The sequence below is a fragment of the Salmo salar genome, chromosome ssa03 (genome assembly GCF_905237065.1).
Source record: "Salmo salar chromosome ssa03, Ssal_v3.1, whole genome shotgun sequence".
Taxonomy (NCBI): Eukaryota; Metazoa; Chordata; class Actinopteri; order Salmoniformes; family Salmonidae; genus Salmo; species Salmo salar.
In genome coordinates this window covers 63,717,695-63,789,783 of record NC_059444.1, presented here as the reverse complement: position 1 = coordinate 63,789,783, position 72,089 = coordinate 63,717,695, and the positions used below count along the sequence as shown (strand labels likewise).

The following is a 72,089-nucleotide window of genomic DNA, read 5'->3' as shown; positions in this document are numbered from 1 at the left end:
AATGACACATTTGTTGTTGTTTTGGCTCTGTACTCCAGCACTTTGGATTTGAAAAGATACAATGGCTGAGGTTAAAGTGCAGACTGTCAGCTTTAATTAGAGAGTATTTTCATCCAAATCGGGTGAGCTGTTTAGAAATTAGAACACTTTTTGTACATATTCCCCCCATTTTAAAGTAGTCAAAAGTTTACTATTTGGTCCCATATTCCTAGCATGCAATGACTACATCAAGCTTGTGACTCTACAAACTTGTTGGATGCATTTGCTGTTTGTTTTGGTTTTGTTTCAGATTATTCTGTGCCCAATAGAAATTAATGGTAAATAATGTATTGTGTCATTTTGTAGTCACCTTTATTGTAAATAAGAATATGTTTCTAAACCCTACATTAATGTGGATGCTACCATGATTATGGATAGTCCTGAATGAATCGTGAATAATGATGAGTGAGAAAGTTACAGACACACAAATATCATACTCCCAAAACATGCTAACCTCTCACCATTAAAATAACAGGGGAGGTTAGCATATGATATCTGTGTGTCTGAAACTTTCTGACTAAAAGGCATATTGGCCTATCTACAGTACCACTCAACAGCCTTATTTTCTCATACACACTGCTACTCTGACTACCTGCCATGAGAACAGAGGTCTATGAAAGGCTGCTATTCCCCCCAGTCTGAGAGGTTGTGACCTCTATCAGAAGGAGGATAATGCCATAATAATGCCATGACGTCTGCACTGCTGCTGGACCATTACATTTCACTGAGGGTTAGAAACGTCAGCACTCATTGGTATTGACGTGATAAGGTTTGCTAAGATGTAATTTTATATGAAGAGTTGGTTTTATTTTTCATTTCCCAATACTTAATGTTTAACACTAGAACTACCATAGGCCAACGGCCACTGACGTTACATTTTTTAAATAGAAAAAAAATGGCAAAATAAAGCAATGTCCTGTTTGGTTGTCAGAATTTTCAATTCACAAGCAGAAAACTATTAAGAGACTATTTACTTTTTTTACCCTAACGGGCCAAGACAAATGTGGCAGAAAGAGTTGATACTCAGGTGCTGACGTGTCTCTCTCTTTTCTAACTGAATTAATGATGTCAATGGATGAATGGTTGATAGCAACCAGATAGAAACTGATCATCGCGCACATGACTTCATGACTGAATTTGAATGAACTGAATGGTGAGGATGAAGAGGAGGATGAAGAGGGTGAAGGAATTTAGAACAATAGTGTAAGAATTGTGGCCACAGTGTGTCCTGCGCTGCATCCTGATCCTCCTCTACCATGGGAAAAATATAATACTTTTTTGTTTCTACTTTGTCAGAAGAAGCTGTAAGGGGACTGTATTAATTACTATAACTCTAGTACTAATCGAATCTACAAGTAAAATGTATCAAATGTATACCACTGTCATATTTTTATTGTATGAGAAATTAAATACAACAAATATCCTTTACTATCTGTTTTTATATTTTCACAAATATTTATTTGTTGGCGGTCTAATTATTTTATTGTGAAAGGCTGGAAATGATATAATCTCCCCTTGGTGAGAGTCAAGTCAGAAAGTGAGTACAACCTGTTAAGTTCACAATGGCAAACCGACCCAAACGAATGGACGCATTGACAGCATTGCAAAATGCTGCACAATTTATATGAGCTGGAGTCAGATGGAGGATCGGATATTGAGCCTGAAATCGATGTTGCTCATGACAATCTGACTTTGAGCCTCTGCCTCCGATGTCTGAGCCTCGCCGGAAAAAAACCAGAACAGGGCCAAGTGAGACGGTGATCCCACCCAGCACGGTGAGCAAGGAGTCTTGGAGGGATTCCACGGTTTGGGTAGGAAAGAGCGTCGAGAGCGCATTTGACCTGCGCCTCCTTTTCGTTTCTACTGTGTCAAAAAAAGCTGTAACTGAACTGTATTACTTACTATAAGGCTACTCTACTTGTTGTTGATGCATACAATTGTCTATGCTCTGGGCTATTTATAAAACGTTGGTGCTTAGTCCTACCTTTATGGCAAATCCCTTGACCTGTGCGCCTTGCTGGTTGATTATCTCTTTTTCATTTCTACATGTCAAAACAAGCAGTAACTGGACTGTATTACTTACTATAACTCTAGTACTAATCACATCTACAAATAAAATCAATCAAATGTATTACACTGTAATGTTTTTATTTATAGAGAAGCAAAAATAGGCAAGGCCTAGGTGTTGCAGTAGCATATTCATTTGTAGTATAAAACATATCCCTACATGCCGTTTACGTACTTCAAAATATACGATACATAACTTTTTCAAAATAAACTAAATATTCTTACGACATGACTACATTCATTCCATTTTTATGGTATTTATTTAGGTTGACAACACAGTAGATGAATCTGATGCGTATGCTAATGGTGACAGCTGACAATGTTCTCTAGCAGAGACTTATATGCTAAAAGGCCAAGTGGTTCGAGTGTTCATGTCTTCATGTGGAAAATAACATACAATTAGTCTAACACCTGGAGCCCGTACAGAAATGTGCATCATTATTTAGCATAAACCCATCTCCCCAAGCATGCCACACATGCACGCGAGCACAAACAAACATACACACGCTCCAAAACGTATAGCGCACTGCCCAGAATGATGGGTTAAATGATTGGCTCCCACATGCCGCAGCTCTTTTGCTACCTCACATAGGTAACATATACATTACATACTGACATTTCTGTCATTCAAATTCATAGTCTTTAAAGCGAACAGATTTCATTTGTGATTAGCAGGGAGATTTACAGTGCCTTGACTTATTCCACATTTTGTTGTGTTACATCCTGAAATAATTTTTTTAAATATGGATTTTTCTCACCCATCTTCACACAACACCTCATAATGAAAACGTGAAAACATGTTTTTAGAATTTTTTTGCAAATGTATTGAAAATTAAATACAGAAATATCTCATTTACATAAGTATTCACATCTTTGGTTAGCGCTTACAGATGTGAGTCTTTCTGGGTAAGTCTGTAGGAGCTTTCCACTCCAGGATTGTGCCAAATTTGCCAATTATTCTTTTTAAAATTCTTCAAGCTCTGTCAAATTGGTTGTTGATCATTGCTAGACAACCATTTTCATGTGATGCCATAGATTTTCAAGTATATTTAAGTCTAAATTGTAACCAGGCCACACAGAAACATTCACTGTCTTCTTGGTAAGCAACTCCTGTGTAGATTTGGTCTTGTGTTTTAGGTTATTGTCCTACTGAAAGGTGAATTCATCTCCCAGTGTCTGGTGGAAAGCCAGGTTTTCCTCTAGGATTTTGCCTGTGCTTAGTTCCATTCCATTTCTGATTGTTTCCTGAAAAACTCCCCAGTCTTTAAAGATTACAAGCATACCCATAACATGATGCAGCCACGACTATGCTTGAAAATATGTAGAGTGGTACTCAGTAATGTGTTGTAGTTGATTTGTCCCAAATCTAACACATATTCAGGACAAAAAGTGAATTGCTTTGCCTCATTTTTTGCAGTATTACGTTAGTAGTGGCTTGTTGCAAACAGGAGGCATGTTTTTAATATTTTTATTCAGTACAGGCTTCCTTCTTTTCACTCTGTCAATTAGGTTAGTATTGTGGAGTAACTACAATGTTGTTGATCCATCCTCAGTTTTCTTCTATCACAGCCATTTAACTCTGTTTTAAAGTCACCATTGGCCTCATGAAATCCCTGAGCGGTCTCCTTCCTCTCCGACAACTGGAAGGACTCCTGTATCTTTGTTGTGACTGGGTGTATTGATACACCATACAAAGTGTAATTAATAACTTCACCATGCTGAAAGGGATATTCAATGTGTGCTTTTTTTTAACCCATCTACCAATAGATGACCTTCTTGGCAAGGCACTGCAAAACCTCCCTGGCACTGGAAAACCTCCCTGTGGTTGAATCTGTGTTTGAAATTCACTGCTCGATTGAGGGACCTTACAGATAATTGTATGTGTGGGGTTACAGGGATGAGGTAGTCATTCAAAAATCATGTTAAACACTATTATTGCACACAGAGTGAGTCCACGCAACTTGTGACTTGATAAGAATTGAACTTATTTAGACTTTCCATAACAAAGGGGTTGAATAATTATTGACTTAATTTTTTTGTTAACTTAAGGCTAGGCGTCCCGCTAGAGGGACAACTTCCAGTGAAACTGGAGGGCGTGCAATTCAAATAAATAATCATAAGAATTATGATATTAAACATTTAGGTACATACAAGTGTCTTATATCGGTTAAAAGCTAAAATTCTTGTTAATCTAACTGCACTGTCCGATTTACAGTAGGCTTTACAACGAAAGCATGCCACGCAATTGTTTGAGGACGGCGCCCCACATCAAAATATTTTTTTCACCGGCACAGGTTTCATAAATTCACAAATAGCGATTAAATATTCACTTACTTTTTGAAAATCTTCCTCTGATATGTCATCCAAAGGGTCCCAGCTATAACATGAAGTGTCGTTTTGTTAGATAAAATCCTTCTTTATATTCCAAAAAGTCTGTTTAGTTGGCGCCATCGATTTGAGAAATCCACTTGTTCAACATGCCAAGATAGGAATCCGAAAATGTACCCCTAAACGTTGTTTCAACAAGTCAACATACATTTCTATTTAATCTTCAGATACCCTAAAATGCAATTAACCTGTTATGGCTAGGTGGCAGTATTTTCACGGCCGGATAAAAAACGTACCCGATTTAATCTGATTATTACTCCTGCCCAGAAACTAGAATATGCATAGAATTATTAGCTTTGGATAGAAAACACTCCAAAGTTTCTAAAACTGTTTGAATGGTGTCTGTGAGTATAACAGAACTCATTTGGCAGGCCAAAACCTGAGAAGATTCCATGCAGGAAGTGCCCTGTCTGACAATTTCTTGCCCTTCTTGATTATCTCTATCCATTACAGGGGATCTCTGCTGTTACGTGACACTTCCTACGGCTCCCATGGGCTCTCAGAAGGCGGCAAAAAGCTGAATCGTGGCTTTGCAGGCTCTGGCTGAAAAAAAGTAGCGCGTTTGGGTAGTGGCTGGTCACAGTACTGTGAGACTCAGGCTCGTGCCCGAGTCGACCCCATGCTTTATTTTCTTTCGTCTGTTTACCTAAACGCAGATTCCCGGTCGGAATATTATCGCTTTTTTATGAGAAAAATGGAATAAAAATTGATTTTAAACAGCGGTTGACATGCTTCGAAGTACGATAATGGAATATTTAGAAATCTTTTGTCACGAAATGCGCCATGCTCGTGACCCTTATTTACACTTCGGATAGTGTCTTGAACGCACAAACAAAACGCCGCTATTTGGATATAACAATGGATTATTTTGAACCAAACCAACATTTGTTATTGAAGTAGCAGTCCTGGGAGTGCATTCTGACGAAGACAGCAAAGGTAATCAAACTTTTGTAATAGTAAATCGGAGTTTGGTCAGGGCTAAACTTGGTGGGTGTCTAAATAGCTAGCCGTGATGGCTGGGCTATCTACTCAGAATATTGCAAAATGTGCTTTCACCGAAAAGCTATTTTAAAATCGGACACCTCGATTGCACAAAGGAGTTCTGTATCTATAATTCTTAAAATAATTGTTATGTTTTTTGTGAACGTTTATCGTGAGTAATTTAGTAAATTCACCGGAGGTTTGCGGGGGGTATGCTAGTTCTGAACGTCACATGCTAATGTCAAAAGCTGGTTTTTGATATAAATATGAACTTGATTGAACAAAACATGCATGTATTGTATAACATAATGTCCTAGGTGTGTCATCTGATGCAGATCATCAAAGGTTAGTGCTGCATTTAGCTGTGGTTTTGTTTTTTTGTGACATTATATGCTAGCTTGAAAAATGGGTGTCTGATTATTTCTGGCTGGATACTCTGCTGACATAATCTAATGTTTTGCTTTCGCTGTAAAGCCTTTTTGAAATCGGACAGTGTGGTTAGATAAAGGAGAGTCTTGTCTTTAAAATGCTGTGAAATAGTCATATGTTTGAAAAATGGAAGTTTTTGTATTTTTGAGGAATTTGTAATTCGCGCCACGCCTATCATTGGATATTGGAGCAGGTGTTCCGCTAGCGGAACGTCTAGATGTAAACTATAATATTTCATGCGGAAAGAAGTATGTTCAATAGGAAAGCAATATTAGCAGGTGCGCGTCCTCTTCATCGCGTGCGCATACACAAATTTCCAAGTCTGTGTCCCTGTAGTAAAACTCATATTTCTTACTCGGTTTGGAAGAAACTAGCCTGAAACCTAGAACAAAGACTCCTGACACCCAGTGGAAGCCATAGGAATTGCATACTGTGAGCTAGATTTGATTATTTTCCTACACGTTCCATTGGAATAGCATGGGCTCTCAAAAAAAAAACAGGTTGGTTTTTCTTTGGATTCTCTCTTACCAGGGGGGGGGTTAATGCGGTAATCGGGGGGGAAGCTGTAACCTATAACATATCTCGTTCACTCTCCTCAGGACTTTAAATGGCCCCACAAACCGCGGACCCAGCTTCCGGCAGGGCAGGCGGAGGGGCAGGTTTCAGGTCAAGAGCCAGACCCGGTCCCCTGGTGCGAACACTGGGGCCTCACTGCGGTGATGGTCTGCGCACACTTTCTGGCTCAGCACGGCGCGCTGAAGGTGGACATGAGCGGCGTCCCATGTCTCCTCCACGTGCCGGAACCAATCGTCCACCGCAGGAGCTTCAGTCTGACTCTGATGCCAAGGAGCCAGATCCGGCTGATACCCCAATACATATAAGAAGGGGGTGAGGTTAGTGGATGAGTGGCGGAGCGAGTTCTGGGCCATCTCGGCCCAGGGCACGAACGCTGCCCACTCCCCAGGCCGGTCCTGGCAATAGGACTTCAGAAACCTACCCACATCCTGGTTTACTCTCTCCACCTACCCATTACTCTCGGAGTGAAAACCTGAGGTAAGGCTGACCGAGACCCCCAGATGTTCCATGAACGCCTTCCAGAACCTTGAGGTGAACTGGGGACCTCGATCAGACACTATATCCTCAGGCACCCCGTAGTGCCAGAAGACGTGTGTAAACAAGGCCTCCGCAGTCTGTAAGGCCGTAGGGAGACCGGGCAGAGGGAGGAGATGGCAGGACTTGGTGACCAGGATCATGGTGTTACCCTGTGAAGGAGGAAGATCAGTTAGGAAATCCACCGACAGGTGTGACCATGGCCGTTGTGGAACGGGTAAGGGTTGTAACTTATGCCTTGGCAGGTGTCTAGGAGCCTTACACTGGGCGCACACCGAGCAGGAGGAAACATAAACCCTCACGTCCTTAGCCAAGGTGGGCCACCAGTACTTCCCGCTCAGACAGTGCACCGTCCGACCGATGCCTGGATGACCAGAGGAGGGTGACGTGTGGGCCCAATAGATCAGCCGGTCACGGACAGCAGACGGAACGTACAGACACCCAGCGGGACACTGGAGGGGAGCGGCCTCTGTACGCCACGCCCGCTCAATGTCTGCGTCCAGCTCCCACACCACCGGTGCCACCAGGCAGGAGGACAGGAGTATGGGAGTGGGATCCATGGGCCGCTCCTCTGTGTCATACAGCCAGGACAGTGCATCTGCCTTCAAGTTCTGTGAACCTGGTCTGTAAGAAAGGGTGAAAACAAAACGAGTGAAAAACATGGCCCACCTTGCCTGGCAAGGGTTCAGTCTCCTCGTCGCCCGGATGTACTCCAGATTACGGTGGTCAGTCCAGATGAGAAAAGGGTGTTTAGCCCCTTCAAGCCAATGTCTCCACGCTTTCAAAGCCTTGACAACAGCCAGCAACTCCCGGTCCCCCACGTCATAGTTTCGCTCCGCCGGGCTGAGCTTTCTCGAGAAGAAGGCACAGGGGCGGAGCTTCGGTGGCGAACCCGAGCGCTGAGAGAGCACAGCTCCTATCCCAGCCTCAGACGCGTCCACCTCCACTATGAACGCCAAAGAGGGATCCGGATGAGCCAGCACAGGAGCTGAAGTAAACAGAGCTCTTAGCTTCCCAAAAGCCCTGTCCGCCTCAGCCGACCACTGCAACTGTACAGGACCCCCCTTCAGCAGTGAGGTAATGGGAGCAGCTACCTGGCCAAAACCCCGGATAAATCTCCGGTAGTAATTGGCAAACCCTAAAAATCGCTGCAACTCCTTTACCGTGGTGGGAGTCGGCCAATTACGCACGGCTGCAATGCGGTCACTCTCCATCTCCACCCCTGATGTGGAAATGCGATACCCTAGGAAGGAGACGGTCTGCTGAAAGAACAGGCATTTCTCAGCCTTGACGTACAGGTCATGCTCCAACAGTCGTCCAAGTACCCTGCGCACCAGGGACACATGCTTGGCGCGTGTAGCGGAGTATATCAGAATTTCATCGATATACACCACTACACCATGCCCGTGCAGGTCCCTGAAAATCTCGTCTACAAAGGATTGGAAGACTGATGGAGCATTCATCAACCCGTACGACATGACGAGGTACTCATAATGCCCTGTGGTGGTACTAAACGCTGTCTTCCATTCGTCTCCCTCCCGAATACGCACCAGGTTATACGCACTCCTGAGATCCAGTTTCGTGAAGAAGCGTGCCCCATGCATTGACTCAATCGTCGTGGCGATAAGAGGTAACAGGTAACTGTACCTCACTGTGATTTGATTGAGACCTCTATAGTCAATGCACGGGCGTAAACCTCCATCCTTCTTCTTCACAAAAAAGAAACTCGAGGAGGCGGGTGAAGTGGAGGACTGAATGTATCCCTGACGCAGGGTTTCGGAGACATATGCTTCCATAGCCTCCATCTCCGCCTGTGAGAGGGGATACACGTGACTCCTGGGAAGTGCAGCGCCTACCAGGAGATATAATGCACAATCGCCCTGTTGATGAGGTGGTAATTGAGTCGCCTTCTTTTTACAGAAGGCGAAAGCTAAATCGGCATATTCAGGGGGAATGCGCACGGTTGAAACCTGGTCTGGACTCTCCACCGTAGTAGCACCAACGGAAACCCCTAAACACTTACCTGAGCACTCTGGCGACCACCCCATGAGAGCCCTCTGTGGCCAAGAAACAGTGGGGTTGTGACAGACTAACCAGGGTAGGCCCAGCACTCCTCGTCTCCTGCCTTAGGTGGAACAAACGTTCACACGCTGCTCTACCTTCGGGAGGGTGGTCGAAGACTGCCCGGAAGCGGCGGGTGAAGTCCGTGAAGTCATCCAACGCCGCATCTCCCTCTCCACATACGGCGTTGGCCCACTCCAGAGCTTTCCCTGAGAGGCACAAGACGAGGTCGGCCACTCTCTCCTTTCCCGAGGGAGCTGGATAGACGGTGCTCAGGTAGAGGTCCAGCTGTAGCAGGAAGCCCTGGCACCGTGCCACCGTTCCATCATACTCTCTGGGAAGGGCGAGACGCATCCCACTGGAACCGGATACAGGAGGGACGGTTAGTGAGGACTCCTGTTGTACTGGAGGAGGTACTGGAAGACCTCCTTGTCTCTCCCAGTGATCCATCATCTGAACTATGCGGTCCATAGCAATGCCGAGATGGTGAATCAAAGCCGTGTGCTCCTGGACACGCTCCTCGACTCCGCTACTATAAGTACCTGCCCCTGCTGACTCCATAGGTGGTGTGGTATTCTGTCAGGTATGCGTAAGTGGCTGCAAGGGAGTCAGGTGCAGGAGAGCAGGTATTTGGTAGCACACGGAGCCTTTTATTCAGGCGAACCAAAAGCACACGGCACTATGAACACGAAATACAAGACAGGTATACATAACCCAGCGCAACCAGACTAACGTGCGCATACATCAACACAGATAAACAATACCACACAAAGACATGGGGGAAACAGAGGGTTAAATACACAACACATAATGAGGGACAATGAGAACCAGGTGTGTGGAAAAACGAGACAAAACAAATGGAAAATGAAAAATGGATCGGCGATGGCTAGAAGGCCGGTGACGTCGACCGCCGAACACCGCCCGAACAAGGAGAGGCATCGACTTCGGCAGAAGTCGTGACACTCACCATGAAGAGAATGACATTTATATCCATAATTATGCATTTCTGTGTAGTATTGATCAAAGACGCATGATGAAATTAATTTAGTGCAATTCTGTTACCGGGTGTAAAAACTTAGCATCTGCACAGTTCTCCCAGTAAATATGTTTTTGTAAAATGTTTGGAGTAAATTCTTAAAGCTGCTATTTTTTTGGGCGACCCGACCAAATTCACATAGAAATTAGAGTTATAGATCTGTCATTCTCATTGAAAGCAAGTCTATGAAGCGGTAGATGTGTTCTCTCTCCATTATTTCTATGCTTTCCGTTCTTAAGTTTGTTTTTGTGTATTTTACTTTCGGTTTTATACACCAGCTTCAAAAAGCAATAAACAACAATAACCAATATTTTTGGTTATGTAAAATATATTTCACAGCGTTTTAGATGGTACAATGATTCTCTACACTATACCTGCTTGTTTTGTCACAGGAACTATTAGACTATTTCTGCATAGTGCATCATAGTGTTAAACTTTGAAATCAATGGTTTTTGTTTGGCAAACATTTTAAGTGAGAAATCTGAGTCTCAGCGCAATTCCGTCACCGTGGAATTGCCCATTCACAACAAACTCCCAGTGTGACCTATTTCACACTGTCTTTGAACCCATGTGCATAATGGGTTCTCTCCCTGAGTGTGTGATGGTGTGCTTCTACAGGATTCTACCTCAAGTAACATCCACACAGGGAATATCCTGATATATTTATTAGTTCTGGACTAGTCAATAGTGAGCCCCATCAGGTGGACTCCTTGCAGACCACGAATCACATTTCATTTCCTTTTTCAATTACCCAGCAGGCAGCAGTCAGGCAGGCAGGTCAGCCCTGGTGAGTGGAGGGCCAGTTCTGATGATGTGGTTTCCAGCTCAATCACAGCCTGTTTGGAGGAGGGGAGGGAGCTCAGGCTGCCTGCATGCCAGATTAACACACCGTAATTGCTGCCCTAATGTTATCTGTGGTTATGCTGGGGGAATGGAAAGCAAACAAAATAACTATCCTTGGTAACAGAGTAGAGGAAGAGAGAGAGAGAGAGAGAGATAGAGAGAGAGACAGAGGTGAGATAATGTGACACATGGAACTCCCTCTTCCTGATTCATATGGGGAGCACCTGAAAACGTCTGAATTGTCATCACTTCAAATGTATTGTGCTTGCTAATCACCCATTGCTGTACAAGAAGTACTGGGAAAGCATTCACACCAAGCGAGGTTAGGTATTACAAACATACAGCATTTATAACATGCATTGTTATTGTTAATTGGTGCATTGTCTTAGGGTGTTAGTTGCTTTGTATAGTACCCTACCCACTATCAGCCATGGTTAGTCTCTGCATCCTTCAAACATGTAGCAGTCAAGGCCATTGTTCTTCTGCCCTCGGTAAAATGTTTTTGTCAGGTTCCACCCTCACAAGGGGCGATCGAAAAGAACATGGCATAATCAAACAATGAGCAGAATGATAATTCTGACTGAGAGATGAAGGTAAAGGTCAAAGCCAAAGCCCGGGTGGGAACTATACCATGCTGGGGTCAGTCCGCTTACAGCATAATTTCACTCATGGAATATTTATTGAGGCAGACGCTTAAATCCAAAAACTTGTGTATGCTCCCTGCATCTGTGTTTGCTCTGTGTGCCATTCTCAATCCTCAAGGTAATGTAAATAGATATTAACACACAACACAGGCATTGCTGGAATTCACATGTTGTACAAAGCGCTGGTAGCCTGTGAGGAGGAATGACTAGGTGATGTTACTGAAGTCCTGGAAGTGCATCCTAAGCTCTTTGAAATCACATAATATTGTTTGTTTTATCTTGAAACACCAGATGTTATAGCAACGGTGCACAGGGGAATTGAGGAACAAATGCAATTTGCAGATTTATTTCCCTTCACAAAATCCCCCACTTTTGAATGAGACGGGCACACGCATGGTGCACTCACCATAGAAATGATTCATTTAAAAACAACATTTGAATACATGTCACTAGTTCCACAGCTTTGCCAGGTTAACCATAAAAAGCCTTCAAGATTGTGTGTACTGCAATATAAAAACGCAATCAAAATCAGGGAGATGGCATCAGACATGGATGGAAGGAACCCACCGGGCACGTCTAGTTTTTATTTGTATTTTTTTATTTACATTTGATACAGTTGTCCACTAATGTAAAGTCAATGAGAAATCAACTAATAATGTCAACATGTCATTGGATTTAGGTTAAAAGTTGGGTGAAAAAAATATGAAATGGCCTTACTTTGATTACTTTTTGCAAATCCAATCAGTTTTTCACATTGATTGAACGTCATCCCATTGATTTCTTTGGTTGAAATGACGTGGAAACAATGTTAGGTCAACCAGTTTTTGTCCAGTGGGAAACCAGTTAAAGCTTGAGCAGAGAAGCCTTGAAATTAGGTGGAACTGAAAAGATCTTTCACTGTAAATGGGAAAACGTAGCCATGGGAAGACAGTGTAGGCTACGGTATGTATTTTTTATTCTACATTGGTAAAGCTAGTTTCATATATCAAATTTTACAATCCGTTTTTGTGGAGTTTATCTGCTGTCACATTTTGTATTGTTTCTCATGAGTTCTATGCTGTTGTTATACTCTCTTCTCTACACCAGAAGGCTCTTACCTGACGTGTCCAACCTATCAACTCTCTGTGCTTCACTTCCTCTACGCTGTCTTAAATACCTCCCCTTTGAGTGTTTCTGGGAAAAAATACTCAAATTGCTTTGTTACGCTTGATGGCAACAAGTACAGTGGGCGGCTTCCGCCTCATACTCTGCATGCATATTAGAGGCCATTCTAGAAGGATGCTCTGATTCATGCATGAGTAATAGCAGAGCTCAGTGCCCACTGGGAATAAACTGGTTGAATCAATGTTGTTTCATTTCATTCCCACGGGGGGCCAGCACAGAAAAAAAATGTATGAAATTGTATGAAATGTATGCATTCACTACTGTAAGTCGCTCTGGATAAGAGCGTCTGCTAAATGACTAAAATATAAATATATAAATATATATTGTAATTTGTCAACGTATTCAGGGGCGTTAGGTAACCTATTGCGTTGGGCCAGTAACCGATAGGTTGCTGGTTCAAATCCTGGAGCTGACTAGGTGAAAAATCGGTCGATGTGCCCTTGAGCAACGCACTTAACCCTAATTGCTCCTGCATGTCGGTCTGGATAAGAGCGTCTGCTAAATGACTAAACTGTAAGTGCAAACTGTAGTGTGATGTGGAAATTTCAACCACAGGGTAATGTGATCATTATAACCAATTTTCAGCATAGACAAACCTTGTATAAAATATGTTGAATTTGTACCTTTGAAACAACGTCAGATCTTCAACGTTTCATCCACTATCAGGGGAAAAAAAACATTCTAGGCATCACCTCCTACTGGAGAGTTGATTTCTCTACAGCCATTCATTTAGTCTCCCATCCAGGGTTTTAACCAAGCCCAGCTTAGCTTAGATATTTGTTACTGACTACTACCAATGTGCTATCGTGAGAATGATTATTGAGCGATCTCTTATATTCACTGTTGCTATCGAAGTCATTCCAAAGGGTAAGTTTAACAGAGCAAATTAAATGTAACCATACTTTATAGTCAAATATAATCAATGATAATATTTAGGCATACACTCCTCGAAAAAAGGGTTCCAAAAGGGTTCTTTGGCTGTCCCCATAGGAGAACACTTTTGGCTTCCAGGGGGCAACATTTTGGGGGGTTCTTGAATTGGAATTATATTGAATTTTGCTTATCATGCTATACCAAAATAAATATACATTTCAAATGCAGAGACTCTGAGACCATGTTGAAGTGACAGGTTGGCGCTGTATCAGCGCAATGGACAGTACCCTACACACTAAAGCAAGGCCTTTTTGGTAATGAATATAGGCTACAAGATAGATAGGGTAATTCACCTATTACAAACAACCTATGTGAATGCAGCCGTACACACTGTTGTCTTACCAAAAAAAATGCAAACTAAATGCTGAAAGTAGTAGCCTAGTTATTCATGCATGCAAACAAAAATACTGACTAGCATTTTGGCTTAGAATAGCGACACAACTGCAAATGCGAAAGAATGAATGCGAACAGAAGTGGCTTAAATATCAGATCGATAAAGGCATGCCACAATCTATATTTAGGCAAGTTACATTAACAGTAAACAAACGCAGTAAACAAAAGATGAATGGACATCCAAATAACCAAAACAGCCATGCAAAGCTGTCTTGCCAAACAAATAGGCCTATAGGCCCACTTCAAACATTGAAAACCATGCTGCTCATGAGTACAGCAACAAGTTGTGATATGGCACAATACACTTCTGTGGATCAAATTCGACCCACGTAATCAGTTAAGCAGGTCACGTGTGGCTCAGTTGGAAGAGCATGGTGTTTGCAACGCCAGGGTTGTGGGTTCGATTCCCACGGGTGACCAGTATGGAGAAAAAAAAAAAGTATGATAAGTCGCTCAGGATAAGAGCGTCTGCTAAATGACTAAAATGCAATGTCAGCCTACCATAAACACGTGTCCAATATGTACAATTCAATTTACAACCATGAAAAACAATAGGCTATAAAGAAAACCATAATAGATTGTAACTACACTCACCGGTCTGTTTATTAGGTTAATTTGTTGACAAACTGTAATTAAAGAAACTTTTGTAATACAGTAAAGTTAACAAATGATACACTGTATACATATACAAAGTATATGGACACCCCTTCAAATTAGTGGATTTGGCTATTACAGACACACCCGTTGCTGGCAGGTGTATAAAATCGAGCACACAGCCATGCAATCTCCATAGACAAAGATTGGCAGTAGAATGGCCTTATTTTAGAGCTCAGTGACTTTCAACATGGCACCATCATAGGATGCCGCTTTTCCAACAAGTCAGTTCGTCAAATTTCTGCCCTGCTCCAGTCAACTGTAAGTGTTGTTATTGTGAAGTGGAAACGTCTAGGAGCAACAACGGCTCAGCCGCAAAGTAGTAGGCCACACAAGCTAACAGAACGGGACCGCCGAGAGATGAAGCGCGTAGTGTGTAAAAATCAACTGTCCTCAGTTGCAACACTCACTACCGACTTCCTGCCTCTGGAAGCAACGTCAGCACAATAACTGTTCGTCAGGAGCTTCATGAAATGGGTTAACATGGCCGAGCAGCCGCACACAAACCTAAGATCACCATGCGCAATGCCAAGCATCGGCTGGAGTGGTGTAAAGCTTGCCGCCATTGGACACTGGAGCAGTGGAAACGTGTTCTCTGGAGTGATGAATCACGCTTCACCATCTGGTAGTCCGACAGACCAATCTGGGTTTGGCAGATACCAGGAGAATGCTACCTGCCCGAATGCATAGTGCCAACTGAATTTTTGGTGGAGGAGGAATAATTGTCTGGGGCAACAGTTTCCGTTTCAGCATGACAATGCCCCAGTGCAAAAAGCGAGGTCCATACAGAAATGGTTTGTCGAGATCGGTGTGGAAGAACTTGACTGGCCTGCACAGAGTCCTGACTTCGACCCCATCAAATACCTTTGGGATGAATTGGAACGCTGACTACGAGCCAGGCCTAATTGTCCAACATCAGTGCCCGACTCCACGAATGTTCTTGTGGCTGAATGGAAGCAAATCCCCACAGTAATGTCCCAACATCTATTGGAAAGCCTTCCCAGAAGAGTGGATGCTGTTATAGCAGCAAAGGGGGGACCAAATCCATATTAATGCCCATGATTTTGGAATGAGATGTTTGACTAACAGGTGTCCACATACACTACATGACCAAAAGTACGTTGGATTCACGTCTCTAACTCAACCCCCCCCGAAAAATGTGGCTCAGATGAAACTATCCAAGCATTAGATATATCCTTTAAGTGTTGATATGTGGTTGCATTGTGAACCAAACACATTTCAATACTTTTGTAATACAGTAAATAGCCTAAAGTTATTAAGGCTCTTACAAACTAACGTAGAAGTATTTATTCAACCTTAAAATGATTAACACATCCTTGGCCACATTTTGAGGTTAGCCTACTGTAACTATAAATGTCTTCTTATGTAATCATAGAAAGCGTGCATGTTCAAAATAGCACGCAAAGGCTGCAGGTCTGTGGAGACCCTCACAATTGCTATAATAATCTGAGCAGAATCTCAAACAGCATTGATCACTTGTACTGTATACTTCTAATGTTATCTCAACTGCAATCCAGGCCATTTGGTTGTGCTATTAGTGATAACACATTAAGTTGCTGTATAAATACAAAATATCTGACATTGTATACACATTTGAACTTTGTTGTGCTTTTAAATGGTTGAACGTGCAGTGATAACACATTTAGATGACAACTAAACCAAAAATTAGACATTGTTTTTCCATCGAAATTTGGTTGTGCTTTTAGATGGTTGAAAGTATAGTGATAACACATTGGGAATTCAACAAACGTCTGGCTGTCTTTTTGAGTGGATGAATAAAGGTTGAAATCTCATTGATCAACGTCTCAACCAAATATGATCAAATGTTCCACCTTGAAATGTCGTGGTGTGCCCAGTGGGTGGCCACTAAGATTGATGGAGGAAGAAGCTAACGAGGAAACATTTATATGTTCTATTATGGTGCTTTTGACGAGGGTAAAGATGTGTCTTGGCTTTGTATGTTCATGTGAGGGTGTAGGTTTGTAAATGGATTCTATAGAGTGGAGATTTGTGTTGTGTTTTCTAATATCCTGTATTTTCAAACATTGTACTTGTAAAGTTGGAGTTGATGTAGCGACTGGTATTTGCACCGTTCAGTCCATCCAAGGAATTAATTTGTCACAACTTCATTCTAATTCTGAACCAAACATTTCAGTATACAGTGTTTCTGTAATCCTGCATCTGTTATAGTGTCTTGTCGGGAATTTTCCATTACAATGTGATCTGACTACATTTCCCTGGCTGTTTACTACTGGGCCCCTAGTGCTCTTCTCATTTGAGTTTGGATTAACAGAGAGTGGTTGGAGCAAGCAGCATACTGAATTACTCATTCCTTCTTCAGGCTCGATGATGACACCTTCTTTACGTTCTCCCCAGGGAACCCCTTCATCATCCGCCTCTAGAATGTTAAACATGAACCAAAGCCTTTTCTGAATAAAAGGGTGTATGGTAGATCTCTCCATCACATGGAAATAAAGAAATGAGAGGTGGCACAGGGGGAAGACAGACACTGGTGGTGGTTAAAAAGTACCAAATTCTGTGCCATGGAAATAGAAGACTGCACTACTTGCCATTTGCTACATAATTCATTTGTAAATGCTTTTCAGTGTTCAGTATAAGGTTAATTCATGAACCACCTATCGACAGGTGTGGGCCCGTGAAAGATGTGTCATGCACTTGTGTCCAGATTGAATCACTAGAGTACAGTGTTATTCCTAACCTTGCAGTCACATGTCCTGTTACTTAACAATCTGTCGTTGTGATGAGGAGACGCCAGCTGTGTCTATGAGGCTCTAATAAAGCTGCAGTTTGTTACTCTAAACAAACTTGAAAAGTAACATCCCTGGGGAGCGGCTGAACTATTTACAGGGAACTTTAAAGATTTGAATAGACAAGAGCAGCAGCCCATATTCCCATGATAGCCAATTGTAAATAAAAGTAGGCTTTCGGTGCCTTGGACGAACTGACTTCAAACACCAAATGAGTGAGATTTCTCAGGTGGCAGATGGTGCTTTCAAACAAGGCTGAGCATAATCTTAGATAAAAGCAGCCTCACTAAAAATAAATGATTAAATCCATAACTTTTTTGCAAATTCATTCTTGACAAGACCCCTTCATTATAATTTCTTGGTAATAAAAGACTAAAGAGAGGAGTAATTAGTTGTTAAGGATGTATATATTTACCACACATAGAGAGGGAAAACAGCAGTTCAAGCTGCTCTGAATATGATTACCAAAACCTTAAGGGGAAACTTTTAATGCTATTCAAATAATTTTCTGAGTTTGAAGCAATTAAGTTATCGACACTACATGCCAGGGAGCTCATTTATAACCGTTGCTTAAATTTCCCACTAAATATCTGCGCATGACATTTTTGAAAATGAATAGCCTGTGTTAGAATACACATATTGAGAATGATAAACTTGGCGCATGCTACACATACGTATGTTTCCTGTTATAAATCAGACCTGTCATAAAACTGTGCGCATGTGAACAAGCATCAACAGTCCGCCTGGAAAACGTCCTCCATTCACCTTCTATGGTGACAATGACGCTGTATCATTTGCAACTATTGGAATTAGGCCACAGCAGTTTCTAAAAGAAAGAGCAATAGCAAATTTTATCAGATGTTTTTGGAGGTGTTGGCAGAACCTTTTAATCTTTTGCACTAACTTATGCTGTATTTGGCAAAGGACTGTGACAGTTTCTGAAATAAAAAGCAATGGCAAATTCTTGTGGACCTGTCAGCAGAACATTAGAATTCAATGTTTTGCATTGACTTTTCCTCCAACCTAAATATGGTGGACTGCTCGCAAATTCTGAAACATTGTCTAGGCTACTCAAAAAAATGGAAATGACAGTACTTCCTGTGGCTCAGTTGGTTGAGCATGATGTTTGCAACGCCAGCATGGTGTGTGCAACGCCAGGGTAGTGGGTTCGTATTCCCACGGGGGGCCAGTACAATAAAAAAAATGCATGAAATGAAAATGAAATGTATGTATTCACTACTGTAAGTCGCTCTGGATAAGAGCGTCTGCTAAATGACTTAAATGTAAAATGTACTTACAGTAGTAGCTAGCTGCAGCCTACATACTTCAATGTAAAATATCAACTGTCTGTTCACCTGTTAAATTTGACTGTGTATTATAAGTGTTGCTCTATGGGATTGCATACAGCAAAACCTTAAACACATAGCCTATTTACTAGGCTACTATGCCCAATTAAATGAGAGATGTGCATAGAAATGTGTTATGTGGCTACTTCAGGAATATGAACTGATCACGGCCAGAAAAGGTGAGGAATTTATTCTGCAATGGTTATGAAAATAAATAGGAAAAAGATTCTCATTTCTAATTATTTTAGATTCCAAAAATAATACACATAGGCCTAGATGTTCACTCTTCTCAATAATGGAAAATAGCTGCATCTTTATGTGTTGTGTTTTTGTTGTGTTTTTTTTTAATGAATAAGTGTGTCATCAAATCCCCCATTTGCACAAAATACTTACTTGCCTGCTAAGCTTGCAATCAGTGGCAGCTCGTAATTGGCTGAATACCCGGGGCAGGGGGGATCGTCATATTGTCAACAAAGCACAACAGAATAATTATGCCAAGTTTTGAAATTATCGGTTGTTTTTTGGGAAGATATATAAAGTGATCTGTGCATTTGAACAACAGAATAATTACACCCATACACAACATGACCAAAAGTATCTGGACACCTGCTCGTTGAACATCTCATTCCAAAATCATGGGAATTAATATGGAGTTGGTCCCGCCTTTGCTGCTATAACAGCCTCCACTCTTCTGGGAAGGCTTTCCACTAGATGTTGGAACATTGCTGTGGGGACTTGCATCCATTCAGCTACAAGAACATCAGTGAGGTTGGGCACTGATGTTGGGTTGATTAGGACTGACTCGTAGTCAGCATTCCAATTCATCCCAAAGGTGTTCGATAGGGTTGAGGTCAGGGCTCTGTGCAGGCCAGGGCTCTGTGCAAGTTCTTCCACACTGATCTCGACAAACCATTTCTGTATGGACCTTGCTTTGTGCCTGGGGGCATTGTCTTGATGAAACAGGAAAGGGCCTTCCCCAAACTGTTGCCACAAAGTTGGAAGCACAGAATCGTCTAGAATGTCATTGTATGCTGTAGCGTTAAGATTTCCCTTCACTGGAACTAAGGGGCCTAGCCCGAACCATGAGAAACACCCCCAGACCATTATTCCTCCTCCACCAAACTTCACAGTTGGCACTATGCATTGGGGCAGGTTGCGTTCTCCTGGTATCCACCAAACCCAGATTCGTCCGTTGGACTGCCAGATGGTGAAGAGTGATTCATCACTCCAGAGAACGCGTTTCTACTGCTCCAGAGTCCAATGCCGGCAAGCTTTACACCACTCCTGCTGACGCTTGGCATTGCACATGGTGATCTTAGGCTTGTGTGTGGCTGCTCGGCCATGGAAACCCATTTCATGAAGCTCCCGACGAACAGTACTTGTGCTGAAGTTGCTTCCAGAGGCAGTTTTGAGCTCGGTAGACGATTTTTATGTGCTATGTGCTACAGCACTTGGCAGCCCCATTCTGTGAGCTTGTGTGACCAACCACTTCGCGGCGGAGCCGTTGTTGCTCCTAGACGTTTCCACTTCATAATAACAGCACTTACAGTTGACTGGGGCAGCTCTAGAAGGGCATACGTTTGACAAACTGACTTGTTGGAAAGTCGGCATCCTATGACAATGCCACGTTGAAAGTCATTGAGTTCTTCAGTACGGGCCAATCTCCTGCCAATGTTTGTCTGCTGTGGAGATTGCATGGCGGTGTGATCGATTTTATACACCTGTCAGAAACGGGTCTCTCTGAAATGGCCAAATCCACTAATTTGAAGGGTTGTCCACATACTTTGTATATACTGTATACTGTATTTCACTTTTGCATGTAAACAGAATCACCACGACTGCCCATGCTGCCAATGTTTTCTATATTTAAAACAAGCAGAGAGCAGCTAGCCAGCTTAACAGTGCATTGATGACACTCACAAGCACAGGGAAAACGCATCAAATAAAATCAAATGTTATGTCACATGCGCTGAATACAATAGGTGTAGACTTTACCGTGAAATACTTACATACGAGCCCTTTCCCAACAATGCAGAGTTAAAAGTAAGAAAAATGACACAAACAAAATAACAATAATAATAACAAGGCTATGTACAAGGAGTACTGGTACTGGTACCGAGTCAATGTGCAGGGATACAAGTTAGTTGAGGTAATATGTACATGTAGGTAGGGGTAAAAGTGTCAGGATAGTTAATAAACAGAGTACCAGCAGCATATGTGAAGAGTGTGAAACAGTGTGAAAGTGTATGTATGTGTGAGTGTGTGTGTGGTGTCAATATGCATGTATGTGTGTGTGTTTTGTGTGTGTGTGTGTGTGAGCATATGTAGTGTGTGTATGTGTGTGCTGGAGTGTCAGTGAGTGTGCATAGAGCCAGTGCAAAAGAGTCAGTACAAAAAAAGGGTGTCAACGCAAATAGTCCAGGAAGCCATTTGATAAACGAACTGTTCAGCAGTCTTATGGCGTGCGGGTAGAAGCTGTTCAGAAGCCTTTTGGTCCCAGACTTGCCATGCGGTAGCAGAGAGAACAGTTTATGACTTGGAAGGCTAAAAAAAAAAAATGTTAGCTTATTCCACAAAGAAATACTAAAATGGCCCGGACAATTTTATTGGCACCTTCTAGAAGTAGTTAGTGTCACGTGTGCTCCCTCTCCGGCCTCTAGGTCACCAGGCTGCTCATTTACGGCGCACACCTGTCACCAGCGTTACGCGCATTTACGCATTATGACAGTCACCTGGGCTCCATCACCTCCTTGATTACCTGCCCTTTATTTATTTTTATTTCACCTTTATTTAACCAGGTAGGCCAGTTGAGAACAAGTTCTCATTTACAACTGCGACCTGGCCAAGATAAAGCAAATCAGTGCGACAAAAACAACAACACAGAGTTACACATGGGATAAACAAACGTACAGTCAATAACACAATAGAAAAAGTCTATGTACAGTGTGTGCAAATGAAGTAAGGAGGTAAGGCAATAAATAGGCCATAGTGGCGAAGTAATTACAATTTAGCAATTAACACTGGAGTGATAGATGTGCAGATGGGAATGTGCAAGTAGAAATACTGGTGTGCAAAAGAGCAGAAAAAAACAAAAAAACAAATATGGGGATGAGGTAGGTAGTTGGTTGGATGGGCTATTTACAGATGGGCTGTGTACAGCTGCAGCGATTGGTAAGCAGCTCTGACAGCTGATGCTTGAAGTTAGTGAGGGAGATATAAGTCTCCAACGTCAGTAGTTTTTGCAATTCGTTCCAGTCATTGGCAGCAGAGAACTGGAAGGAAAGGCGGCCAAAAGAAGTGTTGGCTTTGGGGATGACCAGTGAAATATACCTGCTGGAGCGCGTGCTACAGGTGGGTGTTGCTATGGTGACCAGTGAGCTGAGATAAGGCGGAGCTTTACCTAGCAAAGACTTATAGACAACCTGGAGCTAGTGGGTTTGGGGTCGAATATGTAGCGAGGACCAGCCAACGAGAGCATACAGGTCGCAATGGTGGGTAGTATGTTTATATGTCACTCCCTTTGGTTTCTTCCCCAGTCATCATTGTTTCTGTTCCTGTGTCATGTCTGTGCATTGTCTGTGTTTCTTATTTTGTATTATGTTGTGTTTATTTATTAAAACACTCACTCCCTGAACTTGCTTCCTTACAGAATTACGACTCAACAAAGGGAAGCATCAGGGAGGTTTAAAAAAAGAAAATGGTGTTGGGGGTGATGTAGGGTCCGGGTGTTGGAGCGGAGCTACTTGGGAGGCCTCAGCCGGTTTGTAGGCTCCCATGCCTCAGCGGGTTAGATAGGCTCCCATGCCTAAGCTGGATGAACAGGTTCCCGTGCCTCAGCCGAGGCAACCGGGGAGGTCTCAGCCGGCTCATCAGGCTCTTACTCCTCAGCCGGTTCAACAGGTTCCTGCACCTCAGCAGAGGCAACTGGTCCGCTCAGGATCCCCGGGATCGTCCCTGTGGATGGCGCCCTGCGGCTGGAGTCGAACGCACCGGGGAAGGCCTACTGTCACATATACTCTCTCTCCGGCACTCTAGGTCGTTATGCTCCCGCGCCTTACCCGGATCGACAGGTTCCCGCGCCTTAGCAGAGGTGACCGGTCCACTCCTGATCCCCGGGATCATCATCTTGGTCGGCGGGGTACTGTCACGTGTGCTCCCTCTCCGGCCTCTAGGTCACCAGGCTGCTCGTTTATGGCGCACACCTGTCACCAGCATTACACGCATTTGCACATAATGACACTCACCTGGGCTCCATCACCGCCTTGATTACCTGCCCTTTATATGTCACTCCCTTTGGTTTCATCATTGTTTCTCTTCCCGTGTCATGACTGTGCCTTGTCCGTGTTTCTTATTTTGTATTATGTTGTGTTTATTTATTAGAACACTCACTCCCTGAACTTGCTTCCCGACTGTCAACGCACATCGTTACCGTTAGAAATTATTCGATTTTGAGCAGGTGATTCTCCTTTACTTTGGAATTGAACTCACCTGTGGTGAGTTGAAGGTGCCTGCAATATAAAAATTAATAATTCAACCAGTTGGAATAGAGAAAATAACTAATTCTCCTGTTTTGTGTCACTGCAATGAGCATGGAGAAAATAAACAAAACAAGAGGATTATCTGAGGAGGTCAGACACAAGATTGTAGCCAAGCATAGACAATCTCAAGGCTACAAGTCCATCACCAGAGACCTTAATGTTCTTGTTTCCACCGTACGTAATGTTATGAAGAAGTTTAAGGCCCATACCACTGTAGCCAAACTCACTGGACGCAAGAGAAAACTTGATGGAAGATTGCAGAGAAGAATTGTTTGATTGGTGGAGAAAGAACCTCGATCAACTGCCACACAGATTCAAGCTGACCTTCGGACACAAGGTACGATGGTTTCAACTTGCAGCATCCGTTGCCAACTCAATGAAAGGGGGTAAAATGGTGACCCAGGAGGACCCCACTTCCGAGAGAGAGAGACATAAGAAAGCCTGACGGCAATTTGCCAAAACACACCTGAACATGCCAAAATCCTTCTGGGAGAATGTCCTCTGGACATTGAAGACCAAATTAGAGCTTTTCGGTAAAGCATACCATCTCTATCTTTATAGAAAACAAAATGAAGACATCAAAGAAAATAAAACCTTCCCTACAGTCAGTCATTGAGGAGGTTCAGTGATGTTTTGGGGTTGCTTTGCTGCCTCTGGCACTGGGTGCCTTGAACGTGTGCATTGCATCATGAAATCAGGAGTGCAATGTCGGACCCAGTGTCAGAAAGCCGGGTCTCCGTCGAAGGTCATGGGTCTTTCTGCAGGACAATGACCCAAAAAACACTTAAAAAAGCACTCAGGAATGGTTCAAGACAAAACACTGGACTGTTCTGAAGTGGCCAGCAATGAGTCCAGATCTAACGTCCATTGAAAACTTGTGGAGAGATCTAAAAAACAGCAGTTAGGAGAAGGACTGGAGCAGTTTGCACAGGAGGAGAGGGCCAAACTGCTAGTACAGAGGTGCACAAAGCTCATTGATGGCTATAGGAAGCGCTTGATTGCAGTTATTTGACCAAAGGCTGTGCTACCAAACATTAAGTCTAGGGTGTCAATCATTTTCTCAATGCCATTAATGATTTAAATGGATATATTAAGTTCTAAATCAAAACAAAGGTTTTTTAATATTAACAGTAAAATAAAGAATTATGGAGACCAAATACTTTGGTCAATTTCAACTTATTTTTAGGGAAAATTGTGTTACTTGAAAAAAGTGCAAGGGTGCCAATATTTCTGGCCACAACTGTAGTGTCCACTAACTAGCATCTAATGGCAGGGGAAACAAAAAACAGCATTGTGAATTTGGCACAGCCACAGAGACATGTTTTTTTGTCCTACCAGATCCACAAGAAGGTTCTAGATAGTGTGTCCTTCAACTGTTGATGGATGTGGATGTCCGGTTCAAGTCCCAGGCTCCCAATGACTGTCATGATTATTTATTTACAAGTTTATTGCAATTTGCTCTTTAGCACCATCTGTTCAGTATCTGATAGAACAGACCCAGAACCTGGGCATTCATTTCAACGACCCAAGACGGTGCATTTACTTAGTGCTATGAAAACCATGTCATGAAATCCTCCAATCTCATTGCTGCAGTCCCCCCCAATAGCAAGGAATGTATACTGTAGTTGGCAATGCAGTCCAAGCACTGGCGGAAGACCAAATGCCCGAAGCTGCTGTCTGATAGTGGAGCAGTAGGTAACTGAGCAGCTTGTTTTGAACAATGTACAGAAATTAACAACACTTCTATGGACATTTTAAACATAATCCTTGAATTATATAATATATATTTTGTTGAAAAATATATGTTAAACTTTTTTTGACCAATCTCAAGTGGGGCACTGCCCCTAATACCCTAATGGACGAGCCACCACTGTTTGCAATACAATACGTTAACCACTAGAAAATGTGTGCACACATAGTCTAAGGTTTGCGTGGAGCTAAGGACATTCTCACTCTAAGTTCAGTTTTTATAAATGGCAACTTTTGCGGGGAAAGTGGCGCACGCATGGTTTGGGGTATATTTTGTACGTACGCAATGTTTATAAACGAGGCCCCTGATCACTCATAGTTCAGGTTGAGCCCTTGTTGTTCAATTAGTTGCAAAACATAATGGATTTGTAACATGCTGCATAAGAAAGATTCATTTAACCTGAAATTTGGAATGTAGTACTTTGAAACATTATTAGAAACAACAACTAGCAATAGGAAATGGTCTAATCTCCTTAAAAGCCTGTTATTTTTATAAGCCATTATGAAAATGTTTTATTAAATGCTTTTTCAATTATTATTTTAAATTTGCTTGTCATTAATTACATTGACTACTGTTACTACATTAGCTCAAGACTGTAAAACAGATGGTTCAGTGAACACATGAGATGAGCCTGAGAGCTGAAGCATTGTGGTAGCTCCTCAAGCCCAACAGTATTGTGGTAAGACCAGGATATGAACCCAGATTGTCACATTTGCAACTGATCTTTTATAAATGTCCTTTTTATTACAAATGGGAAGTTAGAGTACATTGACGATTGAACTCACAATAAGTAGTAGGTTTGGTGTTACAACCTTACATCAGCCATTTCTTCAAGTTTAAGAAAAATGCAGTGGTGAAACGTGACTATAGGACAGGAACTAGGCCTTCAGAGGAACCGAAAATCTTCCAATACCTTGTATCAAACTCAAAAATCAAGACAATAACAGAAAACATAGCATCACTGAATGCGCCCCACATTTTATCTTCTGTAGTCGGACCATTCTAGTTCTAGTGAAAAAAAAGCAATGCTTTTTGATGACATTATGAATTAATCAAACAGGCCTGGCTATGCTTCGGGCTGCCGCGCACACAGAGACAGAACCAGCATTAGCATGAAATTGTGTGACCAGCAAAACAAAGAACACACTGTTTAAACAACCCATGAATCACATTAACACCAATAGCAACAACAACAGTGTCACCTCAAAAGTGACAGGCTAATGGTTCTGAAAGGACAGCAACCGTAATACCTGTGCACTCCATGGCGCTGAAGGAGAGAGAGTTTTGGTCAAACACATAGACCGGGCTGATAGACAGGCGACAGCAGTCACACACAGCATCAAATAATGTTAAAGATAAGCAGCCCATTCACTCTTGTAGGCCAAAATGAAATGAACAAATCAGCTGTTACTTCCCATTGCAAATATATTTTATAATGTTCATTCCACTAAACTGTGATCTAACGTTTAAATGCAATAATGTTTCAGTCATTACTTTCAAAGGGATAGCTAACAGCAAGCGAGCTGCAACAAAAAACAGTGCCACTCACCAGATGATGATCATTTGTAAACTAAATTTGAAAGAAGTTTGAAAGTTAATCTTGAAAAGGGTGATGCTAACAAATTAGCAACAGCATCCACCTTGAAGTTGATAACAGCTGCTGCAGCCGCCATCACCATTGTTATACTACTACAACACAAGCTAACTAACATTGTCACACTACAACACAAGCTAGCTAAAGGTACTGGCTCAGGAAATCTACCGCTTGCGTCGCTGATTATTTTATCTTGCGCTGTCAGTGTTGAATGGCAGAGGCTGTCTGTCCAGCTTCTGAAGGCCTAGTCAATGGCTGGCTGAGCTAGCTAGATTTTTCTACCCAAAGACCACCAAAGAAAATCCTGATTGGATATCTTTTTCTCTTCAGTATTAACCCTTCTCTTTCCAACACAAACTGAAGAAATGAAATCAGAAGTTCATTGCAATTATTGTAAAGATGAAATAGAAATACAAAAAATATCAATTTTTTTATAAATCCTTAGACCTTTGAAGGCCTAGAAGACCCTCACGGTTCCCCGCTGGAAAAATGTAGTAATGGTCAGAGCCTGGAGAAATACTCTTGCTAAGGTAATGAGAGTGGAATATAATAATTGTTCTCTATTATTCACCTGGTTTCTATGGCAATATATGTACCCAATGATCCCCCATAGTGACTCTCAAGTACCACTTGAAGTGTCGCATTGACCCGGCCGTTGCCCATGACAGCCCTCAATCCAACCTGAATTATAAAGTGCTATAGTAGCCTACTGTTATCTTGAGAAGTCATGTCACAGCTCCACAGTAGTAGTTTACAAATCATTTACAAAGTCCAAATAATGAAACCTTCCTAAAATATCCTTTAGTGTCCAACTGCTATGACGACGATACACCCAAAGCCCTGGTAATGATAGTTACACCCAAAAGCCCTAGATTCTGATAATTACACAATGACAGTGTAACTATCAGAATCCTATCAGAATCCTTTTGGACTACTTTTTCTTATTGGAAATCAAAAGTGATCCTATTGGATCCTGTAGGATTCTTGCAATGCTATAGGTAGACTTAAGTTATTTGATTTGATTCTTGTTCAGGCAACTTCTTGTCTTTGATTTAGACATTACAATACAACATACAATACTACATACAATGTTATAATAACACAACATTTTGAATGCACAGTATCTATACAGTGCTTATACGCAAATAAAAACTAGAAGGAAATTACATTTTTAGGTACAGTAACACAAAGATAAGAGCATTTCTGTAATTTAATATATAATAGTCAGCTATGCACACAAAAAACAGAATGTTCCCTTTACCTTCTTTATGTTGGGATAAGTGGAGGAAAATAAAAACCTGAAGATAATGAGACCCCCCAACTCCTTCCTCCCAGGGTTGTACCACTCATCTCCCTCCCTCCCTACCTGCCTCCCTCCCCTCCGTCCCTCCCTCTCTCCCTCCCCCCCAGAGCTGTACCCCCACCCTCCCTCCATCCCTAGAAGGCGCTCTCTCTCCAGCTTCCCTAACTCCCTCCTGGATGTAACTACCATTTCCAATCTAGTGACCTCTTGTCACACCTCATCCAGATATTGTGAAAAATGTAAATATGATGACCTGTGCCACATTAAGATTACATCAAATTGTTAATCAAGTTCTATGCTGTTTGGCTGTAATCCCACATAGTACACCATTTTGACACAAATGTAAAGAACCTTGCAGACAATTTCAATAGGTTTCACAGCTATTGCTGTTACTTGTTGGCACAATAACTTGAACGTGTGATGCAGATGCACTAGATGCAAATGTTTACTCAAGGTTTGAGGATAAATCCTCAAGAATGTAATGTAAATATCTATACAATTGCGATCGACAAAATCAATAGAAATCCTATAGGAGAAAAAAACATTGAATTCTTATAGGATCATAATCTTACAGAAAAGTCCTATCAGTGTGCTGGAGTCTGGTGTAGCGGTCTAAGCTCCCGACTCCAGACCACATGCCCCCTCGGTGACAGGGGTTTGAGCCAAGGCTCGTTCGTCTGTCTGTGCCCTTAAGCACTTTCTGTACCCTTCTCTATTTCTGTCTCCATACCTCTACTTACATCTGTCCTGTTAAAAAAATAATAACTCTGATCTCCTAAAAAAAAATACCATTTGACTTACAGTATAGGATTCCCCCCCTAAAGAAATCTTATCAGATTTTGGAACTAGTCCTATAGGATGCCTATAGGATTCTAAAATAAAATTATATCGGTTAGGGGCACACTTTTGTGAATGCATTTGATTTGAATGACTGTACATTTTGGCAGGGGTGGAAAAAGTACCAAATTGTTATACTTGAGTAAAAGTAAAGATACCTTAATAGAAAATTACTCAAGTAAAAGTGAAAGTCACCCAGTAAAATAGTACTTGAGTAAAAGTCTAAAATTATTTGGTTTTAAGTATACTTAAGTATCAAAAGTAAATGTAATTGCTCAAATATACTTAAGTATCAAATGTCAAATTAAAAGTATAATTAATTTAAAATTCCTTATATTAACCCTTGTGTAGTCTTAACATTCTGTATACTCCCCTTGTCCTAAGGGTAAAGAATTACCCACCTTCACTAAACCCCTAAAATAAAGAAGCTTAATTGAATTTTAAACCCCAAATATATATGGCATTAAGAAACAACCTGTCATTCTGTCACGTCCTGACCAGTAAAAGGGGTTATTTGTTATTGTAGTTTGGTCAGGGCGTGGCAGGGGGTGTTTCGTGTTTTTGATTTATGTTCTATATTTTCTATTTCTATGTTTATTCTAGTTTTCTATTTCTATGTTGTGTTTTTCAATGACCTCCAATTAGAGGCAGCTGGTTGTCGTTGTCTCTAATTGGAGGCCATATTTAAGTGTGTTCGTTTTTCACTTGTGTTTGTGGGTGGTTGTTTCCGGTATAGTCTGTGCACCTTACTGGACTGTTTTTGTTGTTTGTTTTGTTTAAGTGTTTTTCTTTAATAAAATAAAGAAGATGATCAATATACCCGCTGCATTTTGGTCCACTCCTTACGACGCCTGTTACACATTCATCACAAACTTTGTGAATATCTGGGTTTTCCCTCTTCACAATGCAGAAAGACTGTATTTAATCAGTGGACACCACAAATCTTTATTACAACACACCTGTCATAATTGTTTTCTTTACTAAAGTAGAGGTTTATTATTATTATTATTATTGCTAAAGGTACTAGGTGTAAACATAATTTTTTTAGCAAGAGATAGCACTTGTATAGCCTAAGAAAGTAGCAGAAATGTGCAAAAAGTAGTTTTGAATGTATTTTATTGAAGGGAAACAATAACAGTCTTGAACTTTTTGGGCAACAAAATTCAACTATAAAATACTAGTCTTCTCCAATTTTTTTAACCATTGCCCCCACCGACAAGGTGTATAAACAACAACAATAAATAAGAATAAAATAAGATAATAGATACAAAACAAAAACGTGAAGAACATAAATCAATCAACTCTAATTAGGACATGTAGGACAGTATGCAGTGTGTGTGCAAGGACTTTGCAGATGTATTTCTCACATGTGCAGCACATAGTATTTGTTTTACAGTCCTTCTTTGGGGTCAGAATTGGCATCTCCTCCTCTTGCCTGCCCCAGCTGCAGCCTCAAGTGGATCAGGACAAGATTCAGCCCCCTGAACAGCTTTCACAAGCGCTGCAGAGGCTGCTGTGCGGGGGAGACACTCCCTTCTTTGAATGTGTGGGGTTACAAGTGCCTTTCCCAGCTGCTCCAGGAACACCCTCCTATTGTTCTGCTTATCAGGCATCCAGGTAGGGTTGATCTTGTTCCATATAACAAAGGCATTGTATGAGGACACATCAATGATGTTATGGAAGATGACCAGGCCAGCGGGCAGTCATCCTCCTGCAGATGTAAGTTCCAATCACCTTGTCCAGGTTGTCCACACCTCCTTTGTTGTGGTTGTAGCCCAGGATGATGGCTGGCTTCCTGTCCTCACGATCACTGATCTCAGCCATTTTGTGCAGTGTGCTCAGGAGGACCACACTCTTGTTCCTCTTTGGGAGGTAAGAAACTAGAGTGGTGGTGGGGGTGAAGGCAAACTTTGATGAGAAGGCCTCTCTCCCCCTTGTTGCGAGGAGTGCAGGGGGAGCTCAGGCTTGTTCTTTCTAACTGTGTCATTCATGGTGATCGTCCTCTTCAGGAGCTGCTGGCTGAGTTCATAAGAGGTGAAGAAATTGTCACATGTGACATTGTGCCCCCTCAGTCCATCTGTCACATCAAGCGCAACCCTCATCCTCTGGTTCTTCTCCGGGCCTCCACTGGTCAGCTTCCCTGTGGAGACTTGCATCTTCCAAGCGTAGCTGGATTGTGCATCACAGGCCACCCATATCTTGATGCCATACTTTGCTGGCTTGCTGATCATATACTGCAAAAGGACAGCGACCTTTTGACAAAAGAGATCACTATCAGTAATTAGTATCAGTGTCACAGAAAACAATCACATAAATCAATGATATTACAGCAATACATAATAACATTTACAGTGAAAATCACTTACATTACAGGTATGAAAATAAAAATGTACCTCTGAATGGAACCAGTTTCTCATCCACTGTTACTTCAGGCCCAGGGTTGTAGAGGTATGGCAGATGTTCCACCCACTTCTCCCAGACCTCTCTTATGGCCACCAGTTTGTCTCTCACACGTCTTGCAGGTCTTGACTCACGGTTATCAAATCGTAGCATCCTTGAGAAAGTGTGAAAGACTTTCAGTGGCATCGTGGCACGGAAAATTGCCCTTCCACTCTCTGCATCCCAGAGACTACATGTAGCCTCGCCTCGGGACCTATACACACCCGCTAAGATTAGCAGCCCTATGAAAGCACGCAGGTCAATCTCATCCATCCATGGCTGGTGTGATGAACATGTAGAATGTTGAGGCGATGTCCTGGGCATGGGCAACTGCATGTCTTGTGCTGCCATCCTGCCCAGGTTGTCATATGGTGACAAGGACCATGTTATTTTTGCTGTTATTTGACAAAAAATGCCTCTCTTTCAGCTTGGGGGATTTCTTCTTCATCTGAAGATGATGCATCATGCTCTGGGTTGTATTCTTCCCCATCTTCTTCTTCAGATACCTCCTCCTCTTCTAAATCATTGTTCTCTTGTTGCTCCTGGACATCTGAAAAATCAGATATATGACCTGTTGGGCACTGAAACGTACACTCATGGCTTCAGCGGAGAGAACTGGGGGGACTGTCATCTGCAGCACCTTTATCGACCCTCTGACTGCACTCCCCATTAGTAAACAATGCTTTCAAGAAATGCTTATTTTGTCTGAAATGTTGTTTATTTTGTCTGAAATTGTTTTTACTTTGTCTGTGAACTTCAGTCATGTGTGGGGTCATGGAGGGGAGATGCTGCACATGCACAAGAACGTTTTAGTTTTATCTGAGTTCAATCAGTAGCACACAGCCTCAATTTCTCATTGTGTCTGTGTGTGTGTGTGTGTGTGTGTGTGTGTGTGTGTGTGTGTGTGCGGCGTGCGCGTGCGTGCGTGTGTGTGTGTGTGTCTTTGTGGTTTTTGTGGCATGTAAATGATTTTAGAACTGCCTGGTCAAAAATTACCCTAAGACAATCTTTGTACCCTGGTGGTGTACAGCTTTCATGGAAATATTGACAAAGGCGATGTTTCACTTTTTCTAATGTTGGGGTCACTCTAGGAAAAGTCATCAAATTTCCAGTTGAAAAAAAATCTTTTCTGGGGTTTTCTCTGCTGTTATACCTAGTGGCGGGCCATTTTTTACCCTTAGGAAGGGTTAAGCAAACCAGACTGTACCATTTTCTATTTTCTTTTAATTTACGGAGAGCCAGGGGCACACTCCAACACTCAGATATCATTTACAAATGAAGCATGTGTTTAGTGAGTCCACCAGATTAGAGGCAGTTCTCTTAATAAGTGTGAATTTGACCATTTTCCTGTCCTGCTAAGCATGCAAAATGTAACAAATACTTTTGGGTGTCAGGGAAAATGTATGAAGTAAAAAGTGCATTATTTTCTTTAGGAATGAAGTGAAGTAAAAGTAAAAGTTGTCAAAAAATATAAATAGTAAAGTACAGATACCAGCAAAAACAACTTAAGTATTTCAAGTATTTTTACTTACACCACTGGATTTTGAAATGCTGAATGTACTGTATCTCCCCTGATTGTACCACACACAAAATAGCATGATCATGCAATTATTTATTTAGGACTTTTACTGTGTGTTGAAACCTCTGAAGCACTTTAATGTTGTGAACATCTCCCTAGTCGAAAACGCCTATTGGATTCCAATAAAATAAAAACTATTGGAACTAGTCCAAATGGACCCCCATAGGATTCTATAGGAATAAAATCGTATAGGATAGGTTCTAAAATCTGATAGGATTTACTTTGGGATTGTAATAGGATTTTTCAATTGGAATCCTGTAGGATTTTTTGACTAGGGAGTTGTTCTCAATAATCAAGTCTTACAGAAATAATGATATGTACCACACCCTTTTGTGTGTGGTACAATCAAGGGATATACATTCAGAATTCCAAAATGAACAGGTATACAAATCAAATGCATTAGTCAGACGAATTGTACTGATTATGCATATTTCATCACCTCAAATGACAATACAGTTACAGCACTGCAATGACAAAGGTCACAACAATACTAATCACACCTTGTTTGCTTGGGCTATAGGCTCTTTTCATAGTTGTGACCTATTGAACAATACAAAATGATACAAATAAGGTTGCAACAAATAGCAGTCAAATACAACATGCATGAAATCCCATTCGACTTGACAGACAACAGCAACATTGCAACTCTATCATTTAAATGCACCCTGCGACTTTATAGGCATATAAATAAATACATATTCGGACAGTATTGTATTGTTTGAATAAAGTATATATTTTTCTGTAGCCTGCAATAGGCTACTATGAAAAAATGAAATCTGAGCATGAGCATGTTGTTCTGTATATAAACAACAGATTGCATACATCAGATCTCTCTCTTTCTGCCGGTCTCTCTACCACCTACCACAAGTGTCTCCACCTCCTTTTTCTTCCCCACTCTCCCACTCCCTCGGTAATCGGTTCGGTAATATTCCTACTGCCTGGAATGAACTACCAATAAGGGCTCCGACTGTCAACGGAGGATGTCTGTGGCGCAGCGCAGAGAAATTGTCTAAACCTATTCAAGATACCTGTAGCAACTGTAAAAGTGTTGTTGTCGCATCAGTGTAAAGATCTCATCAGTTTTTTTAGTTTTTTATAAGCAATTGGAACAGATATAACATCTACACACATCCCCATACAACATCACCGTGCGCTGATGGACAATTACGCGCAGAGGTTGCGGTGCGTAATCATGATAATCATTGTGGATGGCTGTGTTTCATGTTCTTGGATTATGCGTACAAGCTTGTTATGATACCTGGTCATCGCCTTTCCTTCGTCTACAGTGGAGAAGAAAAGTAACAAAGGGGCGCACATGATGAGAAGCGCGGGGTTGTTGCTTGGCTACTTTTTGGTGAAAGTTCTTGTATGCGACGCGGAGGGGGAGCCAGGGCAGAAGCTGGACGGCTTTATTATGGTACAAACGGGTACCAACGAGTCAAAATTGAACGGAGAGAATAGCGTTTCGGAGAGTCCGCATACAGAGGACAGGTGCCGGGGTTATTACGATGTGATGGGCCAGTGGGATCCGCCGTTTGTGTGCCAGACGGGCAGTTACCTGTACTGCTGCGGAACCTGTGGCTTCAGATTCTGCTGTGAGTTTACAAGCTCGCGGCTGGACCAGACCACCTGCAAAAACTATGACACCCCGCCGTGGATGATGACAGGCAGACCCCCGCCTAAGAAAAAAGACCCCACTCACGACCCCACAAAGGATAAGACAAACTTAATTGTGTATATAATATGTGGAGTTGTTGCCATAATGGCCCTCGTTGGGATTTTCACAAAACTTGGACTTGAAAAGGCGCACCGTCCACACAGAGAAAACATGTCAAGGTGTGTGTACAGTAAACAACATCAGCAGTCGCTGTGCGCAATGCACTAACAACTTTGGATAGCCTAAATGAATGCAGGAATTGAACTTTTATTTGAGTGTCAGAAGTTTCTTTAAAATATTTAGATGCATTAAAGATGGTGTTTTGTTAAAATAGGTGATAACCCACTGGACACAGACGTCTGTTCAACAACAACAAAAATCAAAAAAAAATTCGGGTTAAAGTTGGGGGAAATAAATACAAAGTTTCCTTACCTTGATGACTTTTTTTCAAATCCAGTCAGTTTTCCCACATCACAAAGATTTGTTGGTTGAAATCAAATCAAATTGTATTGGTCACATACACATGGAAACAACATTGATTCAAGATCCAATCAGTTTTTGCCAGGTGGGAAGTGTTAAAATATAGAATAAATATACATGCTCAGTCAGTTCTACTGACCACAATTTGATTGGCAATCATAGGCAATACCTATGCAGCCTACTAAATTTTATTTTTGAGTGACTGTGAATACCTGTCCAATTGCGCTGATGTCTTGAGATTCCATCAAAATGCCATACATTTCATTCTGAATGATTGAGAACTCCATACTGAATAATAATGTGCTCACTATGTCCTGGTAAAACCAGATGTGCTGTAGGTAGTAGTGTGTGGTGAGCCATGCTCACTATGTCCTGGTAAAACCAGATGTGTTGTAGGTAGTAGTGTGTGATGAGCCATGCTCACTATGTCCTGGTAAAACCAGATGTGCTGTAGGTAGTAGTGTGTGATGAACCATGCACACTATGTCCTGGTAAAACCAGAGGTGTTGTAGGTAGTAGTGTGTGATGAGCCATGCTCACTATGTCCTGGTAAAACCAGATGCGTTGTAGGTAGTAGTGTGTGATGAACCATGCTCACTATGTCCTGGTAAAACCAGATGTGCTGTAGGTAGTAGTGTGTGATGAGCCATGCTCACTATGTCCTGGTAAAACCAGATGTGCTGTAGGTAGTAGTGTGTGATGAGCCATGCTCTCATCTCCGTTGATGTCATCTACCAACATGGTGCCATTAAAAGCCACTTTTTTACTCCATTACACCTGCAATTGTTTTTAATTATCTCACTGCCCTAGATTTCAGCATTTTAATTAGCTTCATTGTTCTTTTTTGAGCAACCCCCAAAAACGGGTTGATTCAATGTTGTTTCCATGTCATTTCAACAAAAAGATTCAATGGGATGACTTTAATTTCACGTTGAACTTACGTTAGTTGACAACTCAACCAAATGTAAATCAGTGGGCTGCCTTTGTCTCAACATGCCTTGTGATCCCTATTGTGATTTTTCATATTTCTCAACTATATTATCAATGCACAAAGGAAGGTGATCCCACTAATCCAATATAGCATAAATGGTACTGTGCATATCAATGAAAACCCTTTGAGCAAACGATAATTGGTCATTGGTAGTTCATCTACAAGCATGAGAGTAATTGATTTGATTTAATCTACATTATTCAAACATTAAACATTTCCGATAAATATCAGATAAATATTGAGGTTTACAGTGTTTGAGCCGCTGTAATTTTGCTCGATTTTGTAGCTATTTTGATTTCCTTGTCATGCTTTATTATTGAGTGAACCAGCTGACTGAGGTGTTTGTGTTTTGTTAGGGCTCTAGCCCAGGTGATGCGCCAGCCTGGTCCAGGAGAACACTCAGAAGACATTGGAGTGCATGGACAGCACTATGACAACATGCAAGCCAACCGGGTACCTGCTAACAGTCTCCGTAAGTAGGCCTCTTCCATCCAACGTCTCATTTCATAGAGACTAGCCACTATAACAATAGTTTGATACACATTGGAAAGTACAACCAATGGTAAGATGCATGTTGTATTACTTGGAGCTCTGCAATGCATTGGGTATGGTCATGATTGAGATACAGAGATGGTATAAACAGGATGCCATCTGCAGAAGCCTGGGGGTCTGACTGCTGTGATCAGACTAATCATGCACAATCTTTACCTCTGTACACACATACACACAATGTTTCAAACAGCCACCACCAGTAAACCTTATCACGCAAGAGAACGTTGACATTTTTATTTTCATCAATTCTATGCTGGAGTCCTATTGAAGTGCCCAACAGTCTCCGATTGGTCTTTGTGGTTGTAGTGAGCAGCTGTGAAATTCAAAGGCTTATTCACCACCACCCTTTGCCTTCCTGGCTCGCCTGATTTAGCTGCTACAGATAAGAGAGTTGTGAAAGAAGTCCATTTTGGAGAGTCCTGTGAGCTGCTGAAGCAATTACTCACAGCCTCAGTAATCATTTAACACACTGGGATAATTATCATCATCAACCGCTGCTGACTAATAGTAGTATAAGGCTTTCGCTGCTCTCCATCTCTTACAACTGGCTCTTTCTTTCTCATCCCTCTCTTTTTAGTCTCTCTCAAACAGGCAGGAACACATATATACACAGACCCGCAAGAATTCACTCACTCACTCACTCGCTCGCTCACACACTCGCTCGCTCGCGCTCACTCACTCGCGCTCACTCACTCGCGCTCACTCACTCGCGCTCACTCACACTCATGGATGATGCAGGATGTATTATTTTATTATGGATTGCATGTCTCAGGCTGCCAGTTGCAATCACACAGGCTTTAGTCACTAATGGCAATGGACAGACTTTTCCCCATTTGCTTGTTTGGAAGTGATTGTAATGCATTCCGTCTGTTGTTGGAGAGAAGTAAAATGACATGTTTACTTGTGGTAGTGCATTTTTCATGCTGAAAAGGAGTGTCAATGTATGACATGAAAAACAAGCTGTTTGTTTGTGTGAGACGGACAAATTGTACTTGGAGAGAATGATAATGGGAATACTAGTTTTATGTTGACGGCATAAGCATATGGCAACAGTGTGTTTTTTTGTTTTTGTCAAAAACTGAAGTGGATGAGGCAGCTCTGGGTCAAGAGCCTCCACTTTGATTCTTGAGTGTAGCTGAATGTAGCTTCCACCGATAATTGAAGCTTATAGCTTGTATTCACATGAAATGCTGGCATATTTCTCTCCCATCCCTTGGGTAGGAATTACCAAAGGGATTGGAGACCCAGTTCTGCAATCAGGTGGGCTGCATGGACACACATTGGCATTGTCTCTCCTCACAGTATTGGGAAGGATCCATACGTTTTCACACAATAGCACTGTGGATTGGAGAGGGTAGATGAGTGGAGAGGTGGGTTCTGGGTAATCTCTTCCTTTGTCAGTAGCCCTCCCACCTCCTCCTAGCACAACACTATCTCTCTTAGTCCATCACAACAAGTTGAAGCAACGAGGACCTCTTCAATCTCCACTGTGTTGGCTCACAAAAGGGATGTGTAATTTAGTGTGACAGGGCTTTTAAGGTCTCCTTAGAAGGCCAGGGATTGGGTGAAAGCTGTGTGTGATTCCACTAGAATTCAACACACTGTTTTTTATTGGTTTGGCATAATGTGGGCATTATGGAATAAGAAGGAGCAGTTGGTCACTATTAAGGTGTGCACTGTATTGGAATAGAGGTAGTGTTGTTTAGTTAGGCTAACTGGAACCCTTATTCAATAAAGTGGGATGATAGCACAGGGTTCTTAGAGCAGCTATTCACACTCATTCCCACAGTGACTGTTCTCTTGTAAAAAGATGTGATGGGTTATTGTATCAGTGTGAACAGCCTCACCCAGTGAGCTCCCTGTTGAAGATGTGGAGAGGCACAGGGAGGTGTGTGAGGGGAGACACACAGGTGTTGTGCTGTTAAATAGCTGACTCCATCTCCATGCAGGGTGAGGGGTAATAACCCAGAGAGTGGGGTGTGTGACTGTGCTGGGAGCAGGGCCATTTCATAGAGCATTGGGACTAAAAAAACCTTTACATTACTGAGGTTCTCCAGTCTGAAATGCCATTAAAGTGCTTAAAGTCGCGAGTGCTTGAGTCAGTCACAGTTGGCAGGCACATACTCTCATGCAGCAACACAGTGTGTGATTGTTTTGAATTAGGTAACCCACTGGGTATAGCTTAGTAGACAGACATCAAGTCAGGAAATAGACAGGGCTTTTTATGGTAGCATGGTACCTCAGCAAGAATAGTAAGAAACCTCAGCCACTAGACTAGAGAGCATAATCAGGGTTGCTATAGTGGTGTAAAAAAAGAAAAGATACAATCAGAACAAGGGAAATAATTTAATTCAAATATATTTTCAAATTTGCCTCATACAGCATCAATACAATCGGAATGGAATGAAACCCTTTGGGCTGAAGCGCCTGAAGAGTGTTATTCTGGTGAATGAATCTCATTATCACACATGTAAAGCAAGCACACTACGTTAGCAGAAGCTTTCACTTAGACAGGCTATTCCACTGGATGTGAATTATGCAGGGTATTTAATCTAGTCTGAGGCTTATGTCCATATATGTGACACCCCATGGCATACATTGACTGCCAAAGAGGACTGTCTGTGTGTGAACTGTGTCTTGTGAGAGAGTAGCGCTCTGAAGAGGTGGCAGCACAAGTAATTAGGTTAATGTGAGGCTGCATGTGTTTGAGAAACATCTCCTCCTGGGTTTTCAATCTGATGTTATATTACACTGGACATTTGCTGCATTGAGGGTTCAATTGAAAGAGACTCATTAGCATGGTGAAAGGCTTACTTGTGTAAATATCAAGGTATCATTAAAAATAATAGTTTTTTTTCTTGTCCTTTTTATCTGCATGTGGTGCTTTTTTGTAATTGTACAATATGATTTTAAGCAACCCACTGGGCAAAAAATGGGTTGATTCAACGTTGTTCCCAAGTCATTTCAACCCCAAAATTCAAATGTGATGACATTGAATCAATGTGGAAAACTGATTGGATTTGCAAAAAGTCATCAACGTAAGGGAATTTAGTCTTTTTTTCACTTAACTTTTAACCTAAATCCAATGACAGGAGGACATTTTTGGTTGATTTCACGTTGAATTCAAGTTAGTCGATAACTCAACCAAATGTAAATCAAAATAAGACGTTGCACTGATGTCTGTGCCCAGTGGGAAAGCTTTCTCCCATTATTATGGCCGTAGACTTCAAGTTCATTCAAGTAATGAGGCCTTTGTTTCAAATACCAATTTTGAAACCTTCATTAACCCTCATCAGACCTTTAATTGATTATGAAAGAACTGTGTTACAATTAGATCATGGCTATTCATTTTTTTTGAAGGGCTTTGACATTCACAATACAAAGTCCACTCTTTTATACAAGAAGAGTCAGTGGTTTCCGGTGATTCAGATCATGCATGCTATACAGTGCCTTCAGAAAGTATTCATGCCCCTTGACATATTCCACATTTTGTTGTGTTACAGCCTAAATTCAAAATTGATTAAATATATTTTTTTCTCACCCATACAATACCACATAATGACAAACTGAAAACATGTTTTTAGAATTTTTTGCAAATGTATTTAAAATGAAATACAGAAATATCTAATTTACATACAGTTGAAGTCGGAAGTTTACATAACTACTAGCGCCTTATGCTGGGAATGGGGGGAAAACTCAGGGAAAGAAATTAACACATACATGTGACCAACAGGGGGCTCTGGGTGACCCTGGTGCTGACTCACCTGGGGTGTCCGGACAGTGCTCGACCTGCCGTCTCGACTCCCAGACGAGTTCTTCTAGCACCGGTCGGCAGTGTGCCCTCTCCGACCACACACTGTGCAGGAGGAGGCTCCTCCTCCGATCGCCCTCGCTGCAGCTCCCCCTAACTCCATGGGGGTTGGAGCGGAGGTGTTGGGGGTGGAACCAACAGGACCCGAAGCTGCACCTATAGTGGTCAATCAGGGCCCTGTCCTTCCACCCCCAGAGCGAAGTCATGTGCGCTCCTCGTCTCCTGCCGTAGATGGAACAGACGCTCACCCGCCGCTCGCCCCTCAGGAGGATGGTCGAACACGGCCCGGAAGCAGCTGGTGAACTCTGGGTAGTGTTCCATCGCCGAGTCTGGTCCATCCCAGACCGCTTGGCCCACTCCAGAGCTTTACCTGACAGGCAGAAGACGAGGGCGTTCACGCTCTCACCTTCCGAAGGAGCCGGGTGAACGGTTGCCAGGTAAAGCTCCAGCTGGAGGTGTCTCCGGGGCACTGGGAGGGCTCAGTTCGGCCTATGCCTGCGCTCCGCCCGTGCCGGGCAAAAGTGGGCATTCAGCCTGGAGTATGGGTGGCAAGCCTACGTACCAGAACTCCAGTGCTCCCCCACAGCCCGGTTTATCCTGTGCCTCCTCCTCGGACCAGGCCTCCAGTGGGTCTCTCCAGCCTGGTCTATCCTGTACCTCCTCCCAGGACCAGGCCTCCAGGGGGTCTCTCCAGCCTGGTCTATCCTGTGCCTCCTCCCAGGACCAGGCCTCCAGTGGGTCTCCCCATCCTGGTACATCCTGTGCCTCCTCTTCGGACCATATGGGTCTCCCCAGCCTGGTGAGTCCTGTGCCTGCGCCCAGAGCCAGGCATCCTGCATGTCTCCCCAGCCTGGTGAATCCTGGGCCAGAGCCGCCCGCCAGTCCGGAGCCGCCAGAGCCGCCCGCCAGTCCGGAGCCGCCAGAGCCGCCCGCCTGTCCGGAGCCGCCAGAGCCGCCCGCCTTTCCGGAGCCGCCAGAGACACCCGCCAGCCGGGCGCAGCCAGAGACGCTCCACCAGCCGGGCGCAGCCAGGGTCGCCCGCCAGCTGGGGGCGCAGCCAGAGACGCCCGCCAGCCGGGCGCAGCCAGAGTCGCCCGTCAGCCGGGCGCAGCCAGAGTCGCCCGCCAGCCGGGCGCAGCCAGAGTCGCCCGCCAGCCGGGCGCAGCCAGGGTCGCCCGCCAGTCGGGCGCAGCCAGAGAAGCCCGCCAGCCGGGCGCAGCCTGGGTCGCCCGCCAGCCGGGCGCAACCAGGGTCGCCCGCCAGTCCTCCGGCGTAGCCAGGGGCGCCACCTAAGTGGGCTACGCCGAGAGTGGAGCGGGGTCCACGGCCCGCACCAGACCCGCCACCGTAGGAAGGCCCACCCGGACCCTCCCCTTTAGTGTCAGGTTTTGCGGCCGGAGTCCACACCTTTGGGGGGGGGGTACTGTAACGCCCTGGCCATAGAGAGGGGTTTTTAGTTCTCTATTTTGGTTAGGCCAGGGTGTTACATGGGTGGGCGTTCTATGTTTATTTTTCTATGTTGGTTTGTTTCTTTGGTTTGGCCGTGTGTGGCTCTCAATCAGGAACAGCTGTAGTTCGTTGTTGCTGATTGGGAGTCATACATAGGCAGCCTGCTTTTCCTTTGGGGTTTGTGGGTGATTGCTTTCTGTTTCATTGTGAGTACCTGACAGTACTGTCGGCTGTGTTTTTTTTTTGTTTATTTGTATAGTGTTCTATTTTCGGTTTATTAAAATCTTGAATATGAAAACACATCCTCCGCTGCACCTTGGTCTCATTGCGACGACAGTCGTTACAGTCATGCACAAAGTACATGTCCTAACTGACTTGCCAAAACTATAGTTTGTTAACAAGGAATTTGTGGAGTGGTTGAAAAACAAGTTTTAATGACTCCAACCTAAGGGAGCAGGAAACCCTTGCACCCGGGCAGCCGTCCCATCGTACTCCCTCGGGAGCGCGAGCCGAATACCGCCGGGGCAGGATGACGCCGGAGAAGGTGGTGGTGCTGGTTGGAGGGTGGCTGGTGGAGGGGTAGGCAGGCCACCCCTCTCCCATCTCTCCATCGTCGCCATCACTTGATCCATGGCGGTCCCGAGACGGTGGAGAACGGTGGTGTGGTGTTGCACGCGCTCCTCCATGGAAGTGGAGAGCGCGTCAGCTCCTGATGACTCCATTTAGGTGGTGCGGGATTCTGTTACGTGCCTCCTTAGAGGAGGGAGGTGCAGGAATCAGGAGCAGGAGAGCAAGGAAGTCCCAGTGGCACAATCGTTTATTAAGGAGTCCCAACTCAACAACAATATGGGGGGAAACGCCCAAACGAAATCGCCACATGCAGGGAAGAAAACGCAACACACGGAGGAGAAACCTCTACTCCTAAACACATACCAAAATGGTACAACTACCGTGAGAAAAGAAAACCCCGTGGTGCAGACACACACCCCTAACAGAGTAACCACAGCAAACAATCCCGCACAAAGACTAGAAGGCAGCGGAGGTAAATAAACCCACTGAAATCTTACTAATAAGACACAGGTGTGAACAAAACAGACAGACACAAACGAAAAGGAAAAATGGATCGGTGGCTAATAGTAGGCCGGCGACGACGACCGCCGAGCACCGCCCGAACAGGGAGAGGAGCCACCTTCGGTGGAAGTCGTGACAACAAGCATACCCATAACATAATGCAGCCTTCACCATGCTTGAAAATATGAAGAGTGGTACTCAGTGATGTGTTGAATTTTCCCCAAGCATAACACTTTGTATTCAGGACATAAAGTAAACATTTTTGCCACATTTTTTGCAGTTTTACTGTAGCGCCTTAATGCAAACAGGATGCATGTTTTGGAATATTTGTATTCTGTACAGTAACTGAAATGTTGTTGATCCATTCTCAGTTTTCTCCTATCACAGCCATTAAACTCTGTTACTGTTTTAAAGTCACACTTGGCCTCATAGAGAAATCCCTGAGCGGTTTCTTTCCTCTTTGTCAACTGAGTTTGGAAGGGCACCTGTATCTTTGTAGTGACTGGGTGTATTGATATACCATACAAAGTGTAATTAATATATCAAATAAAATATGAATTTAATCAATTTTAAATTCAGGCTGTAACACAACAAAACGTGGAAAAAGTCAAGGGGTGTGAACACTTTCTGAAGGCACTGTATATGGCTCAGGTGGTTTCCATTCTGATGCCCTTATGTCACATGATGGAACTAATACATATGGTGCCAATATGCATGACATCTCCATGGAATCAAAGGTATGACGAAATTCCCCTGAGGAAAACTATACATATAGACATTTGAAGCACCCTTAAATAACAATTATGCTTTGAGGGAAATACTAATAAGGAATGAACATTCCTAATAGGCAGCATAGTTCTTATTCTACATCGACTATAGAATAAGCATTTTGTTTGGTAACCGCTTCCACTTTCTCCTCTTACATCTAAACCCACCAAAGTAGATTACGGAAATGTGTGTACAAGGTAGTATCTTTCAGAAATCGGCTTCCTGGTTGTTACAGGCATATAGTACCCTGAACATCAAGCCTACTGTACCTCAAGGTATGCCTACGAGATGAGTTTTCTCCTTCAGCTGAAATTATTATAATTCACTTTAATGAATTCAGGTGTTCTTGGTGCTGCCATGACAGGCGAATAATGAATCATTCTTTAAACAGAGACCCCTTTTTTTCCTTCCATGCCCCCTCCTGGAATAATGATCCGTTCATTACCAGCCAGCCGACATGTTGACAGGTAGGGGGTGGAAATCAGGGGTTCAGGAGCAGCTAGCGATGGGATGGGAGCTTCAGCACTGTGGCCTATGGCTGCCTCACTGATGGGTCATAGTATAGCTATTAGTAAGCTACATTTAAACCTACAGCAAAATGTAATCTGTAATCTGAAAAAGATTAACATGAATCCCTCCCTGTACAGTACAGTCGTGGCCAAAAGTTTTGAGAATGACACAAATATTAATTTTCACAAAGTCTGCTGCCTCAGTTTGTATGATGGCAATTTGCATATACTCCAGAATGTTATGAAGAGTGATCATGTCACGGCTGTTAGAATGAGCGGACCAAAATGCAGCGTCTGTTTCGTTCCACATATTTATTTGATCGTGAAACTAAATGCAAATAACAAAGTAAACTTAATGACAAAACAACAAACCGTGACGCAGGAGGAACAAACACACTCACAAAATATAATCACCCACAAACACCAGTGACACAAACATCAACTTAAATATGGCCTCCAATTAGAGACAACGACAACCAGCTTCCTCTAATTGGAGGTCATGCAAAACAAAACAAATCTAGAAATACAAAAACTAGAAACTAAACATAGAAATAAAAAAACAGACAAACACCCCCTGTCAGGCCCTGACCTACTCTACCATAGAAAATAACAACTACTATGGTCAGGACGTGACAGATCAGATGAATTGCAATTAATTGCAAAGTCCCTCTTTTCCATGCAAATAAACTGAATCCCCCAAAAACATTTCCACTGCATTTCAGCCCTGCCACAAAAGGACCAGCTGACATCATGTCAGTGATTATCTCGTTAACACTGGTGTGAGTGTTGACGAGGACAAGGCTGGAGATCACTCTGTCATGCTGATTGAGTTCGAATAACAGACTGAAAGCTTCAAAAGGATGGTGGTGCTTGGAATCATTGTTCTTCCTCTGTCAACAATGGTTACCTGCAAGGAAACACGTGCCGTCATCATTGCTTTGCACAAAAAGGGCTTCACAGGCAAGGATAATGCTGCCAGTAAGATTGCACCTAAATCAACCATTTATCAGATCATCAAGAACTTCAAGGAGAGCTGTTCAATTGTTGTGAAGAAGGCTTCAGGGCGCCCAAGAAAGTCCAGCCAGCGCCAGGACCGTCTCCTAAAGTTGATTCAGCTGCGGGATCGGGGCACCACCAGTACAGAGCTTGCTCAGGAATGGCAGCAGGCAGGTGTGAGTGCATCAGTGAGGTGAAGACTTTTGGAGGATGGCCTGGTGTCAGAAGGGCAGCAAAGAAGCCATTTCTCTCCTGGAAAAACCTCAGGGACAGACTGATATTCTGCAAAGGGTAAAGGGATTGGACTGCTGAGGACTGGGGTAAAGTCATTTTCTCTGATATATCCCCTTTCCGATTGTTTGGGGCATCTGGAAAAAAGCTTGTCCAGAGAAGACAAGGTGAGCGCTACCATCAGTCTTGTGTCATGCCAACAGTAAAGCATCCTGAGACCATTCATGTGTGGGGTTGCTTCTCAGCCAAGGGAGTGGGCTCACTCACAATTTTACCTAAGAACACAGCCATGAATAAAGAATGGTACCAACACATCCTCCGAAAGCAACTTCTCCCAACCATCCAGGAACAGTTTGGTGACAAACAATCCCTTTTCCAGCATGATGGAGCACCTTGTCATAAGGCAAAAGTGATAACTAAGTGGCTCGGGGAACAAAACATCAATATTTTGGGTCCATGGCCAGGAAACTTCCCAGACCTTAATCCCATTAAGAACTTGTGGTCAATCCTCAAGAGGCAGGTGGACAAACAAAACCCCACAAATTCTGACAAACTCCAAGCATTGATTTTGCAAGAATGGGCTGCCATCAGTCAGGATGTGGCCCAGAAGTTAATTGACAGCATGCCAGGGCGGATTGCAGAGGTCTTGAAAAAGAAGGGTCAACACTGCAAATATTGACTCTTTGCATCAACTTCATGTAATTGTCAATAAAAGCCTTTGACACTTATGAAATGCTTGTAATTATACTTCAGTATTCCATAGTAACATCACATTTTTGAGTAGTTCAATAACATGGGGGTTACTGCAGATACCTTAGACCACTTGTTCTGAACATCCTCACACCACTCAGGATACTCTGCTTCCTTGCTGGCTGGTGATTGGGCCTGTTGGGGGTTCTAACACATCCGATGTAATGTAATATTAATATTAATGTCCACTGAGAATGGTCACAGCTTCAAAGGGGGCTTTCTTCACTTACTCTTTAAAGAGGGTTCTTTGGCCATCTTTTCTTTGTTGGTAAATGCTGGCAAGCCCCTCTTAAGTGGTAAGTTTACTCCCAGCTAAATGATGAATATCTACATTTATAAACAGATTTAAATGTAGATGAAGCACAGCCCATCTTAGATCATGAGCATTATTAGTGCATCATTGGCATCATAGTATCCATGATCTACAATACCATAGGAAACACATCCCTCTGAAAAATATATTTCTGTTTTTGACCATACAATGTGTCATAGTGTTTGTGAAAATTACTGTCCTTCCATAACTCTTTTGTAATTATTACTAGGTCAGCAAAGACAGAGGTAGTTCATGTCAACAGACAACCAGAATTTTCTTGTAACAAATGGATGCTTTGGGAAAGAAATGGTCATTGTCAGAATAGAAACCCAAACAATCACAACCATGCATCTTACAACCTCAAAACCACCAGACTTTATTAGTCCAGGAGATCATGAGATCAGGAGCAGCACTTTGAGTTCAGGAGTAGCACCTTGAGTTCAGGAGCAGCACTTTGAGTTCAGGAGCAGCATAGTAATACCCAATCAACTTTAAGTCATTGTAGTACACTAGCATTAAATCTCTACTGGGTCTGGTAGTTCTCTCTTTGTAGATAATGCCTCAGTTGTACAACAACATACCTCCCATGTTATTTACATTTTCATGCCAGGTTTGCAACAAAATGGGTTGTGCTCTGTTTTCGCCCACAGGAAAATCTATCTGTCGTTTTGATGTATTTGAGGACATCAAGGAATGGCTTTCATATACGCACGCACGCACGCACGCACGCGCACACACACACACACACACACACACACACACACACGAACATGCAACACAGCCCAGCCACAACCCCCTCTTATGCTCTCTTAGGATCTAATTTTGTCAACTGGACATGAGAGGTAAATAACAGCAGCACTAGCTATGTGACGGAGCCCTCTTCAGTTGGTTGGTAAGCATTCAGGAGATGAATCCCCTTGTTCAGCTGCAGTAGTATGTGAGATTCAGGAAAACAGGGCAGCACAGATGGATTTGTAAGATTAGATCAACTAGCTACAATGGACATATATTACAATTGAACAACAATGCCTGTTAGCATACAAAGCATACTAGCCTTCACTGTGGCTCAGTTGGTAGAGCATGGTGTTTGCAACGCCAGCATGGTGTGTGCAACGCCAGAGTTGTGGGTTCGATTCCCACGGGGGGCCAATACATAAAAAAATGCATGAAATGAAATGTATGCATTCATTACCGTAAGTTGCTCTGGATAAGAGCATCTACTGAAATGTAAAAAAAAAATACAAAGTGTCCTTTCTCCCAATCAACAGAAAAAGCCTTCAGAAACACTTTACAAAATCCTGTACCCTGTATACAGAATATAGTCTGCTATATCCTTGAGAATACATTGTCGGGAGACAATGCTTCCTTCCCATATCTTATGTGTTGAGGACTGCAGTTATTTTGACTGCACAACAGCTCCACTAAAATGGTTATTTTCCCCCTGGTGTTTTGCTACTGTCTCTTTGACTCACTTCTGGGCAGGAGGTAGAGTGGTGTGTCTATAGGGCACAGTCATGCGCCTGTTCCCCTCCTCGTCCCCTAGCCATGTCTGGCACTGCCAAGTGTACCCATGCCAGGGCTGCCTCCCTAGGATGGATACTGCCTCTATGGCAGGGGTTGTGGGTGCCTGGTTGGCACTGAGTGAAATGGTCCAGAGGGAGTTCTCAGACGTGTCAGCCGTTACAAATGACCCAATCCTCTCAGACAGACAGGGCTTTGTTCTAGTTCTCTCTCCTCTCCTCTAGTTGCCACTCCTCTGGGTGGGTGGCTGGCGGCTAGGCTAGGCTAGGCTACACTCAACTTCTGTCCTGTGTGCTGCTGGGGCCATCTTGGCCACACTCACTGTCCTGCCAGCCGAAGAGAAGAAAGTTCTCCCTTGCTGCCAACACTCACGGCCGGACGGTCTGGCAGGCCCTTTCCCCACAAGACAATGTCACAGGAAACTGTATTTAAATGGGTTACTACTACCTTCAATGATGAATGGAAAACAGTTACAAAACATCACCTTTATTTCCAGTTACATGCCTGTTTTTTAACAGGGCATTTTGTATCTCCTCTTCCTTTTTATATCTGCCTTGTTGAATGGTATTAGACAAAAGAATGCTGTGATCATTTTGAGACACTTTAGTTAAGCTTCCGCCTAAGGGCCAAAGCTCCTTTAAAAGTACTGGTGCTGCATACCAAAACTGTAGTTCTATATCTTTGTCGGTACCTGACATGAATGATAACACCTTGTCAAGCTTGCAGGCTGAGAAGAGAAGCTTGATACAGCAAGGTTGAAAAGTGAGATGAGGGTTTACTCCAACTAATGGAATACAAATTAAGTTCTCTTTTGTCTAAACGAATTTATTTAATGTACCATAAGTAGCACATGGCAATATGCAAGCACTTGGATGAGCAGATAGTGATTAGCTTTTGCATTGCTATGGGCATATTATTTATTTTGTAGAAGTCACATTTGTGTCTGTACTATAGGCGAATGAAACGCCCGCTTCCATGCACGGACAACTTTGACCCAACTGGTGGCATGGAGATTAACACTATCACAAATAGTGCACACAAACCCACCATCATGCAGGGTTTTAAGTAGTTCACCCAGACCACAGCACATACATCTTAATGCACAAAATAGTGAATATGTTTTATCTATATTTAATGTACCTTTTGCAAATTGTTATTCTGTACTTGTATTTTTACCTAACTGTTTACTGAATTATCCATTCATAAAGCACATACAATGGTGTCACATACAAGTTTGACAAAATAACTGTGTTGTCCATCCAATATACTCTTAGCATAGGGGAACGTCAATTTCATTCAGTAATACAAAAAGACAAAGCTTATACATTAGATTTACATAGTGCCGGCATATAAATTCATTAAATGTTAATTTCATGCGGGCTTTTTGTGAGCGCAGCAGAGCCTGTTCTCCCTCAGCAGATAAATAATGGGAGTATGAACTGTTGCTCATGTGGGTGTTGCCAACTGGTTAATGTATGAACTATGGAGACAGGCCATTGTAAGTTGGAGACTCCATTACTTTGTTGGCGTAGTCAAACTTGCCTCTGGAGAGAAACCTGTTCACCTAGTTTGCCAATCAAGCCATAAACATCAACATTTACAAAGTGAAGTGTCGCCCTCAATAACACTCCGAGTCTGGAAGCGTAGGCTACATTTCAGAGGTGAGCTGATGAATGCGTATGAATTTAAAGTAATGGAAGCAGGTAGAGTACAGAGAAGGAGTGAACAATGCTCTGAGAGAGGAGAAGAGAGGAGGCGTTATTGATTCTTCTGCTTTTATCTCACAGTGAGCTCTACCTGTCCGATTGGATTACACAGACAATGGCTTTCCTCTGTCTGTAGGAATTCAGATACATACTGTTTTTATGCTATCATCTGCACCCAGGTCGGTTATGTTCCATCCCTGCATATGCCTATTTTATGTAAATTACAATTGAGGAAATTCAACCTATAAAATGACCTGTCAAGTCATGATTTACCCTGGTGAGTCAAATGTTTTTCTCATCAATCTTCAAGGCCTGACTATTAATCTCTCAGCTTGTCCAACCTTTATGAGTATAAAGAAGAAAAGCCAGGGGTTAGACACACATTTACATGGAATATAGACTTCTTCCATCAGGGCAAATAAGAGTGACTGACTGACTTTCTTCTTGCACACTGTCTAATACCCTGTAAATCCGTCTAGCAGAGGTAGGCTCAATGTTAAATGTCACAATGACTATTCTAGACAAATTCATTTGTGAAAATCAACATCAAATACTGACAAACTGTGCAAAGTATTGAAATCACATTCCTTGCAGTATATTGGAAGTATACATATACTGTATTAGGTTATTTTCTGTACATGCTAATTGAATCTGAAATATTTCAATGCAACAAAGCAATGCCAAAACATCTGATGAAACTACAAGCGTGCATCAAATATTATGAATTATTGCTAATAAATTATACTGTATATGTTATTGGAGGTCTTAGGACTAAACCTTCTGTGGACTTTCACTCCCCAATTGGAAATAACCTGTGAATGAGAGTGCTCTTCCCATTGTACCATCCATCCCTTTGGGGCATCCAGCTCCCAAAATACGCTCTTGCATTTTTTATGAGTTCTTGGAAGGTATCTGTGTCTGTAGTGTTGATTCACTTACTCCTGCAACAACCTTTGAGTCTTTAACCTTACAAAAGTTTTCACAAATGGACCACTTTTTACCAGTGGCAGACAGATGGAAAGTGAATTAAAGTGGGACTCCAGTAATTTAGAAGAAACGGTGTGTAAAGAGGACCAATGTCTGGCAGATGAAATGGGATTTTATCCATTGTACACAGACAATGGATGGACAGATGTATTACTCCTTAAATTAGCAGCTCAATGCCAAAGTAACAGCTTGTGCTTCAGATTTCCAGATTTCCAGAGGTGGGGTAATTTCAGAGAACATGATTCTTGAAAAGCACTCATTGTTTTCAGCTAGTCACAGAGCCATACCTGCCCAGCTATTAGCAGGTGTAGTGAAAGAGTTGTAAAGCTTCCCTGTATATGTCTTTTAATGAGACAACACTGATCATTTCATGGTCCTTTACAAAGTAATTAGCACAGCACGAAAAAATCTATTTGACCGGTGGGAAATTAGCTTCTAATTAGCCTATTTCACTATTATTATATTTTTTATTATCATGGAGAGGCTGCACCATGGCATAGTGGACTCTGAACAACTAAAAGTTGATACTTGTTAAAAAAAGTTGTACCATCTTTTATTTTTCAGTGGCAGAGGAGAGTACAGTAGTCCTTTTGAAGTTGTGCTGACAGTTGTTTCATGTTTGGTTCACGCCTCCTGTCCCTGGCCTTATTCTCCCACTGCCCTCCTCCCACTTTTGTAACTCTTGCTACACTATCCTCTTTCATATTAATTGGACTTGCTAAGGAAAATAAACACCTTCCCTATTCTCCATTCAAAATCATTTTCTCCTCTCTTTAAAGTATATTGTAGTTCTGTGCAATGGTCTCTTCCTCTTTAAACCCTCGTCTTTTTCCACAGAAAACACTGGAACGTTTCAACAATCATCATTCATTCATGCTGGGGTCCCTCCAGACCTCTGTTGAAAGCTCTACTCCCATGTTGTTCCTGAACCGTCTCCTGTTGGAGCGTATCTATTGGGACCACTGTGCAGCAGGGGAATATGTTTCCAGGAGGCAGTGTAGTATTTCATAAGAATTTCCAAAGTTTCTGATTATCGTAGTCAGTAGCCCTCAGGGAACGTTTAGGTCCAAATCTGGTGGGCAAGTTGCTAGGGTAGTTTCTATTAACTTTTCCCGTTCTTCATATTTATTCCCCTGTGGATAAGCATGAAATCTAACACAAAGGATCAACTTCATAATTTATTTTTAGTAAAACAAAAGTTGATTTTGAACTGCAATTCTTTTGCTGTTGATGCTGTATTTTTCTGGGGATACATTGATTTCAAGCCATCCATTCCTACATTTTGGTTCTGAACTTCTGAAAGATCATGCAACTTTTCTTATCATGAAACATATTTTTCTTTCCTCTCCAACCAAAATTGATTAATGCACCTGCTTTTGGCTAAAGCACTCTTGGCCCGGCTGTCAGACTAGTCAGACTAGACGTCTTTGCTTACATCACTGCTGCCTTCAGCCTTTCGGACCTGTAGATCCAACGATGATTGTGTTCATCATCTGGAGAAAAGAAACCTTCCAGTGGCTGCTGCTGAGTCATGAGCCAGGAAGCATGCGTAACTAAAGCTGGCATATTCATTAAGTAACTGTCTGGGAAAAATAGACTAGAATCCAATCAAATCGCCTGCCAGCCGGGAAGACGAGGAGAACAAAAGCTCTGGTGACATTTCAGCGATAGCTGACATCTCTTCCCTGACGAATGGTCATTGCTACCAAGACCCTGTTTCAAATCAGAACATCTATTTCAGTCCACTTGGCATCAGTCTTTTCACAGACAGACAGAACCATTTTAGCCAAGATTTGATTTTCTTTTTATCAATTTTTTTCACGGCTCATTGTCCACTGTCCAAAGCAGATGATAGTGTTCAGCTAAATGTGTAAATGCAAATGTATTTAGTATATTAGTTGTGGAGCTAATTAGAATGGAATATTGTGTACTAGTTGCAGCACTGACAAACAGGGTTCCACATCCACTGACCTCCTTATCGACTAACTAACATGAAACCGAGCAAAAGAGGCTCTTTGCTTTTCACACTGTGGTGTGTGTGTGCCTGATTAGATGTTGCATGGCAACAATAAAATGAGGAATTATAATGCAACAGATCTTACAGATAAGACATTTTATTTGATTTAACCTGTATTTTATCATTACAAACATGACAAACATTGATGTTGACTACTTAGTGATCGTCATGTCTGTATTCTCCCCTCATACCATCAGTGCAGCAGAGAGATGTATGTGTACAGTACCATACAGTTAAAACAAGATGTGAGTCTTATTATGCAAACTGCTTGGTAAGATTTGGGGCATAAGTAATCACCTTTTATCCTCCCTTTGGCAATCTACTGAAGTGTAAACTTGCCAGAGAAATCTGCTCTCAGAAAATGTTGACTTGCAAAAGGAGTCGTTAAGTTGTTAATTGGCCTCAGTGTGCCTCCGCAAATATGCCATTAATCACGGCCAGTTATTATGTGTAACATACAAGTTGACAGCCTGTTTTTATTATCATGACTGGGGAAAGGAGGGTGGTCACACTGTAGATATGATTGAATTCTGGAATTCTTGTTAAGTATGATATAGTGTGATACTATTACACAGCATTTATCATAGGCACTACTGTATGTTGTTATTGTGGAACCTAGAGCATTGATACTAACTGAGTTCTGCGCCTGCGCATGAATGCACTGTGCTTGAACTTGAGTTTGAACGATAAAGTCATGTCCACGTTATCTCTGTTTCAAGTATAATGTATTACTGTTTGTGTCGTAGTAAGAAAACAACAATTATATATTAAAAAAAGCATTCACACTGGAGTAAATGTTGCCAGTTCTTCTACTATCTGTGAGATGAGTAATGAACTGGAGGTTCTCATCTCTATTTTCCAAAGCAGACGTTTATAGTTCTTCATTTATCTCAGTCTCAAAGGTACAGTCAAGGTAACTCCTTTTCATTTACTCTTTTTAATGAATACTTGTTCACTATAAATAATAATTGAATGACCTTTGTCTTTTGATTAATCATAATAATAATAAACAGTTACTTAATATTGCTTTTATATTACTCAGTTACTTATTGATGGTGCTGTGAAAATCCAAACGATTGTAGACAAATTAATATCTAATGTAGGACAGGGCCCATAAGAAGTCAGATCATTATTTTCCCTTTTTCAAACAGATGTTATTTACAAGTTGTACTAGCCTTCAAAATAATCCAGACCTTCAAGCAGTGCTGGACCATTCTATTTTACTTGATGAATATGTCGGTCATACATAGGAAGCTATTGCATTTCGTGCCTTAGGTTCAATCTGCTGCTCAACAGATTGCTTGTACTTTGAAAACGAATTAGTGTTCTCAACATGCCCAAGCAGCAGTTTATGGTCACTTACAATGTCTACTACAATGACTCTACTTTCTCAAGGTCCTGGTATTGTTCCTCACAGTGGGCTGTGGACATCAGTAATGGAAGAGAATTATGTTTACATGTGCAACATGAATACGGATACAACAACAACATGGGCTGAATGGATGTACAGTATTACCTTGACCAATCAGTAACTGCTACAGCCAAACTGGGGGAATGCATTTTATAGAACTCTGCTATTACACACAATATCAATATTGAGCTATTAGTTAACTTTACTTTATTGATTTTCTACTGTAGATAGCTACTGTAGTATTGCTGGAGTTATTAAAGTGGCATTCACCGTCCCCCAAACTGCCACCTGTGCGTGGGTGCTGTCTGCTGTCCCCTGACCTCCTTTGGGTCCTGCGGGGCCAGTTGAAAATTATGCCCACAACATCTGGTTGCGCTGCCATGCCAGCAGGCAGGGGGCCAGTCAATTTGCCATGGTTCCATGCACTCCTCAATTAAGCAGATGTCTGCATGCTGGATGCTGGATTAGTACCATCTTATAAAGAGCAGTCATCACACTCTCTCTCTCCAGCTGAGTCCCCAGGGAGGGCCAACCAGCACGGGGTGCAATGTTACCAAGGATCTGAAGCAATTACCTCTGTCCATTCTTATCCATCTGTCAAATTGATTTCTATCAGGCCTATTGAGAGACATATCAGCTGGGGGCTGAGCTACGTTGCTGTTGGTTTTGGCTGAGGCTTGTTTGGAGGAAACCAAAGAGATTTGATTGGGAGAGGATTAGCGCAGTGAGCTGGCTAGAGGAGCCATCTAGCTTGGAGCGATGGACGGTTAATGATTTGTATCCCGGGGCTAACATGAAGAGACTATAACAATTGTGTTGGCAGGTCAATGAGATAGACCCACGTAGGCAGCTTACACTATCAGGTCTCGACTTCTACAGCTTTCCTGGGAGACACCAGCTCTTACATCTCACCACTGACAGGAAGGAAGAATCACTGATTTCAAAAATACTGCTGATAGCCCTTTCATGCAGCCAAATTACCTAGTGGCCTCATGGGTGGAATGTTATTAATATTTTTCATAATTTCAAAATCTATAAAAATAAATAAAAGAACTTAAACATATCTACTTTGAAACCTCACTCACATGGCTATGGGCTTAAAAAAATAAATCACCTGTACCATGTCAGATATAGTTGAAATGTATTACATTTTGAGTTTGCATTCCAATATTACACTTTATATACATCACATAAGACCATTTGACATAGAAACACCGGATTTTCGGTGACTTAATACTACCAAGAAACACTGTGTGACCCTGATTTAGCCCACTGCAGTAAAAGGTAAAAAATATTGCCTCACTTAAGTGGGAAAACAATACAACAGTGCTCAATCGAATTTGCTAACTTCCAAATACATTGTAGCATTTATATGGGCCCATAATCTCAATCACTCAGATGGAACATCAATATTTAATGACATTTTTTACTTTTTCTGCCAGACTGACACCTCTCTCTCTGCCATCTTTCTCTTTCTCTCCCTACAGAGGCTAACCAGATGAACAGTGTGGGTCCAGGATTATCACTAATGCCAGGCTTAGGGTCTCCTCCCCACCCCTACCCTTCCCTGGGACAGATCACTAGCCCCTATGAGCAACAGCAACCTGGGAAAGAGCTCAATAAGTACGCCTCCCTCAAGGCTGTCGGTAAGAGACACAGTTATTGCTCATTCTAAGATATGCGGATATGGGAATACAGGAATAAGCGCTGAGCTGCTTCTCTGATTAACTTCACAATCAAAATAGCTAATCAGATTTCATCAGCTAATCAAAAGGGGTAATATATAATTTAATTATAATTTCAAATCTAATGAAATGCATATATTTCCCAGTACAATATAAGTACCAGTCAAAAGTTTGGAGACACCTACTGATTTCAGGATTTTTCTTTATTTTTACTATTTTCTATATTGTAGAAGAGTGAAAACATCAAAACTAGAAAGTAACAAATATGGAATCATGTAGTAACCAAAAAAGTGTTCAACAAATAAAAATATATTTTATAGATTCTTCAGAGTAGCCACCCTTTCCCTTGATGACAGCTTTTCACACTCTTGGCATTCTCTCAACCAACTTCATGAGGTAGTCACCTGGAATGCATTTCAATTAACATGTGTGCCTTTGTTTAAAGTTAATCTGTGGAATTTCTTTCCTTCTTAATGTGTTTGAGCCAATCAGTTGTGTTGTGACAAGGTAGGGGTGGTATACAGATGATAGCCCTATTGGTAAAATACCATATTATGGCAAGAACAGCTAAAGTAAGCAAAGAGAAACGACAGTCCATCATTACTTTAAGACATGAAGGTAAGTCAATCTGAAAAATGTCAAGAACTTTGAAAGTTTCTTCAAGTGCAGTCAAAAAAACAATCAAGCGGTATGATGAAACTGGCTCTCATGTGGACTGCCACAGGAAAGGAAGACCCAGTTACCTCTGTTGCAGAGCATAAGTTCATTAGACTTAACTGCACCTCAGATTGCAGCCCAAATAAATGCTTCACAGAGTTCAAGTAACAGACACGTCTCAACATCAACTGTTCAGAGGAGACTGTGAATCAGGCCTTCATGGTCAAATTTCTGCAAAGGAACCACTACTAAAGGACATCAATAATAAGAAGAGACTTGCTTGGGCCAAGAAACACGAGCAATGGACATTAGACCAGTGGAAATCTGTCCTTTGGTCAGATGAGTCTAAATATGAGATTTTTGGTTCCAACTGCCATGTCTTTGTGAGATGCAGAGTAGGTGATGATCTCCGCCTGTGTGGTTCCCACCGTGAAGCATGGAGGAGGAGTTGTGATGGTGTGGGGTGCTTCGCTGGTGACACTGTCGGTGATTTATTAAAAATTCAAGGCACACTTAACCAACATGGCTACCACAGAATTTGGCAGCGATACGCCATCCCATCTGGTTTGCGCTTAGTGGGACTATCATTAGTTTTTCAACAGGACAATGACCCAAAACAGACCTCCAGGCTGTGTAAGGGCTATTTGACCAAGGAAAGTGATGGAGTGCTGCATCAGATGACCTGGCTTCCACAATCATCGGACCTCAACCCAATTTAGACGGTTTGGGATGACTTGGACCGCAGAGTGAAGGAAAAACAGACAACAAGTGCTCAGCATATGTGGGAACTTCTTCAAGACTGTTGGAAAAGCATTCCTCATGAAGCTGGTTGAGAGAATGCCAAGAGTGTGTAAAGCTGTCATCAAGGCAAAGGGTGGCTACTTTGAAGAATCTAGAATATAAAATATATTTTTATTTGTTTAACAATTTTCAAATCAAATCAAATTGTATTTGTCAGATGCGCCGAATACAACAGGTGTAGACCTTACAGTGAAATGCTTAAAAACAAACAAAATAGCACGGTTGGTTAAGAGCCAATAAAAAGGCAGCCATCCTCTCCTGTGCCATTCTTATTTTTTTGGTTACTACATGATTCCATATGTGTTATTTCATAGTTTTGATGTCTTCACTATTATTCTACAATGTAGAAAATAGCAAATATAAAGAAAAACCCTTGAATGAATAGGTGTCCAAACTTTAAACTGTTACTGCCCATGCCATGCAATATCAATATCAATCATTCCTACCTATAGCATGTGAGAAAGCGAAACCATTCCACTGAAATGGATGGGAATGGTATAGTATTTATTTGGCCATCTGTTAAATTGAAGGCATCTCTTCTCATAAAAGACGACGTGAGGATTGGAATATCAGCCGAGATTGCAAATTAGCATACGCCTCTGAAGTGTCGAATTTCCATGTAATCACACTCAAATGACATGAGTAAATGTGGGCTAATTAACACAATGGAGATGTGGAATGATGAGCAAAAACACCAAGCAGCTAGTGTAGATATGTTCTGCTGCCTGCTGTAATTATCAGTTAGCCTGCTCTCCGTCTCCATCCTAGCATGCTGTAAGGTTACTTACTGAGAGATACTATGTTTATGTGACACTTTCCGTTTAAAGAAAAACCTCAAAGAAAGAGAGGCTCTCAACAAAAATATTTACACTGTGTAAACGGTTTATTTCAGATTAGACAGGATAACAGATGTAGAATTTGTCCTTTCAGAAAGGGAGGGAAATAGCGTAGCTTTTAGGAAAATTACTGTAATTGATTTGTCTTTCAAATTTCATGTCTCAAGGCTCTCCATTGTTTTGACTTTGTTGCTCTTCGGTGTCAATGAAAACCGTAAAAAAAACCGTTCTATATCACCTATAGTTTTGCTGCTGCACATCATATATGAAGAAAATGTGAAATGTTGGACAGTCACTGTTACAGTACCTAAATCAACTAGTGAAGATCTACATTGAGAGACAGCTCTTATTGACCACAGAACCGATATTAGGATCAAGCAACCATGTCTCTTCAATTATCATTCAACATTATATTGGAAAATTGATTTTCTATAACATTTTGAGAGGGCAAGTATAATAAATTAAACATCGCAGCTTGACCCATTATTTACTGCAATGTGTCATTTGCCTTACCTCTAAATTCCCTGAGTGATAAATCCAAGGTTTGGGAAATGATAAACCAAAATCTAGCAATCAATTATTCTCTCCCGCTGTCCTGCCAGTGATTTTGTAAGGTCACAGAACTGGATTTCTCACAGACGTTTACAATCTGAACTGGTTAATTTATAAAGGAGCGGGAGCCCCATCAGGGAGTGGTCTGAAGACATTTTGGATCTGCCTGCCGCCCTTCTGGCTGTAAACACTAGGCTAATTATTTCTCATGCCATTCTCCAAAAAGCTGTAATTATAATTGAGTTGAACATGACAATTCTGCAAGCAACCTTCTCTTTGATGCATTCATTTTGGATACAAGTCTACATGAAGATCTCTGCAATTTCAGTATTGTGTGTATGCCATAGACAGTGAATTAGATTGGGATTCGAATTTATGTATGGCTGTCATGTGCCAGGGGATATTGTTGATTTCCTCGTCATGTAGTTATGTCAGAGACTTTCCCTGTTATCTTTGCGTCTCCATTTGAAGCAAAATGTCATGGTGCTGAACTAATGCCTCTGAAATGTAGAAAAAGGGAATGATTAATCAGGCTCACAGGAAAGCAATGTCTAAGCATGTTGACTTTATCTCTAAGGTTTTTTTTTTACACTGATTGATGCTCAAACAGTCAGTCGTTTTCTCCATAGACCAATTGGAGAAACAGGAAAGTGAGCTAGCAGAGCTGATAAACGCTCGGATTAATAAACCAGAGAGACAGGCATCAGAAACCAGCTCTGCTTCTGATGGGGAATTAAAAGAAGTGAAGGAGACATATTTGATAGCGTTTATCACCCTAATTAAACAGGGGTCTCTTTATGGATTCTGCCCGATTCAACTAAAGGAACTTCAAAGCCCCTCGCCATAAATGGGGCTGGGTGAGATGGCAGCTGTCAGAGTTGCAGAGGCACAATCCCACAGAGGATGATGTGGCGGCGGGCATGTGGAACATTCACCAGATTCGCTCTGTGACATCATAGACAATCAGATGAAACTTCTCTGACTGCTGCTAATCTAGTGAAGAGGCGTCAAGCTGCAGGTGGATCATTACGGGATATAAAGACTGGGGGGAAACGTACGCTACCGTTCAAAAGTTTGCGGTCACTCAGAAATGTCCTTGTTTTTGAAAGAAAAGTACATTTTTTGTCCATTAAAATAACATCAGATTGATCAGAAATACAGTGTAGACATTGTTAATGTTGTAAATGACTATTGTAGCTGGAAGCGGGCAGATCTTTTATGGAATATCTACATAGGCGTACAGAGGCCCATTATCAGCAACCATCACTCCTGTGTTCCAATGGCACATTGTGTTAGCTAATCCAAGTTTATTATTTTAAAAGGCTAATTGATCATTAAATAGTACCCGCAAAACACCAGTCTCAACGTCAGCAGTGAAGAGGCGATGCTGGCCTTATAGACAGAGTTGCAAAGAAAAAGCCATATCTCAGACTGACCTATAAAAATAAAAGATTAAGATGGGCAAAAGAACATAGACACTGGACAGAGGAACTCTGTCTATAAGGCCAGCATCCAGGAGTCGCCTCTTCACTGTTGACGTTGAGACTGGTGTTCTGCGGGTACTATTTAATGAAGCTACCAGTTGAGAACTTGTGAGGCGTCTGTTTCTCAAAGTAGACACTCGAATGTACTTGTCCTCTTGTTCAGTTGTGCCCCGGGGCCTCCCACTCCTCTTTCTATTCTGGTTAGAGCCAGTTTGCGCTGTTCTGTGAAGGGAGTAGTACACAGCGTTGTACGAGATCATCAGTTTCTTGGCAATTTCTCGCCTGGAATAGCCTTCATTTCTCAGAAGAAGAATAGACTGACGAGTTTCAGAAGAAAGTTCTTTGTTTCTGGCCATTTTGAGCATTGTAATCGAACCCACAAATGCTGATGCTCCAGATACTCAACTAGTCTAAAGAAGACTAGTTTTATTGCTTCTTTAATCAGTACAACAGTTTTCAGCTGTGCTAACATAATTGCAAAAGGGTTTTCTAATGATCAATTAGCCTTTTAAAATGATAAACTTGGACTAGCTAACACAACGTGCCATTGGAACACAGGAGTGATGGTTGCTGATAATGGGCCTCTGTACGCCTATGCAGATATTCCATAAAAATTCTGCCGTTTCCAGCTACAATAGTCATTTAAAACATTAACAATGTCTACACTGTATTTCTGATACATTTTATGTTATTTTAATGGACAAAAATGTGCTTTTCTTTCAAAAACGAGGATATTTCTGAGTGACCGCAAACTTTTGAACGGTAGTGTATCTATTGAGAGCTGCCCGGTGACCAGGGGATGGGAGGGAGAACAGAGGAATGAGTGCCGGTGGGGAAACTTATTAAACTGTTTGGGTTGAGTCTATGTGAACCAATGTGGTCCCGTCCCTCCTCTCTGATTCTCTGATGTGTATTAAGCTGTGGGCCATTGATGTGTACGCTATGAAAGCACATTGTTCAGAGGGAGCTCTGTACTGCTCCTCCCTTGTTTGAGACGAGTCTCACTCTAATGTGGCGGTGTCCGATCCAGAACATTGAGGCTGAGGCCGTCTGCCTCTGCCTCCGCCCACCGGGGTATCATAACAGATTAAAGGTCAACGGCAGGACATTTAATTGGAAAGTGTGAAATGTCACACAGGGAAATGACTAACGCTGTAGAGTATGGTGTTGCTCCACAGTTAGTGAGGGGATCATGTTTTCAGAACAGGTCTGCACCAGATTGGACATGTCAAATGACACCATGTAACAATGTCAGTGGCTGTTATGGGCAAATTATGTCCGATAGTTAAAGGATATATTATACACAAAGCATCAAATATACTATAGAAATCAAGTAAACATTCCAGAATGCTCAGGGACATATTCATTTGCATATTACAATACAACTGTGCACACAGCCAGCTTTGAAAAGAGCAAACTCTCCAACCAATCTGGAGGGGGTTGTTTACTATTAGCTAAAGCCTGCATGTTTCCAGATGATAATGGCGATGTTGGGAAAATCATTTACAAATATATTCAAATGGCATGATGATATACAGGACATATCAACAACATTCAACACGGCTCAGGCAAAATGTATTATTCACCTCGGTATCCTTTAAAAAACCTTTAGCTACCATTTTCTCAACTGTTCCTCACCCCACATGACAATATGTCATCTACCCCAGTTTAGGATTAATATGGCATTAATATTGCATTTACATAAATATAGATTTGGAAACAGTCCAAAATCCTCAAATACTTCAATATCTCAACTAATCTAAATAAATCTCACCAAAGCAAAGACCGGAACATTTGCTATTGCCTGTGCATGACATTAACAAAATGGCTGTGATTCCAATATTTTTTCATTTATGTTTTTTTGCTCTTGTGTATGTGTGTATGTCTGTTTCCAGCGGAGAAGGTTAATGACAACTTCTACACCAACCGGCGGCACATGGTAGAGATGGCAGCCAAGGGCAGTCTCCCTATGCACCCGATGCATCGCATAGAGCAGGAGCCCAGCAACCCCTACAGCCCTCCCTTACAGCCTTCCCTAAAGCAGAACGGACACAAGTCCAAAAGCACCAAGGGCCACAGCAGCCACAGCAGCAGCTCCCATACCCTGGCCTATGGCTCCAACACCATCGCCAACCCGGGGATGCAGAAGAACTGGGACGGCTCAGAGACGGTGGGCCGCCGGCAGAGCCACGGCACTAAGAAACACTGCACCATAGAGCAGGTGAACGAGATGCACAGCACCTCGCGAAGCCAGCACTACATGCCTCCGCAGCCCTACTTTGTCAGCAACAGCAAGACAGAAGTGACTGTCTGATCTGAGAGCCCACCCCATAACCACTATAACCCCAGCTGCAAGAATGAGAGAGAGAGAGAGAGAGAGAGAGAGAGAGAGAGAGAGATGGTCAGAAGGTTGAGGCTGAAGTAGGACAGCGGTCCTGGATTGAGTGCCCCTCTTTAGGGGTGCTGTGTGTCTACTAATGCGTGTGGCTGACTGTGCATGTGACAGGCATGTGTGGGACTCCTGCCAGTGGGGGGAGAGTGACCACAATAACATACTCCAAACCTCCAAGTTTTCGGTCATCACTGTATTGATGATTATATTGCAACTAATACAAACGAATCATATAATGCAAGTCAGACTAACATCAATGAGCAGAGCATAGCAATGATTGACCTCTGATGGACAGGTTAGCCAGGATGAGTCTGGAGCCATGCAGCGGTGGAAGAGACTGGAACTGTACAAAAGCCCAGTGGCAAAAGACTTTTCCTATTGTCAGTATTAACTGAGATCTCAAAGGGCCTGAAAATGTGTATCATCTCATGTAGTTTCCACTGAATCCACCTCGGATAAGCCAGTAGGTTTGATCTAGACGCAGTGGAGCAGAGGAGTGGAGCAGCCATTAGTAAAGGGATACATTGTTCACCTCAACATTGATTGACATTTCCTCAGATGTTGTGTAGTGTATATACTGTGGGGGGACTTGTTGGTAATGCTCATGCTCGGAACCTCGGGCTCATGATTGCATCTATAGGGAAACAGTGACAATTTCAGATATGGACTGTATATTCTCCTTCAGAGCCTACAGAGCATGAGGTGGATGAGACTGCACCAAACCAGTTCTGTAGCCACAACATTATACACACCCTACTCTGCTCTCTGGTGTTAGGGCTGTGCCTTTCTCTGAGAAAACTATGAAATACTGTTCAAATCAAAGAGCTCGTCTTATAAACCATTGCATAAGGTGTGGAATTTACTTAAATGTCTTCATCTTGCAAACAGGTCCACAACTGTCAGTTGTAAACGGTGAGTTACATCTATCATTTAACATTCTTTATTTCTGTTTTCATTCGACAATGCATTGTGTGTGTGTGTGTGTGTGTGTGTGTTTACCGTGGTACCTTAGAACAATGATAGAGAAAACACAGAAGGAATTGTGTCCTTTCCATACATGTAACATCACTGCCAATAAATGAGTGAATATATTGCCTATATATTTATGATAATTCCCAAATTGATTAGTATGGGATTCATGTTGTGCAGGGGTGCCTGTTTCTCACCCACCTCCATCAATACTACCAAATCTTTACATGGCCTAGAGCCAGGCCCCCAGCTCAGACTGTTGTGGCAGTAGAAAACTACTGAGGGCTCCTTTACGGCTACCCAGAGAGTTGTTAAAGGGTTGTGGATGTTCCTGAAACAGCCATGAAAGGTAAAGCCTGGGTAAATAGAGTGGATGGATTTCATTTAGTATGAGCTCAAGCCCTGGATTAAGACAGAGAAGGTCCTCTGAAATCACCATGAGTTGATGTCATTGCATGCACAAATCAAACTTTAACTATCTGTAAAAGAGAAATTGCAATACGTTATGCACTAATTATTGATAAAACATATTATTTTTAATATTAATAAGTAACATATATTACTTATGTTTATTATTATTATTTAAAAATAAAATCTACATTTTCATCAACTTTATAAGATATACAAGTACAATAAAAGTACAATGTGTTCTTTTTGAATATCTGGAGTAGCCAACTAAAACATCTGAGAGTACCCATGTACAAACACACAGGTCAAGATGTGCCTGTCTTTTCCATTGGGCTAGTTGTGCGTCATCAGATTAAAAATAGTACATTTTTCTCCCAACACTCCATTCTTGGGAGCCCACACGAGCAGCACAGTGCATTAGCATGCCACACTTACCAAAAAAAGCTTTTTAAATAAAGGGCTTCTGATGCAATTTGCCATGTGTTGCGTTTGTCACTGCCCACTGATTCAAGAGCAGCCCACACTTTGTCCGTGTGTCTTAATCATGCCTCTCAAATTCCCATGGCTTTCCGCTGTCCATTAGTCTGTCTACCAGTGACAAAGTGGCTCTAATGGCTGGAGGAGTGACAGCCAGCAGCTTGTCGTTCATTCTCTTACTCACCACATGAGATCTGGTAAGAACAGCCGTGAGTCACATTCTCTACTTTTAGAACTTTGGAAAGCATTAGAGGTGGACAAAAAGTATTTTTAATTTGTAGTTGGTACAGTATGGATTCGACTAAGGGAACAATCATCAATACTGATTTGCTAAGGCCTACTATACAATAAGTGCATGTATTTTTAACCACATTTGAACCAGATATGTATTGTATAGTCAGGCACACAACTATATGTTTTGAGTGTGTTATCACGTTGTCAGTGAAACGTAATGCACCAATACTATAGATTGCTGCTATATGCTAACAACCAAGGCACCATCTCACATTTCTCATAATGAATATGTTCAATTCTTTATTTTGCTATTGCATGACGTAACTCACAGTCACACAAACTGCAACACGTTGTATTGTTGTTTCATCACACAAGCCACTTCTTTGTAGAATTTTCTAGACTAGACAAGTCATATATGCAGTTTTTGGCATATATGCAACGCATATCAGTTCAACATTTGCACCAATAAGACTTCAGAATACCAATGATGTGATGCAAAAAAAGGTATACGTATTTGTGTATTACATTTGTCTATACAAAACAATGTCTGACAATGAAAATGGTAAGGAAAAGTACTGCAAATTTGCATTGACTGCAAAAGGGCTGATTCTTTAGGTCATAAATATAGAGACATATTTAGTATGGCTGTACAGTACATAGTTAAGGTGATGTTTTGGTAAGGCCGTAGAATAAGTCTGTGCCTTGTGTCCAAATGAAATGTGCACCTGATATAATTGTCCAAATACTGACTGGTCTATGAACAGATTGATGCATAATATTATACTGTATAGCATGATATGAAATCACTGTTCCACTTCAGAGGACCTTCTCAATAACAATATCATATCCAACAAGAGTTCCTTTTTTAACTAGAATCAGCAGAAAATGTATCTGGTTTCTCAGTGTTAAAACATGTGCAGAAGTCCACAGCTCCATTGATTGTAGATAGAGTGCACCTATTATACTGTATGCATCCACAGTGCATTGAATTAGCTATTTTGTCATAATTTTTGTCATGGAGGGAACCTACAGTAACACTTATATGTGTAGTAGTGAAGTATAACTCCCTCACTAAAATAGCTTCCACTGATATAATAGCATAAAACATGTACATGACGTGTAGATTAACATTCCAGTTGACTGGTCATCATGCTACATAATGGCATACTGTAAAGTAATAACACATGGCCATTGATTCTAAATCATGTCCTATGAAATGATTGAACTATTTACATCCAAACTTTGCTAATTTCTCAATCTAAATAAAAACATTATTTACCATTGAACTAAATTGTGCCCCTGGCTGAGGCTGAATTGCATTCATGATGCAGCTAGTGGTCTTGGTTCCAACCTTTAGGAGTGGGAAGACGATGGTGCTCTTTGTCAGTGGATCATGTTATTCATGAAGCACAACTGATTTTGTATTCTAACAAAATGAAATATTACTTGTCATATATGTATGTGCAAGGTGGGAAGAGGAAACTCCATTGTATTGTACACATCTAAAATCATATTTACAATAAATCTGTTTCTTCTCAAGATTTTTGTGGTGAGGTACAGTATATCCATGGTTGCATTATTTGAATGTTGCATTTCTCTTGATCTTACTATGATTAGGCTTTAGCTTAGAGGGCTAACACTTGTGTCACGCGACGCAAATTAGACCCAGGTTAGAACCCAATCGGTCATTTATCCAGTTAACGTTTCTAGAGAACATACAGGAAGGAGGCTGCACAGGTCATCGTAAACTTGAAGAAATTCCTTTGAACAGCATCCACTTGCAGTCATTCAGTGTAGACTGATTGTGTTCCCAAGCATTCAACTTAGCTAATAAAACCCCAGTGGTCCTACGCCACGCCTTGTTCCCTGTAATGAAAGTTAACCTGGCTGTCTAGCGTGATCATTTAGCAGCCCTGTTGGCTCATCTATCAACAGGAGAAGAGCCCTGCCTTTCTCTTCATGTTGAGATGGCTCTTCATTAAAGCCCAATCTGTCCCTGGACGTTTTAATTAACACACAACTCTGCTGACCTTTCTATGGAGATTGTTCTCCTTCGACACCATCCATCAGCAGCAAGGCTATGGTGTCAGCTCCACATTAAATGTTTGCTCAAACAGAAGGTCTTTACAGGTACTTTAGAGGTACTATTGGGACACTCAGCTTCATTCTTGTCAATCTTCAAATTGGCCATTGAGTGGGGTAAGTTTAGATTTTTTTTCTTCTACCGATTTTAACCCAGTTTATCTAGCTAATCAGATTAAATTTGACTTTTTAAAATAAAGTTATTTTGAGTAAAGTTTTGATTTTGAAAAAAATTCTAAGACAGTGAGCAACATGTTGAGACATTTAAACTGATGATTTTCAAGTTCAAGTTGCACAAACTTAACTCCCCTGATTGAGTCATTACCATTGGCTAAAACTGTAGGAGCCTCTTAAATTCTCCACCATCCAGCCAGTCGTATAGGAGATTAGCCAATATTGACGTGCTGACTGCGGCCTTATTACAGATGGAGATGGCAGCTGTTGAAGTGCCTATGTCACTCTCATGTGAAGTAGTCAGTACGAGATAATCTCCTGCTTCAGCTTGGATAAATATAGAACTGGAATCGTTCCTGTGGCTCCCAGCAGACAATGAGCCTGTGGATGTCACGATGTAGTTGTTTAAATGGTTGGATCCGAGTGTGAATTACTAGCGCAAGAGAACTTCAGTCTTGAGTAGTCGGCACCTGGACAGCAATTAGTCAAATTAGTCAAAGATCATCTTTCCATGTCTTATCTTTAACGGGATGCCATTGTGCAGGACAGGACTCCCAGTAACTATTAGCAGTTGGTGGCAGTGGCTAGGTAAACAAACCCATAGCGTGGATTCGTTTGCAGTCCCTCCTTGTCCGTAGACTGCTTTCAAAGTAAGGAAACAAATATGAAATATGGCTGAAATATCCCTTTAACACCCATATGTTGGAAGAGGCTCGCTGAGACTAGCAAGTGGTTGCACAGTCATTCTAATGCTATGAGTGGTTGTGTTCCGAGACCATCTGGAATACCTTGTTTTGCTATCTGTGCTTATGAAACAAGGACATCTGCTCAAGAACCATTATCTGGTCTCAGCAAGACCACAGATGCTGCCAACAGAGACCCGACTCAGACTAATCCAGACTGCTCATCTGATTAATCATGTCGCTATGAAACTTCACTGTTCACAGAACTACTTTGGCATCCGTGACTCATGTCCATACATACATGCTAAATTTTAGAGTTTGGCACATTTGTTTGTCATCCCTTTTAGTTTAAATGTCTGCTGCTGACAAACGTCACTCTAAGGTCAAGTGTAATTCGCTGAGAGGTTTTAAGGGTCATAAAGGGTAATGAGGCTGTGTCATTGATTCTTATTAGGTGAAACTGATTTATCAGTGAACTACATTCAGAGAACTGACCTCGCTCAAAAGCTAAGCAAATGAAACAGAACTGGATGTCTCTCTTTCCTCAAATATGGTTTTCAATATGTAAAGGATATTTTCGTCCTAAAGCCATGCTATTTTCGTTTCATTTTGCAGAACACTTGAGTATTAACCTAGAAACCCAGTAAGACATTGTATATCAACAGTGTGACAGCCTGTTATCATTTTTAAACAAACCCTCTTTAATGACAATGACAATGACAATGACGCGACACCAGACACCCTTCCAACTGCCACTGTCTCACCTGCTGTGGGCTTGGCCTAATTACTACAGTTAATGTTCTAGTAATTAAGGCCACACTGAAGCAGGAGTTACTGTATTATAATGTACCGCTTCTGCTCTGATGCTGACACCCAGGCTTCCCATAAAGAGCATTGTATTTCACATCTTCTAGCCTCAGAGTGAAGATACTGGGGGGAAAATGGTTGAATCAACGTTATGTCCACGTCATTTCAAACAAAAAAGTCAATGTGATAACACTGAATCAACATGGAAAACTAATTGGATTTGAAAAAAGTCATGAACATAAGGGAATTTAGTCTTTTTTTTTCGTTCAACGTTTAATCTGCATCCAATGACATGGTGATTTTATGGTTGTTGATTTCACGTTGAATTCACAACCAAATGTAAATCAAAACTAGAAGTTGAACTGACGTCTGTGCCCAGTGGGTAGGTTATAGGTTCACTGACCAAAACTGAGGTTCCAACTTTGGATTTAAAATATCTTCTGCTATATAAAATTCCAACAACAACCACAGCACAGACATCTTATTATCTTATCTTGCTACCTGTCCCAGACCTGCTGTTTTCAACTCTCTAGAGACAGCAGGAGCGGTAGAGATACTCTCAATGATCGGCTATGAAAAGCCAACTGACATTCACTCTTGAGGTGCTGACTTGTTGCACCCTCGACAACTGTGATTATTATTATTTGACCATGCTGGTCATTTATGAACATTTGAACATCTTGGCCATGTTCTGTTATAATCTCCACCCGGCACAGCCAGAAGAGGACTGGCCACCCCTCATAGCCTGGTTCCTCTCTAGCTTTCTTCCTAGGTTTTGGCCTTTCTAGGGAGTTTTTCCTAGCCACCGTGCTTCTACACCTGCATTGCTTGCTGTTTGGGGTTTTAGGCTGGGTTTCTGTACAGCACTTTGAGATATCAGCTGATGTAAGAAGGGCTATATAAATACATTTGATTTGATTTGATCTTGGTAAAGTATTCAACTTTTTCTGCTAGAACTATCTGCTCCAAAGAATACAAATATGTCGTTCTGGAAAAAGAAAGGAAGTGCATCTCTGTGGTTGTTTGTTCATTGATCTCAGGCTCTGCAGGTGCAGGATAACCTTCATGACATCTCACGTCAGAAGTGGAAGAAAGACTGACGTGTTTCATTTGACTGCAGAGAGAGAGAGAAAGAACATAGATGAAAGGTATGTGTTTCCAAGAAAAACTATTCTTGAAATAATATAGTGACCCAGCACAAACGTGTGTGTGTGTGTGTGTGTGTGTGTGTGTGTGTGTGTGTGTGTGTGTGTGTGTGTGTGTGTGTGTGTGTGTGTGTGTGCTTGAATGTACTGTATGTAGGCCAAAGCAGCATTCCAGATCCGAACGTCCAGTCTAATAAAAGGACAACCTTTCAGTGAGAGGAAGTGGGCCACTCACTATTTTGGACAGAAAACTGTTCAAACAAAAGCACCTAAGTGCTGATGGATTCAACAGAAAGTTCATTTAACTAGGCCAATGTAATTCATAACAGCTAACGGTCTAAGGTTTGCACTCCCAGTAGGCTGTCAAAGAAAAGCAATTTACTCCACTTGCCAACATTTAACATAATTTCCTTTGTATGGCAAAAGGTACAAATAGAACTTGGCCAGCCCGCAGAGGGAAAGTCCAAGTGGATGCTACACTGCAACTCATTCTCCATCATGAGTCATTTTAAGATTACAGACTTCAAAGTCAAATCCCTGTATGCTCTTAGAAAGATGGCGCTGGAGAGGATAGCTGCCGTTTTATTTGCTCTAAACCAACCGTGTTATTTTGTCAGTTTTTTTCGCATTGTTTGTAACTTATTTTGTACATAATGTTGCTGCTACCGTCTGTTATGACCGAAAAGAGCTTCTGGACATCAGAACAGCGATCACTCACCTTGAATTGGACAAATAATTTTTCTTTAGTGAGTTGGACGGGAAGGATATACCTCCAAACACACGAACAGGCCCTCATCCCCGTCATTTGCTGGAGAAAGAAACTGAGATTTCACAGAAAGAGTTCGGGGTGCCTTGTGAGGATCAGGCGACGAGTGGCTAATCTCTCTGTGTCATCCGTACTGTTAGCTAACGTTCAATCGCTGGAAAATAAATGGGACAAACTGGAAGCACGTATATCCTATCAGCGGGACATTAAAAACTGTAAAATCTTATGTTTCACAGAGTCGTGGCTGAACGACGACGTTAATAACATACAGCTGGCGGGTTATACACTATATCGGCAGGATAGAACAGCAGCCTCTGGTAAGACACGGGGCATGGCCTATGTATATTTGTAAACAAAAGCTGGTGCACGATATCTAAGGAAGTCTCAAGGTTTTGCTCGCCAGAGAGTATCTCATGATAAGCTATAGACCACACTATCATCTGTATTTTTCGCAGCTGTCTATATACCACCACAGACCACTAAAACTGCACTCAAGGAGCTGTATACCGCCATTATCAAACAGGAAAACGCTCATCCAGAGTCGGCTCTCCTAGTGGCCGGGGACTTTAATGCAGGGAAACTTGAATCAGTTTTACCTAATTTCTGTCTGCATGTTAAATGTGCAACCAAAGGGGAAAAAAAAACTCTAGACCACCTGTACTCCACACACAGAGACACGAACGAATCTCTCCCTCGCTCTCCATTTGGCAAATCTGACCATAATTCTATCGTCCTGATTCCTGCTTACAAGCTAAAATTAAAGCAGGAAGCATCAGTGACTCGGTCTATAAAAAAGTGGTCAGATGAAGCAGATGCTAAACTACAGGACTGTTTTGCTTGCACAGACTGGAATATGTTCCGGGATTCTTCCGATGGCATTGAGGAGTACACCACATCAGTCACTGGCTTCATCAATAAGTGCATCGATGATGTTGTCCCTACAGTGACTGTACGTACATACCCCAACCAGAAGCCATGGATTACAGGCAACATTCACACTGAGCTAAAGCGTAGAGCTTGCCGCTTTCCGACGCTTGTCCGATGTGGCAGGACTTGCAAACTATTACAGACTACAAAGGGAAGCACAGCTGAGAGCTGACCAGTGACACGAGCCTAACAGACGAGCTAAATAACTTCTATGCTTGCTTCGAGGCAAGTAACACTGAAACATACATGAGCGCATCAGCTGTTCAGCTGTGTGATCACGCTCTCCACAGCCGATGTGAGTAAAACCTTTAAATAGGTCAACATTCACAAGGCCACAGGGCCAGACGGATTACCAGGATGTGCACTCCAAGCATGCGCTGATCAACTGGCAAGTGTCTAGACTGACAATTTCAATCTCTCCCTGTCTGAGTCTGTAATACCAACATGTTTCAAGCAGATCACCATAGTCACTGTGCCCAAGAACAGTAAGGTAACCTGCCTAAATGACTACCAACCCGTAGCACTCATATCTGGAGCCATAAAAATGCTTTGAGAGGCTGGTCATGGCTCACATCATCACCATTATCCCAGAAACCCTAGACCCACTCCAATTTCCATACCGCCCCAACAGATCCACAGATGATGCAATCTCTATTCCACTCCACACTGCCCTTTCACACCTGGACAAAAGGAACACCTATGTGAGAATGCTATTCATTGACTACAGCTCAGCGTTCAACACCATAGTGCCCTCAAAGCTCATCAATAAGCCAAGGACCCTGGGACTAAACACCTCCCTCTGCAACTGGATCCTGGACTTCCTGATGGGCCGCCCCCAGGTGGTAAGGGTAGGTAACAACACATCCACCGCGC

At 42.1% G+C, this 72,089-nt stretch overlaps 1 protein-coding gene across 1 annotated transcript; it reads left to right on the top strand.

Annotated features, from left to right (window-relative positions):
* Positions 1–33,802: 33,802 nt before the first annotated feature.
* Positions 33,803–66,173, top strand: LOC106601094 (protein shisa-9B). Its single transcript, XM_014193012.2, has 4 exons — positions 33,803–34,753; positions 36,402–36,517; positions 55,625–55,783; positions 62,048–66,173. Exons 1-4 carry the CDS (start codon positions 34,233–34,235, stop codon positions 62,464–62,466), a joined length of 1,215 nt encoding a protein of 404 aa, XP_014048487.1. The 5' UTR covers positions 33,803–34,232; the 3' UTR covers positions 62,467–66,173.
* Positions 66,174–72,089: the final 5,916 nt, after the last annotated feature.

Bases quoted from the DNA above. Each gene is read 5' to 3' on its own strand.
- LOC106601094 (XM_014193012.2), top strand. From the start codon at position 34,233: ATGATGAGAAGCGCGGGGTTGTTGCTTGGCTACTTTTTGGTGAAAGTT. The intron at 34,754-36,401 runs GTGTGTGTACAG...GTGTTTTGTTAG, and splicing joins CACAGAGAAAACATGTCAAG to GGCTCTAGCCCAGGTGATGC. The intron at 36,518-55,624 runs GTAAGTAGGCCT...CTCTCCCTACAG, and splicing joins GGTACCTGCTAACAGTCTCC to AGGCTAACCAGATGAACAGT.